Below are 72,089 nucleotides of genomic sequence, written 5' to 3'. Positions count from 1 at the left end.
TGCTCAGCATTTAAACTGAATCACCACTTGTTTTTTAACCAAAGTTGTTTTTGTTTCAGCCAATTGCCCTTTAAGCTCTAAACTCTAAGGAGAGTTTGAATTTCAAAAGTAACAATTGTTAGGTCTGTAGTATGCAAGACTTCTGGTTCTCCTCTTCCAATTTGGCTAGCCTTTCATTTCTCCCCTAGTCTTTCGGAAAATGAAGAAAATAGATCTCTTAATTGTATAAGGTAAACCCCATTTCTTGTTACCTAAAGGATGTAATTGTCTAATAAATACTTTCTCACATTTGTATTTACCTTCTTGTTTTATATTTTCTATATATTTTATAACCAAACAAACAGAGGAGGCCAGTGGTCTCTATACATTCAAACACATGGGTATATCATCACACTCCTAAGAATGCTTTCTTCTAAAAACAGAGAAACACAAATAACAATATGAAAATTCCAAAAAAAGAATAACAATCCAGAATGGTGTTGTGAGGCATGAGGAACTCCTGGATCCTCTCCTCAGCAAAACAACAATAACTGGTGAAAATTATAAAAAAAAAAAAAATGATTTAGTCTTTTTAACGTGTCCTAAGGGTATACAAAAAAATGGAGAAATATTTATTCAGGAAATTCCACTAACTCTTAGTAAGAACAGGGAAAGTCTGTGGCATTTGAACCACAACCTACCCTTTCCCCCACCCTCAGCTCTGCATGACAGTAGCTCTACTCCAGGAGGGTACAATCAAGAACACAGGGCTCCGTCTCCCCACAGTTCCCAGTCTAGAGCTACAGCTTCTTTTATAGGAAACAGATTGTCAGTATTTCTTACTATTCCCAGCTCTATGTGCAGAAGCTCTATATCAAGCAGTTGTGGCTGAGAGGGCTGTAGCTCCCTTCTTCCACCCAGACCATATTTATGGAAGCTCTACCCAAGATGCAGTCACTCTTTCCCCTCATCACCTTTGCCCCAATTCGTTAGCAGAGCAGAGGCTGCATAGTGGGAGCGGTGGGCCACGAGGGTCAAAGGTCTTACACATCCTTCTGCTTATGGAGCAGAGACGAAGTCAATCTTGTCCTCATCAGCAGTGGCACAAAATTTCTTTCTCAAGGGGAAAGGCAATTCACAAAGAAAACTCTGTACCTCCCCTTAAAGGTATAATGTTACCAGGCAGAGAGCATAGGGAAGCGCAAGCTTCCAGGCACTGTTAAAAGAAATGGAGATTTCGGTGGCAAGCAATTAAGAAGAGACTTACAGCACCATGCTGCTGCTGCTGCTAAGTTGCTTCAGTCATGCCAACTCCAGGCGACCGCATAGATGGCAGCTCACCAGGCTCCTCTGTCCCTGAGATTCTCCAGAAAAGAATACTGGAGTAGGTTGTCATTTCCTTCTCCAATGCATGCATGCATGCTAAGTCACTTCAGTCGTGTCCGACTCTGTGTGACCCCATGGACTGTAGCCCACCAGCCTCCGCTGTCCACAGGATTCCTCAGGCAAGAATACTGGAGTGGATTGCCAGCTAGACATAGGTAAAATAGTAGACAAGTTAGGAGTTTAATCAAGAAAACCAGGGAAAAATGCAGCTAACAAGAGCCCTATTGTGGTCAGGCCATACTTCAAAGACTGCCCTCGAAGACTACTCCTGCAAAGGGGCCACATTTGATTGGATCAGACGGAGAAACAATTTATGCCACAGGCTGTTGTCAAAAACAATAGCATTGTCACTTAGCAATTAGTGGAGGCTGACAGCTGGGTATGACGCCAATAGTGGCAGAACATCTGGAAACTTAATAGATCAAGAAAAGATACAGTAAAAGACAGCCCAGTGAAAACAACCGTCATCTCTTGGAGGAAAAGGTCACGGTGAATGTGCACAGGCCATGGGCTAGGCCCTCTGAGGAGCGAGAGAAGTTAAACACTGATGTTGAAATAGATTTACTGAAATAGTCAGTCCAGCCAAGTTGTTAAAAAATAAACAAGCCAAAAAACAATAAGAATAAAGCCAGGGGAGGGTAGAGGTTACAGAAATCAGCATCTAGAGTTGTTCAATTTATTACTTAAAGTGTCCGGTTTTTACACACCAAAAAAAAAGAGAGAGAGAGAGAAGGAATATATACAAAAACAGGGACGTGTGATCCATACACAGAAAGCAAGAGAAACTGTTTTTGTGAGAGCCCAGATGTCACTCAGCAGACAAACACTTAAAATTAGCTATTGCAGACATGTTCGGGCTTGCCTCATAACTCAGTTGGTAAAGAATCTGCCTGCAATGCAGGAGACATGGGTTCAATTCCTGGGTTGGGAAGATCCTCTGGAGAAGGAAATGGCAATCCACTCCAGTATGTTCAAAGAACAAAAGAAAAACATTCCAAAATAAGTGGAAGAAGATATGAAGATGATTTCTCAATGGATAGAGAATAACAATAAAAGCATTGCAGCAAAAATAGAAATGAAGCTATTCCTCTCCTGAGAACAAGGAAAGTAAATAAACAGTGAACAGGCTAGAGAAAAACATGAACAGCATTGAAATAATTAATCACTCACTCCCTGACACTATGCAATTACATCCTGCACCTATCACCCCTAACTCATAGTTCTTGAGGCACTGGGCCTTTTGTGTTGTTGCCTTAGCTGGCTGAGGATTAAAGCCAGCTTTTCTATTTCTGTCAAACTCTATCTCTATATTTTTTATTGGGCATCAGTGGGCAGAGAAAGCCAAGACTTGGGCAGTAACGAGCAAGAAAATATAAATAAATAAAAGAAACAGAAAGAAAAACTCTAAAAAGAAACAAAAGGGAGTTCCCTTATGTCCAGGGGTTGGGAATTCACTTTCCAGTACAAGGGACACAGGTTCAATCCCTGGTATGAGAAGATTCCACATGTCACAGAGCAGCTAAACCAGTGGGCCACAACTACTGAAGCCCGCACTCCGAGAGCCCATATTCTGCAACAAGAGACACCACTGCAATAAGCCCATGCACCTCAATGAAGAGTAGCCCTCACTCACTGCAACCAGAGAAAGCTGTGTGCATCAGACCAAACACAACCAAAAATAAATAAATAAATACAATTTAAAAAAAGAAAGAAACTTTATATGAAAAGGAAACAAAAGAAAATTCTATAGCAGGAAACTATAATAACTGAAATGAGAAATTCACTGGAAGAGCTCAACAGTTGATTTGAGCCAGTAGAAGAAAGATTAATGAATTGATGTTGGAGTGATCAAGAGTATATACTCTTGAAGAATAGAAATTAAAAAATAAAGAAACATGGAAAGAATTTCAAAGAAATGTGGGACAATATTAAGTGGACCAACATATTTGTTATGGGAGTACCAAGAGAAGAAGAAGCAGTGATACCAAGCAAGGCCCTGTGGAGCTCCTGGGCACAAAGACTTTCTGTTACCCCCATTACTTTGATTTCGGGAAACAGCCTTCATTCAGTCTCTATGACTTTCCCCTTGTTTCAGTGAGCAGATTTAAGGAACTGTTAATTAGGGAAGGGAAGGAATTAGAAATCAGAAGAAACAAGCAGTCAAGAGCAGCCTTGGGGCAAGGTCCTGTTCCTCCATTAATGTATACATGCAGTATCTTTGAACTATTTTGCAAATACTGAAAACCCCTCTGGGTGGAGAAGTTAATGATTGGTGATGGCATGTTGCTCACAATCATGTAGACCCCAGAGAAGCTGGACCCGAAGAGTGATGATATTGACTTCTAATTACCTCAACACCAGCCCATCAGAAGAATGTCCATGAACTGATCACAGCCTCTTTGAAAAAGTACTATAAAACTTCTCTATTATCTTCTCCACATTGGGACACATGGTTTTGAGGACATTAGCTTGCTGTGGCCCCCTTTGTCTGGCAAAGTAATAAAGTTATCTTTTCCTACTTCACCCAAAACTCTGTCTCCAAGATTCAATTTGGTACTGATGTAGAGAAAAGCTGAGTTTTCAGGATTAAAAGGAAAAGAGACTGTAAAATATTTAAAGCAATGATGCCTGAAACCTTTCCACACTTAATAAAAAAATTCATCTAAATGCCCAAGATGCTCAATGAACTCTAAGTATGATCAATGCAAAGAGATCCACATGAAAATACATCATCGTTGAAAGGCTAAAAGACAAAAACAAAAATCTTGAAAACAGAAAAGAAAAATGACTCATCACATACAAAGGAATCCCAGCAGCATTAATAACTAACTTCTTATGATAAGTGGGGCTTTCCCAATGGCTCAGCAGGTAAAGATCTGCCTCAAATGCAGGAGACACAGACACAGGTTCAATCTCTGGGTCAGGAAGATCCCCTGGAAGAGGAAAATGGCAATCCATTCAAGTAATCTTGCCTGAAAAATCCCATGGACACAGGAGCCTTGTGGGCTACAGTCTAAAGGGTTGCAAAGAGTCATACATGACTGAGCATCTAAGTATGTATCTCATTAGAAGCAAAGGATACTTGTGATTTTTTTTTTTATAAGAAATACATATAGTCATTCAGATGACTAAAATATAGTTCCAGATAATTTGGTCTTCTTCCACAGTTCCTGGCTTATAGCTCACAAAACCCTTGGAGTTTTCTGATCAATAAGAGCAATGGGAGCACCTTTATTATAGTATTTGTTCCCTTATCCTCAGTTTCTTCAGGGCCATAAAGGTAAATGGGTGTCTTGTTATTCATAACAAGCTCTTTCCAATGTAGTTGGGTTTATGTTAATGAAGGTGACTTTTGAATTCCGTCCCTGGTGATGGTTGCCAGGAGAATCAGCCAGGTGACTAAAGGGTTGGAATTCTCATTCCCAATCCCTGATTTCTGGGAAGGGGAAAGGTGTTTGAGATTGAATCAATTGCCACTCACCCATGACTGAGTTGATGATGGCTATGTAATGAAGCTGTCACAAAAACCCAAAAGGACAGTGTTTTGGCCTTTTTGGAGAGCTTCCACATTGGAGCTGGGCTCCACAAGGATATAAACCCTTTTGTTCAGGTCCTCCCCTAGGTCTCTCTTCTTCTGATTGTTAATTTATATCCTTTGACATCCTTTGTCATAAACTGGTAATTAGAGGGTAAATAGGTTTTCCTGAGTTCTGTAAGCTGTCCTAGCAAGTTAATAGAACCCAAAGAGGGGGTTGTGGGGACCTCTGATTTATATCCAATCAGGAGTACAGGTAACAATCTGGACTTTCAGTTGGCATCCTGAGTAAAAGGAAGGATTGTTGGAATCTAATTTGTAGCTGATTAGTCAGGAGCACAGGTAACAACCCAGGCTTGCAACTAATGTCTGAAGTGGAGACAAGTCTTCCGGAACTGAGCCTTTTATCTGTAGAATCTGATTCTACTTCCAGGGAGATAGTTTTAGAATTGAGTTGAATCTCAGACACCCTGCTTGTTGTTGTTCAGTCACTAAGTCATGTCCAACTCTTTGTGAAACCATGAACTGCAGCATGTCAGGCTTCTCTAACCTTCACCATCTCCTGGAGTTTGCTCCAACTCATGTCCGTTGAGTCACTGATGCCATTCAATCATCTCATCCTCAGTCACTCCTTCTCCTCCTGCCTCCAATCTTTCCTAGCATCAGGGTCTTTTCCAATGAGTCAGATCTTTGCATCAGGTGGCTAAAGTATTGGAGCTCCAGCTTCAGCATCAGTCTTTCCAAAGAATATTCAGGGTTGATTTCCTTTAGGATTGACTAGTTTGATCTCCTTGCTGTCCAAGGAACTCTCAAGAGTCTTCTCCAGGCATGCAGTGTGAAAGCAAGAATTCTTCAGCACTGACAAAATGCATCCACTGGAGAAGGGAATGGCAAACCACTTCAGTATTCTTGCCTTGAGAACCCCATGAACAGTATGAAAAGTCAGACACCCTGCTGTTGTCCAAGAATTGCTTGCTGAGTTGGGGAAGCCTGTACACACACCTGAGCTTCCCGGGTAGCACTAGTGGTAAAGAACCCACCTGTCCAATGCAGGAGACATAAGAGACACAGGTTCCATCCTTGGGTTGAGAAGATCCCTGGAGGAGGAAATGGCAACCCACTTCACTATTCTTTCCTGGAGAATCCCATGGCCAGAGGAACCTGATGAGCTATGATCCATAGGTTCACTCAGAGTTGGACACAAGCGACTTAGCACACATGTGCACACACACGTAAGGATGCACTTATACTCCTTTTCTCTCTCAGTTTCTTTAAATGATAAAATAATATAAAGTGATGGGGGGCGGTCCCAAGATGGTGGAGGAATAGGACGGGAGACCACTTTTTCCCCCACACATTCATCAAAAGTATATTTGAATGCTGAGCAACTTCCACAAAACAATTCTGAACGCTGGTAGAGGACACGAGGCACCCAGAAAGGCAGCTCATTCTCTTTGAAAGAAGGTAGGACAAAATATAAAAGACAAAAAGAAAGACAAAAGAGTTAGGGACGGAGACCAGTCCCAGGGAGGGAGTCGTGAAGGAGAAGTTTCCAAACACCAGGAAACTCTCTCACAGCGGGGTCTGTGGGCAGTTTTTGAATCTCAGACGGCAACATAACTAGGAGGGGAAAAAAACAACAGAGAATACGCGCCTAACTGCAACTTCCAGGAGAGAAGTAGCTCAGAGGCTTGCCTCTGCCATCAGCGAGTGGCGGCTGGACAAGGAGGCGTGGGCTGCATCCTTGGGTGAAGGACCAGGCCTGAATGCCCTGAGGACAATCTGAGGGAGCTAACAAGATATAGCAACCCAAACTGTGGGATCAATAGAGAAAAAAAAGAAAAAAAGAGAGAGAGAACTTCCCTGTGAAACACTAATGCACAGCCTGGCCGACTCACAGAACAAAGGATTGAGAGAATACCAAAGGAGAGCTAGCTGGGTGCCTATAGGTCCCAACCTCCCACCCCACCCTCCACTCGCCAGAGGCAGAGAGGCAGGCATGTGACAGCTGGAGCCAGAAGATAAGGGGCTGCTGCAATCTCAGCCCCAGAGACCAGCATTCTCCACCAAACTGTGAGCAGGCTCCCAGTTAATAACCACATCTTCCTGGGATCCTGGACAGTTGACATCACAGCCAGAGATCAGCTCCCCAGAGGAGACACACAGCACCCCTAAAACAGTGCTCTTGGTGTGCAACTGGGAAACCAAGTGGCTGGGATTAGCGAGGCAATTAAGACACACAGCCCACCTGGGACAGTGAGCTCACGAAGCACCTGGTCACGTGAGCTGCTCAGGCCTGGGAAGGGCACAACGTGCACACCCAACCGAGTCTGTGCCTTTGCGGAGTACCCGAGAACCTGAGCAGCTTAGACCTGGGAATTGCATGAAATGCAGTCACCCCTTTGGACAGTGCCCCTGCAGAGTACCCTGGAGCCTGAGCAGTGTAGACCTGGGAAGCACACACCTCCTAGAGCTGGGGAAAACCCAATGTGGTCCATACACTGTGAGCAATCCCCACACATGCCAGTGATATTTGTTTGCAGTGTCCCTCCCTCCCCACAACACAACTGAACAAGTGAGCCTAAGTGACCACCTTCGCCCCCTTGTTTGAGGGTGGAAATTAGACACTGAAGAGACTTACAAACAGAGGAAGCCAAAATAAAGAAGAGGGAACTGCTCTGGAAGTGACAGGTGCTAAAGATTAAAACCCTGTAGTTAACATTAACTAAGCATTGGAGGAGGCCTACAGACCTCGAGACCAAGTACAATCTGGAACAAGGAACTATCTGAAAAGGAACTGACCCCACACTGCCCAAAACAGCTCCAGAGAAATTCCTAGATATATATTTACTATTATCACTTTTAAATTTTTTTAAAAATTTAAATCCTTTATTATTCCTTTAAATTTCATTTTTGTAATCTACTATTACCTTGCAAAAAAGACCCTATTTTTAATGCAAATTCCATGTATATATTATATTATATTTCATGTATTATATTTTCTATAATTTTTGAGATTGATTTTGGTTTGTATTTTTAATACTGTGTTTTACAGAGTCTAACCTCTACTCTAGATTTTTAATCTTTACTTTTTGGTATTTTTTTTTTAAATCAATTTTGTACCTTTAAGATTCTAATCTTCAGTATCGAATTTCACTTAGGGGTGTGATTACTGGCTTGATTGCTCTCTCCCTGTCTGACTCTCCCTTTTCTTCCCCAGGTCACCTCCATCTCCTCCCTCCCCCTTCTTTTCTCTGCTTAAGTCTGTGAATCTCTCTGGGTGTTCCAGGCTGTGGAGAACACTGAGGGAACTGATTACTGGCTAGATTGGCCTCTCCCCTTTTGATGTCCCCTCTTCTCCTCCTATTTCAAATCCTAAAAGATGATGCTGTGAAAGTGCTGTACTCAATATGTCAGCAAATTTGGAAAACTCAGCAGTGGCTACAGGATTGGAAAAGGTCAGTTTTCATTCCAACCCCAAAGAAAGGCAGTGTCAAAGAATGCTCAAACTACCTCACAATTGCAATCATTTCATACTCTAATGAAGTAAAGCTCAAAATTTTCCAAGCCAGGCTTCAGCAATACATGAACACTGAACTTCCAGATGTTCAAGCTGGTTTTAGAGAAAGTAGAGGAACCAGAGATCAAATTGCCAACATCTGCTGGATCATCGAAAAAGCAAGAGAGTTCCAGAAAAACATCTATTTCTGCTTTATTGACTACACCAAAGCCTTTTACTGTGTGGATCACAATAAACTGTGGGAAATTCTTCAAGAGAAGGGAATACCAGACCACCTGACCTGCCTCTAGAGAAACCTGTATGCAGATCAGGAAGCAACAGTCAGAACTGGACATGGAACAACACACTGGTTCCAAATAGGAAAAGGAGTACATCAAGGCTGTATATTGTCACCCTGCTTATTTAACTCCTATGCAGAGTACATCATGAGAAATGCTGGGCTAGAAAAAGAACAAGCTGGAATCAAGATTGTTGGGAGAAATATCAATAACCTCAAATATGCAGATGACACCATCCTTATGGCAGAAAGTGAAGAACTAAAGAGCCTCTTGATGAAAATGAAAGAGGAGAGTGAAAATGTTGGCTTAAAGCTCAACATTCAGAAAACTAAGACCATGGCATCTTGTCCCATCACTTCATGGCAACTAGATGGGGAAACAGTGGAAGCAGTGGCTGACTTTATTTTCGGGGGCTCCAAAATCACTGCAGATGTTGATTGCAGCCATGAAATTAAAAGACGCTTACTGCTTGGAAGGAAAGTTATGACCAAACTAGACAGCATATTCAAAAGCAGGGACATTACTTTGTCAACAAAGTTCTGCCTAGTCAAGGCTATGGTTTTTCCAGTAGTCATGTACGGATGTGAGAGTTGGACTATAAAGAAAGCTGAGTGCTGAAACATTGATGGTTTTGAACTGTGGTGTTGCAGAAGACTTCTGAGAGTCCCTTGGACTGCAAGGAGATCCAACCAGTCTATCCTAAAGGAGATCAGTCCTTGGTGTTCACTGGAAGGACTGATGTTGAGGCTGAAACTCCAATACTTTGGCCTCCTGATGCGAAGAGCTGACTCATTGGAAAAGACCCTAATGCTGAGAAAGATTGAGGGCAGGAGAAGGGGATGACAGAGGATGAGATGGTTGGATGGCATCGCCAACTCAATGGACATGAATTTGGGTAAACACCGGGAGTTAGTGATGGACAGGGAGGCCTGGCGTGCTGTGGTTCATGGGGTCGTGAAGAGTCAGACACAACTGAGGGACTGAACTGAACTTCTCCTCCTGGTTACCTCTATCTCCCTCCTCCCTCTTCTCTTCTCCATGTAAGTGTGTGAACTTCTCTGGGTGTCCCTCGCTGTGGAGTATTGTTTCACCATTAATCAAGATGTTGTATCATCCATGCTGTAAAATGGAGATGTACTGTGGCTACTATAAGAATAAGACTGAAAGCTAGAGTCAGGAGGATTAACTCCAAAACTTGAGAACATCAGTGAACTCCTGATTCCAGGGAGCATGAATAAACAAGAACTCACACAAAAGCCTCCATATCTACACTGAAACCAAGTTCCACCCAAGAGCCAACAAATTCCAGAGCAAGATATACCACGTTAATTCTCCAGCAAAGCAGGAACACAGCCTGAGCATTAAAAGACAGGCTGCCCAAAGCCATGCCAAACCCATAGACACTCCAAAACTCACTACTGGACACTTCATTGCACTTCAGAGAGGAGATCCAGCTCCAGCCACCAGAACACAGTCTCAAGCTCTCCTAACCAGGAAGCCTTGACAAAGCCACTAGCCCAACCCCACCCACAGGGAGCAGGCTCCACAATAAAGAGGAACCATGAACTTCCAACCTACAGAAAGGGCACCCCAAACACAGCAATCTAAACAAAATGAAAAGGCAGAGAAATATTCAGCAGCTAAAGTAACAGGATAAATGCCCACCAGACCAAACAAAAGGAGAGATAGGGAGTCTACCAGAAAAATAATTCAGAATAATGATACTAAAGACGATCCAAAATCTTGAAAACAAAATGAAGTTACAGATAAATAGGACTAGAGACAAGGATTGAGAAGATGCAGAGATGTTTAACAAGGCCCTAGAAGAAATAAAGAAGAGTCAATCAATAATGAATAAAGCAATAACTGAAATCAAAAGCACTCTGGAGGGAACCAACAGTAGAATAACAGGCACAAGATAGGATAAGTGAGATGGAAGATAGAATGGTGGAAATAAATGAAGCAGAAAGGAAAAATAAAAAAGAATTAAAAGAAATGAGGACAACCTCAGAGACCTCTGAGACCATGTTAAACACCCTAACATTTGAATCATACGAGTCCCAGAAGAAAACAAAAAGAAAGGGCATGAGGAGATTCTTGAGGAAAAAATAGTTGAAAATTCCCTAAAATGGGGAAGGAAATAGCCATCCAAGTCCAAGAAACCCAGAGAGCCTCAAAAAGGATAAACACAAGGTGAAACACCAAAAGACACATATTAATCAAACTAACAAAGTTCCAACACAAAGAGCAAATGTTAAAAGCAGCAAGGGAAATGCAACAAATAACACACAAAGGGATCCCCATAAGGATAACAACTGATCTTTCAATAGAAACTCTTCAGGCCAGAAGGGAATGGCAGGACATACTGAAAGTGATGAAAGAAAATTCTACAACCCAGATTACTGTGCCCAGCAAGGATCTCATTCAAATATGAAGGAAAAATCAAAGCTTTACAGACAAACAAAAGCTGAGAGAATTCAGAACCACAAACCAGCTCTTCAACAAATGCTAAAAGATCTTCTCTAGACAGGAAACACAGAAAAGATTTATAAACTCAAACCCAAAACTACAAAGTAAATGACAATGGGATTGTACTTATCAATAATTACCTTAAAAGTAAATGGGTTGAATGCCCCAACCAAAAGACTAAGACTGGCTGAATGGATACAAAAACAAGACCCCTATATATATTGTCAACAAGGAACCCACCTCAAACTAAGGGATACACACAGACTGAAAGTGAAGGGCTGGAAAAAGTTATTTCATGCAAATGGAGACCAGAAGGAAGCAGGAGTAGCAATACTCATTCAGACAAAATAGACTTTGAAATAAAGGCAGTGAAAAAAGACAAAGAAGAACACTATATCATTATCAGAGGATCAATCCAAGAAGAAAATATAACAATTATAAATATATATGCACCCAACAGAGAAGCACCTCAATATGTAAGACAAATATTAACAAATATGAAAGGGGAAAGTAACAGTAATGCAATAATAGTGGGAGACTTTAATACCCTACTCACACCTATGGATAGATCAACCAAACAGAAAATTAGCAAGGAAACACAAACTTTAAATGATACAATGGACCAGTTAAATCTAGTTGATATCTATAGGACATTTCACCCCCAAACAATGAATTTCACCTTTTTCTCAAGTGCACATGGAATGTTCCCCAGGATAGATCACATCCTGGACCATAAGTCTAGCCTTGGTAAATTCAAAAAAACTGAAATCATTTCAGGCACCTTTTCTGATCACAATGCATTAAGATTAGATGTCAACTGCAGGGGGGAAAAAACTATTAAAAATACAAACATATAGAGGCTAAACAATATGTTTCTGAATAACCAACAAATCACAGAAGAAATCAAAAAGGAAATCAAAATGTGCAGAGAAATAAATGAAAATGAAAACACCACAACCCAAAACCTATGGGATTCAGTAAAAGCAGTGCTAAGGGGAAGTTTCATAGCAATACAAGCTTACCACAAGAAACAAGAGAAAAATCAAATAAACAACCTAACTTTACACCTAAAGCAACTAGAAAAAGAAGAAATGAAGAACCCCAGGGTTGGTATAAGGAAAGAAATCATAAAAATTAGAGCAGAAATAAATGAAAAAGAAATAAAGGAGACTATTGCAAAAATCAACAAACCAAAAGCTGGTTCTTTGAGAAGATAAATAAAATAGACAAACCATTAGCTAGACTCATCAAGAAAAAAAGGGAGAAAGATCAAATCAACAAAATTAGAAATGAAAATGGAGAAATCACAACAGAGAACACAGAAATACAAATGATTATAAAAAACTACTATCAGCAACTATATGACAATAAAATGGAAAATTTGGAAAACTGGATGAATTCTTAGAAAAGTATAACCTTCCAAAACTGAACCAAGAACTAGGAAGAAATAGAAAATCTTAACAGACCCATCACAAGCACAGAAATAGAAAGTGTAATCAAAAGTCTTCCAATAAACAAAAGTCCAGAAACAGATGGCTTCACAGCTGAATTCTATCAAAAATTTAGAGAAGAGCTAACACCTATCCTATTCAAACTCTTCCAAAAAATTGCAGAGGAAGGTAAACTCCCACACTCATTCTATGAGGCCACCATCACCCTAATACCAAAACCAGACAAAGATGTCACACCAAAAAGAAAACTACAGGCCAATATCATTGATGAACATAGATGCAAAAATCCTCAACATAATTTTAGCAAACAGAATCCAACAACATATTAAAAGATCATACATCATGACCAAGTGGGCTTTATCCCAGGGATGCAAGGATTCTTCATTATTCACAAAGCAACCAATGTGATACACCACATTAACAAATTGAAAGATAAAAACCACATGATTATCTCAATAGATGCAGAGAAATCCTTTGAGAAAATTCAACACCCATCTATGATAAAAACCCTCCAGAAGCAGGCATAGAAGGAACATACTTCAACATAATAAAAGCCATCTATGATAAACCAACAACAAACGTTATTCCCAATGGTGAAAAATTAAAAGCATTTCCCCTAAAGTCAGGAACAAGACAAGGGTGCCCACTCTCACCACTATTCAACATAGTTTTGAAAGTTTTAGCCACAGCAATAAGAGAAGAAAAAGAAATGAGAGGAATCCAGATTGGAAAAGAAGTAAAACTCTCACTGTTTGCAGATGACATGATCCTCTACATAAAAAACCCTAAAGACACCACCAGAAAATTAATATAACTTATCAATGAATATAGTAAAGTTGCAAGACATAAAATTAGTACACAGAAATCCCTTGCATTCCCATACACTAACAATGAGAAAACAGAAAGAGAAATCAAGGAAACAACCCCATTCACTATTGCAATGAAAAGAATAAAATACTTAGGAATAAATCTATCTAAAGAAGCAAAAGACCTATATATAGAAAACTATAAAACACTGATGAAAGAAATCAAAGAGGATACAAATCGATGAAGAAATATACCATGTTCATTGATCAGAAGAATCAATATAGTGAAAATGAGTTTACTACCCAAAGCAATCTATAGATTCAATGCAATTACAATCAAGCTACCAACGATATTTTTCAGAGAACTAGAACAAATAATTTCACAATTTGTATGGAAATACAAAAAACCTCGAGTAGTCAAAGCAATCGTGAGAAAGAAGAATGAAACTGGAGGAATCAACCTGCCTGACTTCAGACTATACTACAAAGCTACAGTCATTAAGACAGTATGGTACTGGCACAAAGGCAGAAATATAGATCAGTGGAACAAAATAGAAAGCCCAGAGATAAATCCACACACCAATAGACAATTTATCTTTGACAAGGGAGGCAAATATATACAATGGAGAAAAAAATCTCTTCAACAAGTGGTGCTGGGAAAACTGGTCAACCACCTGTAAAAGAATGATACTAGAACACTTTCTAACACCATTCACAAAAATAAACTCAAAATGGATTAACAATCTAAATGTAAGACCAGAAAGTATAAAACTCCTAGGGGAAAATGTAGACAAAACACTCTTTGACATAAATCACAGATTTAGAAGATCCTCTATGATCCACCTCCAAAAGGAAGGAAATAAAAGCAAAAATAAACAAATGGGACCTCATTAAACTTAAAAGCTTTTTCACAACGAAGGAAACTATAAGCAAGGTGAATGACAGCCTTCAGAATGGGAGAAAATAATAGCAAATGAACCAACTGACCAAGAATTCATCTCAAAAACATACAAGCATCTCAGGCAGCTCAACACCAGAAAATCATATGACCCAATCAAAAAATGGGCCAAAGAACTAAACAAACATTTCTCCAAAGAAGACATATAAATGACTAATAAATGCATGAAAAGATGCTCAACATCACTCATTTTCAGTGATATGCAAATCAAAACCACCATGAGGTATCCATCACACACCAGTCAGAATTGCTGCTATCAAAAAGTTTACAAACATTAAATGCTGGAGAGGGTATGGAGAAAAGGGAACTCTTACACTGTTGGTGGAAATGTAAACTAGCACAGCCACTATGGAGAACAGTGTGCAGATTCCTTAAAAAAACTGGAAACAGAACTGCCATATGACCCAGCAATCTCACTGCTGGGCATAAACACTGAGGAAAGCAGAACTGAAAGAGACACATATACCCCAGTGTTCATTGCAGCACTGTTTACAATAGCTAGGACATGGAAGCAACCTAGATGTCCATCAGCAGATGAATGGATAAGAAGTTGTGGTACATATACACAATGGAATATCACTCAGTGATTAAAAGAATGCATCTATATCAGTTCTAATGAAGTGGATGAAACTGAAGCCTATTATACAGAGTGAAGTAAGTCAGAAAGAAAAACACCAATACAGTATATTAACGCATATATATGGAATTTAGAAAGATGGTAACGATGACCCTATATGCAAGACAGCAAGAGACACAGATATACAGAACAGACTTTTGGACTCTGTGGGAGTAGGCAAGGGTGGGGGGGATAACTTGAGAGAATAGATTGAAACGTGTATACTACCATATGTGAAATAGATGACCAGTCCAAATTTGATGCATGAAACAGGGCACTCAAGCCTGGTACACTGGGACAACCCGGAGGGATGGGATGGGAAGGGGGGTGGGAGGGGGATTTGGGATGGGGGACACATGTATACCCGTGGCTGATTCTTGTCAATGTGTGGCAAAAAAAAACCACTACAATATTGTAAAGTAGTTAGCCTCAAATTAAATAAATAAAATTTTAAAATATTAAAGTGATAATTTTAATAATTGGTGTTGGATGTGTAGTATATAGAAATATAATTGTATAACATTGCTTTGCCAACAAAGATCTGTCTAGTCAAGGCTATGTTTTTTTCCAATAGTCATGTATGAATGTGAGAGTTGGACTATAAAGAAAGTTGAGAACTGAAGAATTTTAACGCTTTTGAACTGTGGTGTTGGAGGACTCTTGAGAGCCCCTTGCACTGCAAGGAGATCCAACAAGTCCATCCTAAAGGAGATCAATCCTGAATATTCATTAGAAGGGCTGATGCTGAAGCTGAAACTCCAATATTTTGGCCACCTGAAGTGAAGAACTGACTCATTGGAAAAGACCTTGATGCTGGGAAAGATTGAAGGCAGGAGGAGAAGGGGATGACTGAGGATGAGATGGTTGGATGGCATCGCCGGCTCAATGGACATGAGTTTGAGAAAGCTCCGGGTGTTGGTGATGGACAGGGAAGCCTGGCGTGCTACAGTTCATGGGGTCACAATGAGTCAGTCACGACTGAGCGACTGAACTGAACCGAGTATAGTGAAAAAATCTATAAAAGAATTAAAATATTACACTAGAAATTTTCTTAATGCAAAAGAAAGCAGTAAGACTGATAGAGGAACAAAAAATACATGAGACATACAGAAAATAAGTTGCAAAACAGTATTAATAACACAGGTAAGGCAACCATGTCAATATCAACATTAAATGTAAATGAATTAAGCAATCTAATAAAAGGTAGGCTTTGTCAGGTTGGATCAAAGAAAACAAGATCCAACTGTACACAGGCTAAATGAGAATAATTCAGATTCAAAGATGAAAATGGTTGAAAACTAAAGGATGGAAAGTGATATTCCCTCTAATAGGAAATCTAATATTAATATCTAATATGGAATATGAGATAACATATAGATGATATAATATATATTTTATACACATAACACAGAATATCTCTTTCCATACAAACAACAAGAAAGAGAGAACTAGAATAGAGCAAGCTACTATAGGATTGTAGTAGTCATACTACATACAAAGGACATTTTATAAAGATAAAATTGTCAATCTATTGGGAAGATGTAATAACTGTAAATATGCACAAAGCAAAACAAAAAGCCCCAAACTATATGAAGCAAAAACTGGCAGAATTGAAGAGAGAGGTAGACAATTCAACAATTATAACCCAAGATTTCAATGTAACTTTCATAATGGATGGAACAACGAGGCAGAAGTCCAACAAAGTTATGGAACACTGGAACAATGCTATAAACCAACTAGGACTAGCAGACAACTATAGACCATGCTGCACAATAACCACAGAATAACTGAGGTGACAGATGCATTACTATTTGAATATATCAAAAACCACTAAACTGCATACTTCACACAGATTAATTCTATGGCATTTAAATTCTATGCCAACAAAGCCATTTAAAAATTTTTAAAGAACGGCATCTTTAGAAGGATAAGAGGTCTCAGATTTACAACCAGTCTTTAAATTAGCAACGCTAAAGACAAAAGACCCCAGAATTATAGGTTCATTTGTTTGTTCTCCATAAAGAAATGTAATTTTGAATCTATAGCTTTAAATCCAGTGTGTGCTCTGAAGTCGATCTACTTTTTATAAAAGAATTACAGAACAAAGGGTAAATCCAAAAATAAATCCAGTTTAAAAAGCAAGAAGTTCAGTAAATCTTTTCTTTCACAATATGAAACATTTAAGTCCCCGAGACAACATTCCTAAGTCCAATTATTCACAAATCCAACCAAGTTAGCATAGTTCACTTCAGTTTAGTCGCTCAGTTGTCTCCGACTCTTTGCAGCCGCATGAACCGCAGCATGCCAGGCCTCCCTGTCCATCTCTAACTCCCAGGGTTCACCCAAACCCATGTCCACTGAGTCAGTGATGCCATCCAACCATCTCATCCTCTCTCATTCCCTTCTTCTCCTGTCCTCAATCTTTCCCAGCATCAGGGTCTTTTCAAATGAGTCAGCTCTTCACATCAGCTGGACAAAGTACTGGAGTTTCAGCTTCAGAATCAGTTCTCCCAATGAACACCAAGGGCTAATCTCCTTTAGGATGGACTTGTTGGATCTCCTTGCGGTCCAAGGGACTCTCAAGAGTCATCTTCAACACCACAGTTCAAAAGCATCAATTCTTCAGCACTCAGCTTTCTTTATAGTCCAACTCTCACACCCATACATGAGTACTGGAAAAACCATAGCCCCGACTAGACGGACCTTTGTTGGCAAAGTAATGTCTCTGCTTTTGAATATGCTAACTAGGTTGCTCAAAACTTTCCTTCCGAGGAGTAAGCATCTTTTGATTTCATAGCTGCAATCACCATATGCAGTGATTTTGGAGCCCCAAAAAATAAAGTCAGCCACTGTTTCCACTGTTTCCCCATCTATTTGCCATGAAGTGATGTGTCCAGATGCCATGATCTTAGTTTTCTGAATGTTGAGCTTTAAGCCACCTTTTTCACTGTCCTCTTTCACCTCCACCAAGAGGCTCTTTAGTTCTTCTTTACTTTCTGCCATAAGGGTGATGTCATCTGCATATCTGAGTTTATTGATATTTCTCCCAGCAATCTTGAATCCAGCTTGTGCTTCATCCAGCCCAGCATTTCTCATGATGTACTCTGCATAGAAGTTAAATAAGCAGGGTGACAATATACAGCCTTGATGTACTCCTTTTCCTATTTGGAACCAGTCTGTTGTTTCATGTCCAGTTCTAACTGTTGCTTCCTGACCTGCATACAGGTTTCTCAAGAGGCAGGTCAGGTGGTCTGGTAGGCCCATCTCGTGAAGAATTCTCCACAGTTTATTGTGATCCACACAGTCAAAGGCTTTGGCATAGTCAATAAAGCAGAAATAGATGTTTTTCTGGAACTCTCTTGCTTTCTTGATGATCCAGCAGATGTTGGCAATTTGATCTCTGGTTCCTCTGCCTTTTCTAAAACCAGCTTGAACATCTGGAAATTCACGGTTCACATATTGCTGAAGCCTGGCTTGGAGAAATTTAAGCATTACTTTACTAGCGTGTGAGACGACTGCAATTGTGCAGTAGTTTGAGCATTCTTTGGCACTGCCTTTCTTTGGGATTGGAATGATAACTGACATTTCCCAGTCCTGTGGCCACTGCTGAGTTTCCTAAATTTGATGGCGTATTGAGTGCAGCACTTTCACAGCATCATCTTTCAGGATTTGAAATAGCTCAACTGGAATTCCATCACGACCACTAGCTTTGTACGTAGTGATGCTTCCTAAGGCCCATTTGACTTCACATTCCAGGAAGTCTGGCTCTAGGTGAGTGATCACACCATCGTGTTTATCTGGGTTGTGAAGATCTTTTTTGTACAGTTCTTCTGTGTATTCTTGCCATCTCTTCTTTATATCTTCTGCTTCTGTTAGGTCCATACCATTTCTGTCCTTTATTGAGCCCATTTTTGCTGAAATGTTCCCTTGGTATCTCTAATTTTCTTGGAGAGATCTCTAGTCTTTCCCATTCTATTGTTTTCCTCTATTTCTTTGCATTGATCACTGAGGAAGGCTTTCTTATCTCTCCTTGCTATTCTTTGGAAGTCTGCATTCAAATGGGTATACCTTTTCTTTTCTCCTTTGCTTTTAGCTTCCCTTCTTTTTACAGCTATTTGTAAGGCCTCCTAAGACAGCCATTTTGCTTTTTTGCACTTCTTTTTCTTGGGGATGGTCTTGATCCCTGTCTCCTGTACAATGTCACAAACCTCCATCCATAGTTCATCAGGCACTCTGTCTATCAGATCTAGTCCCTTAAATCTATTTCTCACTTCTACTGTATAATCATAAGGGATTTGGTTTAGTTCATACCTGAATGGCCCAGTGGTTTTCTCCACTTTCTTCAATTTAAGTCTGAATTTGGCAATGAGTTCATGGTCAGAGCCATAGTCAGCTCCCATCTTGTTTTTGCTGACTGTATAGAGCTTCTTCATCTTTGGCTGCAAGGAATATAATCAATCTGATTTCGGTGTCGACCATCTGGTGATGTCCATGTGTGGAGTCTTCTCTTGTGTGTTAGAAGAGGGTGTTTGCTATGATCAGTGTATTCTCTTGGCAGACCTCTATTAGTCTTTGCTCTGCTTCATTCTGTACTCCAAGGCCAAATTTGCCTGTTATCCAGGTGTTTCTTGACTTCCTACTTTTGCATTCCAGTCCCCTATAATGAAAAGGACATCTTTTTTGGGTGTTAGTTCTGGAAGGTCTTGTAGGTCTTCATAGAACTGTTCAACTTCAGCTTCTTCAGCATTACTGGTCAGGGCATAGACGTGGATTACCGTAACATTGAATGGATTGCCTTGGAAATTAACTGAGATCATTCTGTCATTTTTGAGATTGCCTCCAAGTGCTGCATTTCAAACTCTTTTGTTGACTCTAATGGCTACTCCAGAAGGGATTCTTGCCCACAGTCATAGACATAATCGTCATCTGAGTTAAATTCACCCATTCCAGTCCATTTTAGTTCACTGATTCCTAGAATGTCGAAGTTCACTCTTGCCATTTCTTTTGCCCACTTCCAATTTGCCTTGATTCATGGACATAACATTCCAGGTTCCTTTGCAATATTGCTCTTTACAGCATCGATCCTTGCTTCTATCACCATTCCCATCCACAACTGGGTGTTGTTTTTGCTTTGGCTCCATCCCTTCATTCTTTCTGGAGTTATTTCTCCACTGATCTCCAGTAGCATATTGGGCACCTACTGACCTGAAGAGTTCCTCTTTCAGTATCCTATCATTTTGCCTTTTCATACTGTTCATGGGTTTTCAAGGCAAGAATACTGAAGTGGTTTGCCATTCCCTTCTCCAGTGGACCACATTCTGTCAGACCTCTCCACCATGACCCGTCTGTCTGAGTGTCCCCACAAAGCATGGCTTAGTTTCATTGAGTTAGACAAGACTGTGGTCCGTGTGATCAGATTGGCTAGTTGTCTGTGATTGTGGTTTCAGTCTGTCTGCCCTCTGATGACCTCTCTCAGTGCCTACCATCTTACTTGGATTTCCCTTACCTCTCCTTTCACTGATAAGTGCAGCCGAGAGGAGCTACCCCACGTCCAAGGTCAGGGCAGTAGCAGAGAGGAGCGACCCCATGTCCAAGGTAAGTAGCAGTGGCTGTGCTTTGCTGGAGCAGCCATGCAGAGAAGTTAGCATAGGTACCCATTGAATATAATCAACTATATAATACTGTACTGTAATAGGTTTATAATATGTTTCACACAAATAATATATAAAACAAACACAAGAAATAAAGCACTTTAATCTTACAGTACAGTACTTTGAAAAGTACAGTAGTACAGTCTAACAGCTGGCTTACAGGGGCTAGCATTGAGTGAATAGGCAAGAGGAGCTACTGCCTGGAGGAGAGAAAGGTGTGGGAGTTGGTAGAGGTGAAGGACCATCAGTAATAGGAGATGGAGGACCAGCTGCAATTTCACTCATGCCTGATATTCATGGCACAGGTATTGGGTTTCTTGCTGGAACCAGGTGCATGTTCGTGTCTTTGGAAGTTCCTAACTTAAAGGTACATAAGTAGTCTTATTATTATTATTATATGTAGGAGTGTTATTATATATTATCATATGTAGAAGCATCATTATTATTGCTATATGTAGGAGTATTGCTGTATTATCAATTCTTTATTTGAGGAATTCTTAATTAAAAATTTTACAAGGGGATTGTAAGAAAGGACAAACCTCTGACAATTTCATTTATAACACATATTCAAAAGCTCCAATCAAAATGTTAGTAAACCAAATCCATTAATTTACAAATAAAACACTTTTTCTTTTTTTATTGTGGTAAAATATATAGAACATGAACTTCACTATCTTCAGTTCAGTTGAGTTCAGTCACTCAGTCATGTCCGACTCTTTACGACCCCAGGAACTGCAGCACGCCAGGCATCCCTGTCGATCACCAACTCCCAGAGTTCACTCAAACTCATGTCCATTGGAGGGAGGAGCTAAGATGGAGGAGGAATAGAATGGAGAGACCACTTTCTCCCCAACAAATTCATCAAAAGATCATTTGAACACTAAGCAAACTCCACAAAACAACTTCTGATCACTAGCAGAGGACATCAGGCACCCAGAAAAGCAGCCCATTGTCTTTGGAAGGAGGTAGGACAAAAGATAAAAGATAAAAAGAGAGACAAAAGAGTTAGGGGCAGAGATCCATCCCAGGGAGGGAGTTTTAATAGAGGAAGCTTCCAAACACCAGGAAACCCGCTCACCAGTGGGTCTGAGGGAAATTTTTGAATCTCAGAGGGCAACTTAACTGGGAGGAAAAATAAATAAAACCCACAGATTACATGCCTAAAAGCAACTCCCAGCAGAAAAGTATCCCAGACGCTCACATCCGCTACCAGCAAGTAGGGGCTGAACGGAGAGGGGTGGGCGGCATTGCCTAGGGTAAGGACCAGGCCTGAATGCCCTGAAGGCAATCTGAGGAGCTAACGTGAGATAGCAACTTAAACCATGGGATAGCAAGAGAGAGAGAGAGAGACAGAGAGAGAGAATTAACCTGTGAAAAGCCCTAACCTAAGGCACAGCCAGCCCGTTCCCAGAGCAAAGGACTGTACCATACCAGAGAAGAGCTGGATGGCTGCGGACCTGCCCAACCCTGCTGGAGACAGTGGGGAGGCGGGCACCAGCCAGAGCCGGAAAGGGGCATACTCAGCCTCAGAGATGGTATCCCCTACCAAACTGCAAACAGGCTTCCAGTTTCTAACCAAAGACTTCCTGAGATTCTGGACGGTTGACATCTGCCGGGAGGGTCGCAGCCAGAGATCAGCTCCCCAGAAGAGATACAAAGTGCACCAGACGGGATCCCGGAAAACGAGGCTGGGATGGGGATGGGAGAAGTCGCGCTATACCTGGGGAGAGTGTGCTCATCAAGCTCCTGGTTCCTGGAGCTGCTCAGACCGGGGAAGGCACAAAACGCAGGCCCAACCGAGTCTGCGCCTTTGTGGAGTACCTGAAAACCTGAACATGAGCAGCTTAGGCCTGGGAAGTGCACGCAACTCAGGGCCCGCTCCCTGTGGAGGAACATGGAGCCTGAGCAATGTAGACGGGGAAAGCCCACACGCCATGAGCGGGGGCAAACCCAGTGTGGCCTGAACACTGCGAGCACTCCCCACACACACCAGTGATATTTGTTTGCAGTGCCCCTCCCTGCCCACAGCACCACAGAATAAGTGAACTTAAACAAGAGACTACCTCCACTCACTTGTGTCAGGGCGGAAATTAGACACAGTAGAGACCTGCAAACAGAAGCCAAATAAACAAAGGGAACCACTTTAGAAGTGACAGGTGCAACAGATTAAAATCCCTGTAGTTAATACCAACTACACTGGAAGGGGCCTATAGATATTGAGAAGTATAAGCTGGAAAAAGGAACTATCTGAAACTGAACTGAACCCACACTGCCCACAACAGCTCCAGAGAAATTCCTAGATATATTTTTACTATTATTATTTTTTTTTAATTAAAAAAATTTCTTTTTCTTTTTTTTAAAGTCCTCTATTACTCCTTAATTTTCATTTCTATAACCCTCTATAACCTTGAAAGAAAAAGGCCCCTATTTTTAAAGAGAACTTCATATGTATTTCTTAAATTTTTTGTGTTTTTTTTTAATATCGTATTTTTAAGAGTCTAACCTCTACTCTAGATTTTTAATCTTTGTTTTTCAGTATTTGATATCAATTTTGGACATTTAAGAATCCAACCTTCAGTACCCATTTTTACTCAGGAGTGTGATTATTGGTTTGATTACTCTCTCCTCCTTTTGACTCTCCCTTTTCTCCCCCAGATCACCTCTATTTCCTCTCTCCCCCTTCTCTTCTCAATCCAATTCTGTGAATCACTGTGGGTGTCCTGGGCTGTGGAGAACACTTAGGGAACAGAGTACTGCCTAGATCTGTCTCTCTTCTCTTGAATACCCCTTTTTCTCCTTCTATTCACCTCTATTTCCTTCCTCCCTCTCCTCTTCTTCATGTAACTCTGTGAACCCCTCTGGGTATCCCTCACTGTGGAGAATCTTTTCACCATTAACCTAGAAGTTTTATTAGCAGTGCTGTATGGATGGAGAAGTCTTGAGGCTACTGGAAGAATAAGACTGAAATCCAGAGACAAGAGGCTTAAATTTCAAAACCTGAGAACACCAGAGAACTCCTGACAACAGGGAACATTAATTAATAAGAGATCATCCAAAAGCCTCCATACCTACACTGAAACCAACCACCACACAAGAGCCAAAAAGTTCCAGAGCAAGAAATACCACACAAATTCTCCAGCAACACAAGAACACAGCCCTGAGCATCAATATACAGGCCGCCCAAAGTCACACCAAACCCATAGACCCATCTCAAAACACACTACTGGACACTCCATTGGACTCCAGAGAGAAGAAATCCAGCTCCACCCACCAGAACACCGATGCAAGTTTCCCTAACCAGGAAACTTTGACAAGCCAATCGTCCAACCCCACCCACTGGGTGAAACCTCCACAATAAAAAGGAACTACAGACTACCAGAATACAGAAAGGCCACCCCAAACACAGCAATCTAAATAAGATGAAAAGGCAGAGAAATACCCAACAGGTAAAGAAACATGAAAAATGCCCACCAAGCCAAACAAAAGAGGAGGAGATAGGGAATCTACCTGAAAAAGAATTTAGAATAATGATAATAAAAATAATCCAAAATCTTGAAAACAAAATGGAGTTACAGATAAAAATCTAGAGACAAGGATCGAGAAGATGCAAGAAATGTTTTACAAGGACCTAGAAGAAATAAAAAAGAGTCAATTAAAAATGAATAATGCAATAAATGAGATAAAAAATATTCTGGAGGGAACCAACAGTAGAATAATGGAGGCAGAAGATAGGATAAGTGAAGTAGAAGATAAAATGGTGGGAATAAATGAAACAGAGAGGAAAAAAGAATCAAAAGAAATGAGGACAACCTCAGGGAGCTCTGGGACAATGTGAAATGCCCCAACATTCGAATCATAGGAGTCCCAGAAGAAGAAGACAAAAAGAAAGGCCATGAGAAAATACTAGAGAGATAATAGCTGAAAACTTCCCTAAAATGGAGAAGGAAATAGTCACACAAGTCCAAGAAACCCAGAGAGTCCCAAACAGGATAAAGCCAAGGCGAAACACCCCAAGACACATATTAATCAAATTAACAAAGATCAAACACAAAGAACAAATATTAAAAGCAGCAAGGGAGAAACAACATATAACACACAAGGGGATTCCCATAAGGATAACCGCTGATCTTTCAGTAGAAACTCTTCAGGCCAGAAGGGAATGGCAGGACATACTTCAAGTAATGAAAGAGAATAACCAAAACCCAACAAGGATATCATTCAGATATGAAGGAGAATTCAAAAGCTTTACAGACAAGCAAAAGCTGAGAGAATTCAGCACCACCAAACCAGGTCCTCAACAAATGCTAAAGGATCTTCTCTAGACAGGAAACACAAAAAGGTTGTATGAATGCGACCCCAAAACAACAAAGCAAATGGCAATGGGACCATACTTATCAATAATTACCATAAATGTAAATGGGTTGAATGCCCCAACCAAAAGACTAAGACTGGCTGAATGGATAAAAAAAGCAAGACCCCTATATATACTGTCTACAAGAGACCCACGTCAAAACAAGGGACACATACAGACTGAAAGTGAAGGGCTGGAAAAAATTATTTCACGCAAACAGAGATTAAAAGAAAGTAGGAGTTGCAATACTCATATCACATAAAATAGACTTTAAAATAAAGACTGTGAAAAGGGGCAAAGAAGGACACTACGTAATGATCAAAGGTTCAATCCAAGAAAAAGATATAACAATTATAAATACATATGCACCCAACATAGGAGCACCACAATATGTAAGGCAAATGCTAACGAGTATGAAAGGGGAAATTAACAATAACACAATAATAGTGGGTGACTTTAATACCCCACTCACACCTATGGGGTCATCTAAACAGATCAACTAAACAGAAAATTAACAAGGAAACACAAACTTTAAATGACACAATGGACCAGCTTGACTTAATTGATATCTATAGGTAATTTCACCCCAAAACAATCAATTTCACCTTTTTCTCAAGTGCACACGGAACTTTCTCCAGAATAGATCACATCCTGGGCCATAAATCTAGCCTTGGTAAAATCAAAAGAATTTAAATCATTCCAGTCATCTTTTCAGACCACAGTGCAGTAAGATTAGATCTCAATTCCAGGAAAAAAAACTATTAAAAATTCCAACATATGGAGGCTAAATAACACGCTTCTGAATAACCAACAAATCATAGAAGAAATCAAAAAAGAAATCAAAGTATGCATAGAAGCAAATGAAAATGAAAACACAACAACCCAAAACCTATGGGACTCTGTAAAAGCAGTGCTAAGGGGAAGTTTCATAGCAATATGGGCTTACCTCAAGAAACAAGAAAAAAGTCAAATAAATAACCTAACTCTACACCTAAAGCAACTAGAGAAGGAAGAAATGAAGAACCCCAGGGTTAGTAGAAGGAAAGAAATCTTAAAAAATTAGGGCAAAAGCTTTTGCACTACAAAGGAAACTACAAGTAAGGTGAAAAGACAGCCCTCAAATTGGGAGAAAATAATAGCAAATGAAGACACAGACAAAGGATTAATCTCAAAAATATACAAGCAACTCCTGAAGCTCAATTCCAGAAAAATAAATGACCCAATCAAAACATGGGCCAAAGAACTAAACAGACATTTCTCCAAAGAAGACATACAGATGGCTAACAAACACATGAAAAGATGCTCAACATCACTCATTATCAGAGAAATGCAAATCAAAACCACAATGAGGTACCATTACTCGCCAGTCAGGATGGCTGCTATCCAAAAGTCTACAAGCAATAAATGCTGGAGAGGGTGTGGAGAAAAGGGAACCCTCTTACACTGTTGGTGGGAATGCAAACTAGTACAGCCGCTATGGAAAACAGTGTGGAGATTCCTTTAAAAACTGGAAATAGAACTGCCATATGACCCAGCAATCCCACTTCTGGGCATACACACTGAGGAAACCAGATCTGAAAGAGACACGTGCACCCCAATGTTCATCGCAGCACTGTTTATAATAGCCAGGACATGGAAGCAACCTAGATGCCCATCAGCAGATGAATGGATAAGGAAGCTGTGGTACATATACACCATGGAATATTACTCAGCCGTTAAAAAGAATTCATTTGAATCAGTCCTAATGAGATGGATGAAACTGGAACCCCTTATACAGAGTGAAGTAAGCCAGAAAGATAAAGAACATTACAGCATACTAACACATATATATGGAATTTAGAAAGATGGTAACGATAACCCTATATGCAAAACGGAAAAAGAGACACAGAAATACAGAACAGACTTTTGAACTCTGTGGGAGAATGTGAGGGTGGGATATTTCAAAAGAACAGCATGTATACTATTTATGGTGAAACAGATCACCAGCCCAGATGGGATGCATGAGACAAGTGCTCCGGCCTGGTGCACTGGGAAGACCCAGAGGAATCGGGTGGAGAGGGAGGTGGGAGGGGGGATCAGGATGGGGAATACGTGTAAATCTATGGCTGATTCATATCAATGTATGACCAAAAAAAAAAAATAAATTAAAAAAAAATAAAAAAAAAATAAAATAAAACCATTTGCAGAAAAAATAAATAAATAAAACCACAATGAGATACTAAAAAAAAAAAATTAGGGCAGAAATAAATGCAAAAGAAACAAAAGAGACCATAGCAAAAATCAACAAAGCTAAAAGCTGGTTTTTTGAAAAGATAACTAAAATTGACAAAACGTTAGCCAGACTCATTAAGAAAAAAGGGAGAAGAACCAAATCATCAAAATTAGAAATGAAAATGGAGAGATTACAACAGACAACACTGAAATAAAAAGGATCATAACAGACTATTACCAGCAGCTATATGCCAATAAAATGGGCAACTTGGAAGAAATGGACAAATTCTTAGAAAAGTATAACTTTCCAAAACTGAACCAGGAAGAAATAGAAGATCTTAACAGACCCATCACAAGAACGGAAATCGAAACTGTAATCAGAAATCTTCCTGCAAACAAGAGCCCAGGACCAGATGGCTTCACAGCTGAATTCTACCAAATATTTAGAGAAGAGCTAACACCTATCTTACTCAAACTCTTCTAGAAAATTTCAGAAGAAGGTAAACTTCCAAACTCATTCTATGAGGCCACCATCACCCTAATTCCAAAACCAGACAAAGATGCCACAAGAAAAGAAAACTACAGGCCAATATCACTTATGAACATAGATGCAAAAATCCTTGACAAAATTCTAGCAAACAGAATCCAGCAACATATTAAAAAGATCATACATCATGACCAAGTGGGCTTTATCCCAGGAATGCAAGAATTATTTAATATCCACAAATCAATCAATGTAATACATCTCATTAACAAACTGAAAGATAAAAACCATATGATTATCTCAATAGATGCAGAGAAAGCCTTTGACAAAATTCAACACTCATTTATGATTAAAACTCTCCAGAAAGCAGGAATAGAAGGAACATACCTCAACATAATAAAAGCTATATATGACAAACCCACAGCAAACATTACCCTCAATGGTGAAAAATTGAAAGCATTTCCATTAAAGTCAGGAACAAGACAAGGGTGCCCACTCTCACCACTACTATTCAACATAGTGTTGGAAGTGTTGGCTACAGCAATCACAGCAGAAAAAGAAATAAAAGAATCCAGATAGGAAAAGAAGAAGTGAAACTCTCACTGTTTGCAGATGACATGATCCTCTACATAGAAAACCCTAAAGACTCTACCAGAAAATTACTAGAGCTAATCAATGAATATAGTAAATTTGCAGGATATAAAATTAACACACAGAAATCCCTTGCATTCCTATACACTAGCAATGAGAAAACAGAAAGAGAAATTAAGGAAACAATACCATTCACCATTGCAACAAAAAGAATAAAATACTTAGGAGTATATTGACCTAAAGAAACAAAAGACCTATATATAGAAAACTATAAAACACTGATGAAAGAAATCAAAGAGGACACAAACAGATGGAGAAACATACCGTGTTCATGGATTGGAAGAATCAATATTGTCAAAATGACTATACTACCCAAAGCAATCTATAGATTCAATGCAATCCCTATCAAGCTACCAACGGTATTTTTCAGAGAACTAGAACAAATAATTTCACAATTTGTATGTAAATACAAAAATACCTCAAATAGCCAAAGCAATCTTGAGAAAGAAGAATGGAACTGGAGGAATCAACCTGCCTGACTTTAGACTATACTACAAAGCCACAGTCATCAAGACAGTATGGTACTGGCACGAAGACAGAAATATAGATCAATGAAACAAAATAGAAAGCCCAGAGATAAATTCATGTATATGGACAACTTATCTTCGGCCAAGGGGGCAAGAATATACAACGGAAAAAAGACAACCTCTTTAACAAATGATGCTGGGAAAACTGGTCAACCACTTGTAAAAGAATGAAACTAGAACACTTTCTAACACCATACACAAAAATAAACTCAAAATGGATTAAAGATCTAAATGTAAGACCTGAAACTATAAAACTCCTAGAGGAGAACATAGGCAACACACTCGCTGACATAAATCACAGCAAGATACTCTATGACCCACCTCCCAGAATATTGGAAATAAAAGCAAAAATAAACAAATGGGACCTAATGAAACTTAAAAGCTTTTGCACAACAAAGGAAACTATAAGCATGGTGAAAAGACAGCCTTCAGAATGGGAGAAAATAATAGCAAATGAAGACACAGACAAAGGATTAATCTCAAAAATATACAAGCAACTCTTGCAGCTCAATTCCAGAAAAATAAATGACCCAATCAAAAAATGGGCCAAAGATCTAAACAGACATTTCTCCAAAGGAGACATACAGATGGCTAACAAACACATGAAAAGATGCTCAACATCACTCATTATCAGAGAAATGCAAATCAAAACCACAATGAGGTACCATTACACACCAGTCAGGATGGCTGCTATCCAAAAGTCTACAAGCAATAAATGCTGGAGAGGGTGTGCATAAAAGGGAGCCCTCTTCCACTGTTGGTGGGGATGCAAACTAGTACAGCCGCTATGGAGAACAGTGTGGAGATTCCTTTAAAAACTGGAAGTAGAACTGCCATATGACCCAGCAATCCCACTCCTGGGCACACACACCGAGGAAACCAGATCTGAAAGAGTCACATGCACCCCAATGTTCATCGCAGCACTGTTTATAATAGCCAGGACATGGGAGCAACCTAGATGCCCATCAGCAGACAAATGGATAAGAAAGCTATGGTACATATACATAATGGAATATTACTCACCCTTTAAAAAGAATACATTTGAATCAGTTCTAATGAGATGGATGAAACTGGAGCCCATTATACAGAGTGAAGTAAGCCAGACAGATAAACACCAATACAGTATACTAATGCATATATATGGAATTTTAAAAGATGGTAATGATAACCCTATATGCATGACAGAAAAAGAGACACAGATGTATAGTACAGACTTTTGGATTCTGTGGGAGAAGGTGAGGGTGGGATGATCTGAGAAAATAGTATTGAATCATGTATATTATCTAGTGTGAAACAGATCACCAGCCCAGGTTGGGTGCATGAGACAAGTGCTCAGGGCTGGTGCACTAGGATGACCCAGAGGGAAGGGATGCAGAGGGAAGTGGGAGGGGGGATCATGATGGGGAACACATGTAAATCCATGGCTGATTCATGTCAATGTATGGCAAAAACCACTACAGTATTGTAAAGTAATTAGCCTCCAACTAATAAAAATAAATGAAAAAAAAACAAAAAACAAAAAAACTCATGTCCATTGAGTCAGTGATGCCATCCCACCATCTCCTTCTCGGTCATCCCCTTCTCCTCCTGCCTTCAACCTTTCCCAGCATCAGGGTCTTCTCAAATGAGTCAGCTCTTTGCATCAGGTGGCCAACGTATTGGAGTTTCAGTATCTCGACTATTTTTAAATGTATAGTTCAATGGTATAAAGTACATTCGTACTACTATGCAAGCCCATCCCCACCATCCATCTCCAGAATGCTTCTCATTTTGCAAAAACAAATCTCTGTATACACGAAACAATAATTCCCCATGACCCTCTCCCTTCAAACTTTGGCAAGTACCATTCTACTTTCTCTCATTTTCTCTCTCTCTCTTTAATGTCCCCTTTCCCCACAAACCTCAGACAATGGTAATTAGTGCCCTAAACTATATCATTATGAGTTTGACTTTTTAAAAAATACTCTGTCATATAAGTAAAGTGTAGCAATATTTTAGTTTCTGTGTCTGGCTTAATTCACTTAGCATAATGTTCTCCAGCTTTATTTATGTTGTTGCAAAAGGCAGGATTTCTTTCTTTTTGAAAGCTGAATACAATCTCATTGTATGAGGATATCAGTTCAGTTCAGTCGCTCAGTCCTTTCTGACACTTTGCGACCCCATTGACTGCAGCACACCAGGCTTCCCTGTCTGAAACCAACTCCCAGAGCTCACTCAAACTCATGTCCATCAAGTCGGTGATCCCATCCAACCATCTCATCTTCTGTCATCCCCTTCCCCTCCTGCCTTCAATCTTTCCCAGCATCAGGGTCTTTTCCAATGAGTCAGTTCTTCACATCAGGTGGCCAAAGTATTGGAGTTTCAGCTTCAGCACCAGTTCTTCCAATGAATAGTCAGGACTGATTTCCTTTAGGATTGACTGGTTGGATCTCCTTGCAGTCCACAAGACTCTCGAGTCTTCTCCAACACCACAGTTCAAAAGCATCAATTCTTTGGTGCTCAACTTTCTTTATACTCCAACTCTCACATCCATACATGACCACTGGAAAAACCATAGCTTTGACTAGACAGACCTATGTTGGCAAAGTAATGTCTCTGCTTTTTAATATGCTGTCTAGTTTGGTAGTAACTTTTCTTCCAAGAAGCAAGCGTCTTTTAATTTCATGGCTGTAGTCACTATCTGCAGTGATTTTGGAGCCCCCGCCCCCCAAATAAAGTCTGTCACTGTTTCCATTGTTTCCACATCTATTTGCCATGAAGTGATGGGACTGGAAGCCATGATCTTCATTTTTTGAATGTTGAGTTTTAAGCCAGTTTTTTTTCACTATCCTCTTTCACTTTCATCAAGAGGCTCTTTAGTTCTTCTTTGCTTTCTGCCATGAGGGTGGTGTCATCTGCATATCTGAGGTTATTGATATTTCTCACGGAAATCTTAACTCCAGCTTGTGCTTCATACAGCCCAGCATTTTGTATGATTCATTCTGCATGTAAGTTAAATAAGCAGGGTAACAATATACACCCTAGACACGCTCCTTTCCCGAGTTGGAACCAGCCCATTGTTCCATGTCCATTTCTAGCTGTTGCTTCTTGAACTGCATACAGATTTCTCAGTAGGCAGGTCAGGTGGTCTGGTATTCCCATCTCTTTAATAATTTTCAAAAAAAAAAAAAAGAATTTTCCACAGTTTGTTGTGATCCACACAGTCAAAGACTTTGGCATAGTAAATAAAGCAGAAGTGGATGTTTTTGTGGAACTCTCTTTCTGTTTCCATGATCCAATGATGTTGGCAATTTGATCTCTGGTTCCTTTGCCTTTTCTAAATCCAGCTTGAACATCTGGAAGTTCAAGGTTCATGTACTGTTGAAGCTTCACTTGGAGAATTTTGTGCATTACTTTGCTAGCATGTGAGATGAGTGCAATTGTGCAGTAGTTTAAGAATTCTTTGGCATTGCCTTTCTTTGTGATTGGAATGAAAACTGACCTTTACCAGTCCCGTGGCCATGCCTGAATTTTCCAAGTTTGCTTGCATGTTGAGTGCAGCACTTTCACAGCATCATCTTTTAGGATTTGAAATAGCTCGACTGGAATTTCATCACCTCCACTAACTTTGTTCACAGTGATGTTTCCTAAGGCCCGCTTGACTTCACACTCCAAGATGTCTGGCTCTAGGTTAGTGATCACACCATCATGGTTTTCTGGGTCATTAAGATATTTTTGTATAGGTCTGTATATTCTTGCCACCTCTTATTAATATCTTCTGCTTCTGTTAGGTCCATACCATTTCTGTCCTTACTGTGTCCATCTTTGCATGAAATGTTCCCTTGGTAGCTCTAGTTTTCTTGAAGAGACCTTGAGTTTTTCCCTTTCTATTGTTTTCTCTGTTTCTTTGCATTGATCACTGAGGAAGCCTTTCTTATCTCTCCTTGCTATTCTTTGAAACTCTGCATTCAGAATGGTATATCTTTCCTTTTCTCTTTTTCCTTTAGCTACTCTTTTCTCAGCTATTTTTAAGGCCTCCTCAGACAACCATCTTGCCTTTTTGTATTTCTTTTTCTTGGGGATGGTCTTGATCACTGCCTCCTGTACACTGTCATGAATCTCTGTCTATAGTTCTTCAAGTACTCTCTCCATCAGATCTAATCCCTTAAATCTAGTTGTCACTTCCACTGTATAACCATAAGGGATTTGATTTAGATCATACTGAATGGTCTAGCAGAATATATGGAGCAAGATGGCAGAGTAGAAGGATATGCACTCTTCCTACAAGAACTCCAAAATTGTAGCTCACTGTCCATCAACAGGAGAATGTTGGATCCTACCAAAAATAGCTACCCCACATCCAAGGGCGAAGGAGAAACCCCAGCAAGATGGTAGGAGGAGCAAGACTGTGTTTAGAATCAAACCCCATACCTGTCAAAGATGCTTGGAGGGCTCAGGCAGAACCTTGTGCTCACCAGGACCCAGAGACCCCCCAGAGACTGAGCCATACCTGCCTTTGAGTGTCTAAGTGTGTCATGTGGAGGCATGAGTCAGCAGTAGCCTGCCACATGGGCAGGGGATCTGGATGTGGCAGACCTGGGTCACACTGCATGTGACATAAGCCCTCTTGGTAGAGGTAGTCATTAACCTCACCATAGAGCCACTGGGCAGATGACCCGCAAACTGCAGAACAATTATACCAAAGAAATTCTCATGTTGTTAAGAAAGTTCTAAGACCTACAACAGATTTCCCAACCTGGGTATCTGGCAAGGGACTGAGAACTCCCAGGGAATTTGACCTTGAAGGTCAGTGGGATTTGATTATAGAATTTACACAGGACTGGGGAAACAGACTCTTGGAGGACACAAACAAAACCTTGTGCACAACAGAACCCAGGAGAAAGGAGCAGTGACCCCACAAGGGACTGACCCAGACTTGCCTGTGAGTGTCCGGGAGTCTCTGGCAGAAGTGTGGGTTGAGAGTGGCCTGCTGAAGGGTCAGGGACACTGAACACAACAGTGGGTGCACAAGTCCTTTTGAAGGAGGTCACCATTATTTTCATTACCCCTACCATAGTTTGGTCTCAGGTCAAACCACAGAAAGGGAACACAGCCCTGTGTATCAACAGAATTGGATTGAAGATTTACTGAGCATGGCTCTGCCCATCAGAACAAGACCCAGTTCTCCCCACAGTCAATCTCTCCCATCAGGAAGCTTCCATAAGCCTCTTATCCTTATCCATCAGAGGGCAGACAGAATAAAACCACAATCACAGAAAACTAATCAAACTGATCACATGGACCATAGCCTTGTCTAATTCAATGAAACTATGAGCCATGCTATGTAGGGCAACCCAAGACAGATGGATCATAGTGAAGAGTTCTACAAAACATGGTCCACTGGAGAAGGGAATGGCAAACCACTTCAGTATTCTCGCCTTGAGAACCCCAAGAACAGTATGAAAAGGAAAAAAGATACGACACTGAAAGATGAACTCTCCAGGTCAGTAGGTGCCTAACATGCTACTGGAGAAGAGTGGAGAAATAACTCCAGAAAGAATGAAGGGACGGAGCCAAAGCGAAAACCATACCCAGTTGTGGATGTGACTGGTGATGGAAGTAAAGTCTGATGCTGTAAAGAACAATATTGCCCAGGAACCTGGAATGTTAGGTGCATGAATCAAGGTACATTAGAAGTGGTCAAACAGGAGACGGCAAGAGCAAACATCAACACTTTAGAAATCAGTGAACTAAAGTGGACTGGAATGAGCAAATTTAATTCAGATGACCTTTATATCTACTGCTGTGAGCAAGAATCCCTTAGAAAAACTGGAGTAGCCCTGATAGTCAACAAAAGAGTCTGAAATGCAGTACTTGGGTGCAGTCTAAAAATGACAGAATGATCTCTGTTCATTTTCAAGGCAAGTAATCCAAGTCTACGCCCCAGCCAGTAATGCTGAAGAAGCTGAAGTTGAATGGTTCTATGAAGATCTACAAGACCTTCTAAAACTAGCGCCCCCTGCCCCCCAAAAAATGTCCTTTTCATCATAGGGGACTGAAATGCAAAAGTAGGAAGTCAACAGACACTGGAGTAACAGGCAAGTTTGACCTTTGGAGTACAAAATGAAGCAGGGCAAAGGCTAACAGAGTTTTGCCAAAAGAATTCACTGGTCATAGCAAACACCTACTTCCAACAACACAGGAGACGACTCTACACAAGGACATTATCAGAAGGTCAATGTCAAAATCAGATTGATTATATTCTTTGGAGCCAAAGATGGAAAGGTTCTATACAGTCAGCAAAAACAAGACCAGGAGCTAACTGTGGCTCAGATCATGAACTCCTTATTGCCAAACTCAGACTTAAATTGAAGAAAGTAGGGAAAACCACTAGACCATTCAGGTATGTGGATATGTGTGTATGTCTACACACACACATTTGGGCTTTTCAGGTGACACTAGTCACAAAGAGAATAGCCTCCCAGGCTATTCTTGGAATTCTCCAGACAAGAATACTGGAGTGGGTTGCCATGCCCTCCTCCAGGGGATCTTGTTGGCCCAGGGATGGAATCGGGGTCTTTTACCTCTTCTGCATTGAAGAAACCCATAAAGTGAAAATGAAGTTGCTCAGTCATGTCCAACTCTTTGTGACCCCATGGACTGTAGCCTACCAGGCTTCTCCATCCATGGGATTTTCCAGGCAAGAGTACCTGAGTGGGATGCCATTTGCTTCTCCAGGGAGAAGCCCATAGATATATATATATTATATATGTATGTGTGTGTATATATATTTTATTTTGGGAGTCTCCAAAATCACTGCAGATGGTGACTGCAGCCGTGAAACAAAAGATGCTTGCTCCTTGGAAGAAAAGCTATGACCAACCTAGACAGCATATTAAAAAGCAGAGACATGACTTTGCCAACAAAGGTCCATCTAGTCAAGGCTATGGTTTTTCTAGTAGTCATGTATGGATGTAAGAGTTGGACTAAAAAGAAAGCCGAGCACAGAAGAGTTGATGCTTTTGAACTGTGGTGTTAGAGAAGACTCTTGAGAGTCCCTTGGACTGCAAGGAGATCCAACCAGTCCATCCTAAAGGAGATCAGTCCTTGGTGTTCATTGGAAGAACTGATTCTAAAGCTGAAACTTCAATACTTTGGCTACCTGATGCAAAGAACTGACTCATTGAAAAAGACCCTGATGCTGGGAAAGACTGAGGGCAGGAGGATAAGGGGACAACAGAGGATGACATGGTTGTATGGTATCACCAACTCAATGGACATGAGTTTGAGCAAGCTCAAGGAGATGGTGAAGGAAAGGGAAGCCTGGCATCCTGCAGTCCATGCAGGACTCCTGCAAAGAGCTGGACACGACTGAGCATCTGAACAGCAATAACAAATAGATACTGATTAAAGCAACAGATAATAGAGAAATATAAGGATGTCTCTGGAAGTTTACCAACTCTTGAAGTATCCTATCCTCAGTCCCTAAAACTAATTTTTTTAATATCCTCAGAGAAGTTCTAGGAAAATGTTCTAGAAATGTTCTAGGAAGTTCTAGAAAATGTTCATCATGCAAACCACTCCCCTCCCAGACTGCTCCTCCCCACAGAACTGTGTATCACACTGTTACCCATAAGGAACTATAGACCCAGTGTCTAGAACTCAGAGATATGTTGAAACTGATTTAAAAAAGAAACAAAACAATTTTCTCCAAAAATAATGCTGAAAAGTTGAGATTTTAGTATTTAAAAAGATGTGGAATCATTTTCCTAACATGCCACATATTAACCTTTTTAACTGCTAAATATGGTATTTGAAATTAGCTACTTTGGGAAACAATTATAGATTATTTTTTTTCTTAATCAGAATATCTGAGTCTTCACGATAATTATGAAGACATCATACCTGAGCATAAATTAAGATTTAATCAGAGCTAAATACTTTCACAATCAAAAATCACAAAAACCTTTCCAAAAGTATTATATATATATGTATATTAGTGTGAATGTGTATAAATAGACTTGATTTGACATAGGGACCTTTTAGAATAAAAGTTGCCAGGACCTGCACAGGTCTTAGGACAGTCCCAGAAGCCATTTGTTTGATTCACGAGTCTGGGTGGAAGTCACCAACAATTCTGTTTCTTCATGAATGACCCTTTTGGGACTCTTGCTCTGCCTCTGCTCTCTTGTTTTACTTGTCCCCTTCATTTTGGCCTGGGAAGTTGCCCATGACTCTTCTTCCCACTCGCATGGAGCTAGCACATAGGGACAAGTCGCTTGCTCCTTGTTCTCCTTTTTACAGGAGGCTATGTTCCATTTGTGTGGAAAGGAGTAGGAAGCTTTGTTTCAAACTCAGACTCACTCCTTCTCTAACCCAGTTTTACTAGCACTGAGGTAAAAGCTATGTTCCAATTTCTAACATGCTGCTCTATCTATTTCTCAATGAGTCTAAAATCCAAAGAGGAAAAGGGATGAAGGGTTAGGCTCCCTCAGTAGCCTCAGTAAATATTTTATTAAATGCTGAACATATCTATAAAATAGCTGGGATGTGATATATCAACTGCCAAACCACTAGAAGAAAAATAATATGGAACAAAGAAAAGTCAAGTATTCCAACAAAAGATGGAAAAACACACAATAAGAAACCATAGAAAACAGGAGACACAAAACGAAATTCAGGAATAAAGCCAAACAGATCATTAATTATAATAAGTGCAATTGAGTTCAAATATATTTGTATATATGCCCACATGTGTATAGTTTATTAGATCTGCAATGAGAAGTTTAACTGTATTTTAGTGAGAAAAAAATTTGTACTTGAAATCACATGAAAGTAAGCAGGCAAATCCAAACCAACTATTAATCATTATCTTTAATACAATTGCAAACCATAAATTCAAAAGGATCAATCAACAAGTAACTGCAATGAAAACTTATGGAAAAAAGGTATTATATACTAATTTTTTCCTTTATGAAGGTAGCAATTGTACTGCATTTAAAAAGGTCTGGCAAAGAGAAGAAAAACTTAAAACTAGAGAATTATTTTACTATAGCTTCCCTAACATCAACCAACCTGTGCTGGTAAATGTCAAACAGGGAATAAATCTGGAGAACTATCACAGGCTTTCAGTTCAAAGGAATTGTGGTTACCAAGTCCTCAGAACTTAACACCAATTTCCCTAACATGCAAACGATTTGATATGTAAAGTTATTTTGATATGTGTAATCTTTGTTGTTTTTCAGTCACTAAGTTGTGTCTGATTCTTTGCTACCCCATGGGCTGCAGCATGCTAGCCTCCTCTGTCCTCCAATATCCCCTGGAGTTTGCTCAAATTCATGTCCATTGAGTTGATGTTATGTAACCATCTCATCCTCTGCCACCCACTAATCTAATATCAGTTGTTTGCCATATGAAGTGCATGGCAGAGTGGAAGTCAAGGGATTTCAGAAGTATCCTGGTTCTATCATATAATTCCAATATGTGACCTTAGGTAAATTATTTAGTTTCCTGAGACTCCGTTTGTATACTTCTAAGTGGGTTTAATAACAACTTTCCTTAAGCAAGAACAGTTTTTCCTAAAAGGTTTCATGAAAATTAAATGTGAGGGCTTCCCGGGTGGTGCTAATGGTAAAGAACCCGCCTGCCAATGCAGGAGAGGTAAGAGAGATGGGTTTAATCCTTGGTCGGGAAGATCCCCTGGAGGAAGGCATGGCAACCTACTCTAGTATTCTTGCCTGGAAAACCCCATTGACAGAAGAGTCTGGCAGGCTACAGTCCACAGGGTTGCACAGAGTCAGACACAGCTGAAGCGACTTAGCACACACGCATGCAATGCGTATGAATCAGGTTAAGACAACACTTAACTCGTAAGTGTACTGCATTCACTTGTTAGGGTGGTTAAAACAAAGTGCTACAAAATGGGTGGCTTAAGTAAGAGACATTTATTGTCTGACAGTTGGAGATCAAACCAGTCAATCCTACAGTAAATCAACTCTGCATATTCATTGGAATATCCATTCACTGGAAGGACTGATCTGAAGCTGAAGCTCAAAATACTTTGGCCACCTGATGTGAAGAGCTGATTCATTGGAAAAGGTCCTGATGCTGGGAAAGATTGAAGGCAAAGGAGAAGGCTGGCAGCAGAGGGTGAGATGGTTGGACAGCATCACTGACTCAATGGATATGAATCTGAGCAGACTCTGGGAGACAGTGAAGGACAGGGAAGCCTGGTGTGTTGCAATCCATGGGATCACAAAGAATCAGACATAACTCAGCAACTGAAGAACAATATTTCTGGAAGCTAAGCATCTAAGTTTAAGGTGTCAGCAGAATTGGTTCAATCTGAGGACCAAAAAAAGATGTCCTTTTCATTATAGGGGACTGGAATGCAAAAGTAGGAAGTCAAGAAACACCTGGAGTAACAGGCAAATTTGGCCTTGGAGTATGGAATAAAGCAGGGCAAAGCCTAACAGAGTTTTGCCAAGTGGACGCACTGGTCATAGCAAACACCCTCTTCCAACAACACAAGACAAGACTCTACACGTTGACATCACCAGATGGTCAACACTGAAATCAGATTGATTATATGCTTTGCAGTCAAAGATGGAGAAGCTCTATACAGTCAGCAAAATCAAGACCGGGAGCTGACTGTGGCTCAGATCATGAACTCCTTATTGCCAAATTCAGACTTAAATTGAAGAAAGTAGGGAAAACCACTAGACCATTCAGGTATGACCTAAATCAAATCCCTTATGACTATGCAGTGGAAGTGAGAAATAGATTTAAGGGACTAGATCTGATACAGTGCCTCATAAACTATGGATGGAGGTTTGTGACATTGTACAGGAGACAGGGATCAAGACCATCCCCAAGAAAAAGAAGTGCAAAAAAGCAAAAACAGCTGTCTGAGGAGCCCTTACAAATAGCCATAAAAAGAAGGGAAGTGAAAAGCAAAGGAGTAAAGGAAAGACATTCCCATTTGAATGCAGAGTTCCAAAGAATAGCAAGGAGAGATAAGAAAGCCTTCCTCAGCAATCAATGCAAATAAATAGAGGAAAACAACAGAATGGGAAAGACTAGAGATCTCTTCAAGAAAATTAGAGATACCAAGGGTACATTTCATGCAAAAATGGGCTCAATAATGGACAGAAATTGTATGGGCTTAACAGAAGCAGAAGATATTAAGAAGAGATGGCAAGAATACACAGAAGAACTGTACAAAAAAGATCTTCACAACCCAGATAAACACGATGGTGTGATCACTCACCTAGAGCCAGACTTCCTGGAATGTGAAGTCAAATGTGCCTTAGGAAGCACCACTATGAACAAAGCTAGTGGACGTGATGGAATTCCAGTTGAGCTATTTCCAATCCTGAAAGATGATGCTATGAAAGTGCTGCACTCAACATGCCAGCAAATTTGGAAAACTCAGCAGTGGCTACAGGACTGGAAAAGGTCAGTTTTTATTCCAATCCCAAAGAAAGACAGTGCCAAAGAATGCTCAAACTACTGCACAATTGCACTCATCTCACACACCAGTAAAGTAATGCTCAAAATTCTCCAAGCCAGCCTTCAGCAATATGTGAACCATGAACTTACAGATGTTCAAGCTGGTTTTAGAAAAGGCAGAGGAACCAGAGATCAAATTGCTAACATCTGCTGGATCATTGAAAAAGCAAGAGAGTTTCAGAAAAATATCTATTTCTGCTTTATTGACTATGCCAAAGCTTTTGACTGTGGATCACAATAAACTGTGGAGAATTCTTCACGAGATGGGCCTACCAGACCACCTGACCTGCCTCTTGAGAAACCTGTATGCAGGTCAGGAAGCAACAATTAGAACTGGACATGAAACAACAGACTGGTTCCAAATAGGAAAAGGAGTACATCAAGGCTGTATATTGTCACCCTGCTTATTTAACTTCTATGCAGAGTACATCATGAGAAATGCTGGGCTGGAAGAAACACAAGCTGTAATCAAGATTTCCAGGAGAAATATCAATAACCTCAGATATGCAGATGACACCACCCTTATGGCAGAAAGTAAAGAGGAACTAAAAAGCCTCTTGAAAGTGAAAGAGGAGAGTGAAAAAATTGGCTTAAAGCTCAACATTCAGAAAACTAAGATCAAGACATCTGGTCCCATCACTTCATGGCAAATAGATGGGGAAACAATGGAAACAGTGGTCGACTCAATTTTTCTGGGCTCCAAAATCACTGCAGATGGTAAATGAAGCCATGAAATTAAAAGACATTTACTCCTTGGAAGGAAAGTTATGGCCAACCTAGATAGCATATTCAAAAGCAGAGACATTACTTTGCCAAAAAAGGTTCGTCTAGTCAAGGCTATTGTTTTTCCAGTCGTCATGTATGGACGTGAGAGTTGGACTGTGAAGAAAGCTGAGCTCCAAAGAATTGATGCTTTTGAACTGTGGTGTTGGAGAAGACTCTTGAGAGTCCCTTGGACTGCAAGGAGATCCAACCAGTCTATCCTAAAGGAGATCAATCCTGGTTGTTCATTGGAAGGACTGATGCTGAATCTGAAACTCCAATACTTTGGCCACTTCATGCGGAGAGTTGACTCATTGGAAAACACCCCAATGCTGGGAGGGATTGGGGACAGGAGGAGAAGGGGACGACAGAGGATGAGATGGTTGGAATGCATCACTGACTCGATGGGCATGAGTTTGAGTAAAGTCCAGGAGCTGGTGATGGACAGGGAGGCCTGGCGTGCTCCGATTCTTTGGGTCGCAAAGAGTCGGACATGACTGAGTGACAGAACTGAACTGAGCTGAACTGAGGGCTATGAGGTAGAATGTTCCAAACCTTTCTTCTTGGCTTGCCATTTTCTTTGTATCTTCCCTCTGTGCATATTTCTGCTTGCAAATTTCTCCTTTTTATAAAGATACCAGTCATATTGGATAATGATATTGCTTTACCTTAATTATCCCCATAAAGTCCCTTTCTCAAAATAAGGTCACATTCTGAGGTGCTGAGACTTAACACTTCAATTTGAATTTTGAAGGGAGATAATTCAACCCATAGCAAGTACCTTCTATTATTATTTTCTCCAGATGTTCCCAAGAAATGGAGGAAATTCAAAACAGGCCATGATATGAGAAAAGAATAGGAGATTTGATCTTCCTTTATTAATGATTTCACACTACTGAATAGCCTATAACCTATTCTCTGATTAAATTATAATTGTTTCCAGAAAAAAATGTTGGAGATGTGAGACTTCTGCATATGCAGAGCAGTTTCCTCCCCCAACTTGTTCACCATCTCCCCTTCTGTCCACAAAACACTCTGCTTGGGATACCACAAAACCGAGGAAGGCCACTGTAGATGAGAGTCCCTGCCTAGTGCAGAAACAGGCCATTTCTCTTGAGTCATCTTGGTAAAGGCTGGCCTTAATTCTATTTGTATATGGCTCAACCTCAAACACCAGCTATAGATGAGTACTTTAATTTAGGTTGCTAAGTGGCATTTGTGGTCATCCTCCCCAGGAGAAACCTGAAACGGCAGTTTCTGGCAAACAGACAACTATGAGTGTTTCTTGACTTACAAAGTTTTCCTTAGCACGCGTGAATGAGTTCTCTCATAGGAGAAAGTCAATTAAAAAATATGGGCTATATTAATATATGAAGAAGACTAAAGATATTTATCAAACCATTTGTTTAGGAATATGTCTTTCCATTGGGACAACCTCTCAGCCACAAAATAAAAAATAATTAAAATGTTGTTCCTTGGACAAAGTATCCATCCACTGTGAGAAAAAAACGTCAAGCCCTCATGCTATGGATGATAAACTCTCTCCTCTAAAAAGGAGCTGAGAAATCCATGGCAAAAATTGCACATTCATGCAATGAATTCAGACAGACTTAAATTTCACATCTGCCCTGGTGGCCAACATATGAGCTGTCTGTATTTAGGTTAAAGTCATTTTTTTTCCTTCTTTTTTTTGGCAAGAATACTGACTGTAGGATTATTTGCCTTGCATATTTTTAATATCTGGACCAACTTATACAGAATGTTTTTAAACAGATATGTATTTATCTTCAAAGACTAAAGCACTCACTCGCCTGGATAAAACGGTAGTGGATCACTTAATTCTCAATCCCTACCGGTTGTTAGTAAAGATTATGAAAATTTTCTTTATCCTGTTTTCACTTGATTGGTAAAATAAGGAAATGTATGGAGACTTCTCCCTAAATGGGACCTTTCAATATGAATGCCCTTGCAGTCTAGCTCACTGCACAGACACCGAACTACAAAAGCAAGTTCCTAGTAAAGTATACCTCTTACATATTATATAGATACAAGGAGAAAATTTCTGCAAAGAGCACAGACAGGATTCACAGAGGCTCAGGTCTGAAGATAACACCATAATTTATCACTTGTACCCTGGGGCAACTTGCTTAACCTGTTGAACCTGCTTCCTCATTCTAAAATGGTGTTTGGAGGAATAGAAATGACTATGAATCCTCAAGAACCAATGGTGTAGTGAAAAAAAAAAGAAAATGCTATCCCTAAGGACAGATAGCTAGAGGTAGGTAAACTGGGAACTCTGCAGCTCAAAGGGAAATTTTGTGCAGAGGCCAAATGGGTGGGCCTTGGAGCAAGAAGGAAGGAAACTCTCATTTACTGGCAGCGCTGTCTCCTAGGGATCATGACAGGCGCACTCCTGTAACAGCTCCCACTTGATTCTTACATTAACCTTAGGACAGGATATCATCATCTCCATCACACAGAGGCTAAGTAAAGTTAAGTAAATTATCCAAAGCCACAGAACTTATAAGATGTGGAGCCAGGAATTAAAATTGTCTGTCTGATTCCAAAACCCATTATTTTCCATAACACCAAACTGTATTAAATAAGAATATCAATAATCATAATAACAGTCTTGTTACTGCAGAGTCCAAAAGGAAGTTGGACCTCTGTCCTTGGGTCAGCCTTCTTAGCACCAGCCCTGCCCTCTCCCCAGTGTCCACCCTGCTGTCCGTTGTTGCTGCCTATTGCCAGATGGTCCTAACACTATGCTTCTTCCTCTCCCCAGCTTGACCTTTGGCCTCCTCAGACTCCTTCCCAGAGTTTCAATTTTGCCTTCACAGTCCTATCATTTCTGTTTGGCTGCCAGCCAAGTCCTGATTCTGAGAAGTTATCTCTAGGGGAAAAAAAGTGAAAAAAAAAAGACTTTGAACAGAGCAACAGTTCTTTATTCCATTCACTACATCCTCCTTAAAACCAGTTCCTTCAGGCAACATTGCATGAGCACTCAAACCAGATTAGGGACCTCCATTCAATTCCCCAAATCCTCTCTGCCTATTCCTGTCACAGCAGTGAGCAAGCTCTGTTAGGTCCAGCTAGTTAAGGTGCCTGTAAATGCCACCAGAGTGTGAGTTCTTGGGGGATAGTATGTACCTTACTCATCATCATCTCCCTAGCACTTCCTAAGGCACTTCACACATAGTGAGTCCTCAATCAATACTTGTTGAGTAAAAGAGTAGATATTGCATAGACTTGAATGAGTCAGTTGACAGTCGGACAATTAAACTCAAAAAACATTGTAATTATACATTATGCCTTATTCCCACAGATCCTTGATGTGCTGACAAATGAAATTATTTTAAAATGGCTTTTGGTGATTATGTTTTAAATGGTTGAAAGGTAATAATCTCAATGGAAAGAGTATTTTGTGAATGTCAACAATCAAGAAGTTAGAAAGCTGAGTTCAAATTTTTCATCCAAAATTTATAACGTTCTGACTTTTGTGCCATGAAGCAAAAAAGAGTCTGGTTTGATTATGATAATGTCCTTACTTGAATTTGAATAAATGTCCAATTTGTTGTCATCTGATTTCCTTCCTTCTTTCTATATCTTAAAGCTTTTTATCACTGCTTATATTAGATATTCTCAAAGTAATAGATACAACATTATCCAAAGTTTATTCAAACTTATCTGAACCTTTTGGGGCTAGAAATTAGGTGGGAACTGTTTTCTTCATGAGATTTCTAGTGCTTTTTGGCTTTGAAAGGCTGGAAATGCAACAAGAATAGCTTTTCTTGCGGTATTTTGGTTTCTACTCCCAACCAAAATCAGGAAGTGCAGAGATGCACAAAAAATTAAAATAAAGGGGAAAAAGTTAACTCAACTTCTTGAACCTCAAACAAGATTCAGGTTCAATTTCAGTTTAAGGCAAAGGTTCAACTAAGATCTTGTTTTATCCAAACCACTTGGTCTTTCCATTGAAATAACTGGTAGACTCACATGTGGAATTCTCTTCTAATGTAAGAACAGAGGCAATGGTTGGTATGTAGAATCACTATGTCAATAGACTACTCTCTGATATTATCACTGCAGTGTTAGAGTTCTCCAGGACAGTGACTATGAGGAAAGCAGAATGCCTTAAAAGTGCAACTTTTGCTTCTCAGAACTCATGTTTTCTTAGTATAATATTTTATAGAATATGACTCCTAAAAGATGAGCTTCATCCAGGCTGAGTTTGCACTTCTTTCTTTTGGGAACATTAAGATAAAAGAAAAGTTACTCTCTTAAAACTCCCATTTAGAACCAAAAGTTGGCTTCTGCATTGTTCTGATTGGTTAGTGAGTCAAAAAGTGACACAGAACTTTTGCATAGATAGTTAAAGGAGAGTGCATGAGAGTTAAAACAAACAAACAAACAACCACCAATTAAACCATTAAGATAGTGAATGTTCAATTCCTTGAAATTGTATTTTCTTCTTTAAGACTCTAAAGTTTCAGAGAGAGAACTAAATTCTATCCCTGTACAGCCAAGAACAGTAGGGATTTACGAATGGTAGAAAAACCAAGTTTGCTATAAACTGTGAGTGGATAAAAACAGGATTCAAATACTCAGGGATAATTGGTATCCCAAGAAGAATCTTCAGGTCAGATTTATTAGCTGTTCTATTACTTGAGAACAACTTGACTACAGGAACCTATTTGCCTGATAAGTGCCAAAGGAAATAAGTGGGGCTATTTTTCTCTTAGCCTGTGTCTACATGAAAAAGAAGTTGGCCAAATATCAAGCCAAGTCAGTCAATTCACTTGAAGAGTGTCCATCAAACCAGTTGCCTAGCCCTGAAATAGGCAACTAGCTCATTTTTCAACTAATTGCATTCATGTCACGTAGACACTAGCACAGTCAAATGTCTACACAGAATGAAATTTGAATAGGAAGCAAACAATTTGACATTTTAATCTTAATTGAATTTCCATACCCCTGCAAAAGGATGCTAGTAAGAATGGTTGCCTCATTGGTTGTTATCCAACAAACATTCAGAGCTTCTCAGTACAAATGCCTACAGAGCTTAGTTAGTTTTTACATTTCTGATAGCTTGACCTCAAATATGTAAGTGGCAGGTGTCTAAAGTATGCTTGGGTATAAACATTTTTTATATCTTTGAATAAGAGATCTTTGATACGTTATTTTTTATAACAGACTAAAATTTTATTTGAAATACTGTTTTTCAGGCCAAGATTCAGAGCTATTTGGATAGATAACAGAGGTTGCTTTATTAAATATCACCACTTTCAGGGATTTGCAGATAAAGTTTTAGTGATGCTTTGAGAGTTATTTTATGGTTTAATGTTGTGAATATTTCAACAATCTTTCAAGTGCTATAAAAATATAAGGTAGATTTTTAGCATCTATCTTCTCCTATTTGAATATATTATAATAATCTACCAAATAAAGTTGGAGAAAACCCCACAGCACTGCCAGATTTAAAAATAAGAAGTAGCATAATTTTCTGGGGAAATAATGGCATTGGTAGACAATAAGGCTCATCCAGTTGTCTTGAAATATCACACAAAGATGAAGGCCTATGTTCTGTTCTGGGGTTGAAACATATGGTATCTCTATTCCAGACCTAATGCAAAGGGTGTGCCAGGTAAACACAGAAAGTCCTAAGGACATCTAAGTAGTGAGCAAATACTCTTCATTTCTTGATGATCCTAGTCCATTCTATACAGTTATGCCTTTGAACCAACTTTAAACTTCTTTGAAACTGTGTAGAAATGGAAAGTAGACCTTTTGTAGAACTGACTTCAGTGCCAGGTTAAAAAGAAGCCAGACTTTTCAAGGAAAGTGGATTTCCCTTGTGTGTTCTGGCTTACAAAGTCTGTCTCTTTCATTTGAGGAATAAAATTGTCGCACCTTCTAAACAGTCAAATAAGCCAAACTCAACAATCAAAGTTTTGTTTTTCTGTGAATGATCTTGACCAGTCCCTTGAGAAAGCGAGTTGGGTGAGTAATATAAATGTATAATGAAGGAGTAAAAATATTGGCTCATATTATTACAGTGAGCATTTCATCTGTCCATGATCTGCCTCTATTATTTAAAAAAAAAAATTTTATTCAAAATACAAAGCACTGGCTGGAGTAACAGAATCTTAGATGTCTCCTTATTCAGAATGGAAAATAGATAAGAAGCAACCAAGGAAATTTCCCCATCCATGTCTATCTCAAAACAACCAGAGATAACCCCTTAGAGGTAGAGATTATTTGAGTCTCTTAAATAAACTTCACGGGGGACCCAGAAACAACATCACCAAATTATATTGATGACTTTGTGATACTGATATCTTCCTACTTAGAAAAAAGTAAATCTAAAGTTTCAATCCACAAAAATCTTCAACAGAGTACCTACTTCTTGTGCTTTACATTGTAACTGCCATAAATCATCTTGTTATCCATTTGTATACATGAAAAGTGAAAGTGTTAATTGCTTAACGTCTAACTTTTTGTGACCCCATGGACTGTAGCCTACCAGGCTCCTCTATTAATGGAATTCTCCAGGCAAGAATACTGTAATAGGTAATCATTCCCTTCTCCAGGGGATCTTCCTCACCCAGGGATCGAATCCATGTCTCCTACATTGCAGGCAGATTTTTTACCATCTGAGCACCAGAGACGCTCTATTTATATACATATGTATAAATACACATAAGTATGTTTTTTTTGTATATGTATTTGTTGTCATAATAGATCCATGGCAGTCTCTAAATAATTGCCTGCCTTTACCAGGAAGATAGCAAAATGTAAGAAGTTAATAAAGACATAAATACAATAATTACATGAAACCAAATAAATCAGCCCAATTTAAAATAAAGAATATTCTAATACTTAGTTTATCTCCCTTTATGTGAAATCAATATATCTTAATTTTTAAATATTGGAATGAAAAGAAACAAATGATGACCTTTATTTTGTTATTGACATTAATAACTGTGTCCTACTGCCTCACAGCTATTCTATGGTATTTAGAAGAACACAGAGAAGGAAATATTTTCTAAGAGCACTGTGTTGAAAGGCTGTAATGGAGTTTAATATAGTCTTGGAAGCTCAATTCCACTTACTTTGTCTGGTGTGTATATGTGCATAAGATCAGGTTACTTAGAAAGAAAAAAAGTACACTGCTCTTTTCATTGTTTAGACAAAGAGTGAATTACAGCTAAAATAGGAGGTGAGGATGGAGGGAAGGAATGAGCAGCGTTAGTGGAATCAGGAGAGATAATTAAGACAGCCTGGGATAAGGATAGAGCAAATGATTTGCAGAGGCAACCGTTATGTCCTTTGGGCAGAATCATTTCCAAAGAATTCATTCAATCCATCTGTCACTGATGTTTTCCCTGATGACCTATGTGTCTTATATGGGTCTCTCTTTCAAAATGTATCACATACCATGTTACCTCTATATGGGCTGTCTGGCTTATCACAACCATGAGCATCTCAAATACTATATCAACTAAATATTTGTGTTCACCTCACTGTCCTTCACTGTGCATAAGTCCAATAGACCAAGAAACATTGTTTAAGAAATCATGATTTAAAGGTAATATGATTTTATTCTTTTTATTATTTTTTAATTGCTTTATAATATTGTGTTGGTTTCTGCCATACATCAGTATGAATCAACCATAGGCATACATATGTCCCTTCCCTCTTGAGACTTCCTCCCACCCCATGCCACCACTCTAGGTTGTCACAGTGTGCCAAGTTTGAGCTCCCTGTGTCATGAAAAATAATAAAGCTGATGGGACTTTCAATAAAAGTAGCTCAGCAGAGCCCCTTCTCAAGTGCTAAGACTGCATCATATTTCTACTTTGATAAACCAGTGTGTTCTACAGAACACAAGCCAAAAACTTATTTGGTGAATTCAAATTGATCTGTTATAGAACAGCTGTTTTCAATAAATTTGGTTCTTCCAAGGGTCTACAAGGTTAAAAACTATTTCCATGATGATGCTAAGACATGATTTGCCTTTGCATCAGGTTGATGTTTGCAAACAAAATGGCATATTGCAAGTTCAGTTCAATTCAGTCACTCAGTCATGTCTGACTGTTTGTGACCCCATGGATTGCAACACGCCAGGCTTCCCTGTGCATCACCAACTCCCGAGGTTTGCTCAAACTCATGTCCAGCAAGTCGGTGATGCCATCTAACCATTTCATCTTTCGTCATCCCCTTTCCCTCCCACCCTGGATCTTTCCCAGCATCAGGGTCTATTCCAATGACTCAGTTATTCACATCAGATGGCCAAGGAATTGGAACTTCAGCCTCAGTATCAGTCCTTCCAATAAATATTCAGGACTGATTTCCTTTAGGTTTGACTGGTTGGATTTCCTTGCAGTCCAAGGGACTATCAAGGGTCTTCTTCAACACCACAGTTCAAAAGCATCAATTCTTCGGTGCTCAGCTTTATGGTCCAATTCTTACAGTTTGTTCAAACTCATGTCCATTGAGTCAGTGGTGTTATCCAACTATCTCATACTCTGTTGCCCCCTTCTTCTCCTACCCTCAATCTTTCCCAGCATCAGGGTCTTTTCCAATGAGCTGGCTCTTCTCATCAGGTGGCCAAAATATTGGAGTTTCAGCAGGAGTCCTTCCAATGAATATTCAGGTTTAATTTCCTTTAGGATTGACATATACACATATAGAAACAGGAAAGTTGCTTAAAAGAAAAGCTTTTCTGTGAAATATGTTTAAAATGATGAACTGAATCAATAGCTGTTTTTCACAGAACACCATTTTTATCCGAAAGACCAACTTACAGACAAACTATGATTATTCACATTTGGGCATTTGGTTGACCATCTCTCAAAAATGAAAAACAAGTGAGCCTATCACAAGGAGGAAAACAATAGATAGTTTTGTTGCCAGCAAATGTTTCTTCACCACTGGTAATTGAACAGCATTCTTCTACTTGTCTTTTCTGATGAAATTGGTGAAGTTATTAACCAGTGGTTTTGTTTGTTTGTTTGTTTGTTTACTTTATGTAATAAAATCTGTCACCTCTGGAAAATCTGTTTAACTCAATAAACCAATCTTCCGCAAATGACTACAAATGACAAAAAAAAAATCATGAATTTGTAAAAAAGCACAAGATTGACAAATTGATTTTAATATGATAGTGAAGGAGGATTTCATTTATATGGTTTCAGATTTCACATTGTGCTAACCTTTAAGAAACTATTCCTTGTCAAATTTTGGTATAGTATCAAAGAATGTCCGTAACTATTTGAAAAGTTTTTAAAATACTCCAACTTTCCCAACTCCATGTAATTCAACCAAACCAACCAGCAAATTGAGAATCACTGTCTAAAATACATTGGTAATAATATAATAATCAAATGTAATTACCTGTCAGATTCTGATTAGCACATAATTTTCAACTTAAGATCTTATAATAAATGTTTTGAAATATCTAATACACATGATACAAGAAACCTATCTTCAAATAAAAGTAATGAGGTATTCTAGAAAAGAATCCCTCCTTAATTCTTCACTCTCAGAAAAAATGGGATTAGAGATACTTCTCTGCTTTTTGTCATTTCATACATTTTGCAAAGCTTTTAACTTTCAACCCTCATTTGAAAATTAGAAAGACTTAAGTTATTGACTTTCAGAATACCATTCTCCTTATTATAAATAATGTGATAGCTTTCAATCATCTCATTTCTTCCCTTCCTTTCTTCATTCCAAAACTATTTACTGAGCAACTAGTCTCAGTTGAGAAATGTAAAAAATTAGTAAAGTCAGAAACCACAGGATTGCAAGAACTGTATAATGGTTAGCAAAGAATACATATGAAGATGAGTAAGAGATGGTCTTTAAGTTTGAAACTTTTCAGGGTGAAAATGAATATAAATTCATTTTACCATTGTGTTCAAGCTTTTCAAAATCACTGACAGGCTGACACAAATCCCTTCTCTGTACTACACCTGCCACTTGGTTAACTCTACTGGTTTCTGCATGAGTCACATGCAGAAGGAAGTAAAGTGTCTACTATGATCATGAAGAGGAAAATATATGTGTCCCATTTCCATACCTCAAATTTGTACTATTTTAAATCAATATGTAGTATTATTGATTTTAATTAAAACAAGGGGCAAGCTAGGTTGTTGTCAAACACTCATACATACATGTATCTAAAAACCAAAAAGTCATAGTGCATCTCAGTTGTACTCTGTTTCATATGGTACCAGTAACAAACAGTAGTGGAAAGCATTTTCAAAGACCCCAGATTCTTTTAAGGACTCCACGTCTAATTAAAAGCAAGTTGAACATCCTAGAAATATTTATAGAAATTCACTTAAGACATAATTTCCAGCTAATTATGGAATAATTAAACAGGGCCTTTGTTTCTATACCTGGAAAATGAACATACTAACTACTGTATATAGGTGAGCAATGGGATGTGTGTTGGAATGGATAAAGTGCTCCTTTGGCATTTCTCCTTTCATTTTTCCTAAAAGATTACTCATGGCCAGGGAGTCATCCTTCTCTATTACAGCAGGCTCCTGTACATAGTCTACATGATGCTCCTTTCTTATCTACTTCTCCCTGAGTTTTTAATTCCACCAAACCCTCAGGGAAGCTTTCTGCCTAACTCCAGCATCCCTGTCTGCTACCATTACCACCAAGGAATGTTGTTATTCACCGTAAGCCAGGAACAGCAGTTGAATCCCAAAAGCAATCTCATGGGGAAGAGGAAGAGTCAGTCATCTATGAGCAACAGGCCACTGTGACTCCCAGGAATCACCCATAATATGAATCAATCATCAATAAAGGGAGAGAAGTTGATGGGATTCATCCTGGATTCTAGACTGAAATATGATTCAGTATCTTATAATCCTCTCTCTGAAGATAACTTACTTGATTAATAGCATTTTAGGGAAAGTAACTTGGAATGGAAATGGAAGCTTGGTTTTGTCATTGGTCACAGGTAAGTTATTCCTCTTTTTCAGTGAAAGTGGGATAAAGATGGTGGATTCTTAGAACATTTATTCTGAGATGTAATCAAATCTCACTACATGAGCTTAGGAAATGTATTTAACCTCTCTGAATTTCAACGTTCTCATCTATAAAAAGAGAATTAAAACATCTCCTTCAGAATTGCTGTGAGTATTGAATGAGTGAATGAGCATTAATCCCTCTTGATAAGGTTAGTTCCTTTCCCTTTCTTTTTGGGTCTCAGTTCCCTGTTAAAACACTCCATAAGCATGTCTTTCTGCCACATCTGACAGACAGCCCTGCTATTGTAAGAATACAATAATGTGTGTTAAATGTTTATTCTCTGTTTGGCTGTGCCAGGTCTTAGTTGCAGCAAGCAGTATCTTTGATCTTTTTTGCAGCATGCTGGATCTTTAGTTGTGGCATGTGAACTCTTAGTTGTGGCATGTGGGATCTAGTTCCCTGACTAGGGATTGAACCTGGGCCCCCTGCTTTCAAAGCAAGGAGTCTTACCCACTGGACCACCAGGGAAGTCAAATAAGATTAATAATGATTTAAATAGTTCACCCCACAAGTGTGCCTGTGTTTTTAATGGAAGGAATCATCACATTCAGTTCAATTTAATTTGACAAATAGTTATTGAAGATATACCAGGGATAAGGTACAGAACTTGAGCTCAATGAGAAAAACACAGTGCTTGTTCTTCAGAAACATACAAGAGAGTATAGATATGCCCAGGATGTATGTCAACCATGGTGATATGTGATGGGACAAGGAAGTGCCTCTAGATATGTGCACATGGCCTAGCAGATGCCTTAGGTGTATCATCATGCAACTCTTGAATGGTGAGTCCCTTAGGAGAGTTTCCATATGCCATGAACCCATAGAGAGAGAGGACACGGTGATTTCATGAAACACTTCAGAGCTGGTAATGTAATAGAGTCCTACCACTTCCCAACTCATTGGTAGAATGTGTGGCAAGCCTGATTTAGAATGTTAATACACATCAATGCAGTGCTGTAGACCTTTATCCTCTCCTGAAGTCAAAATAGTTTGTCTCACATTGAATTTAGAGAAAAAAAAATTGGTAAATCTATATTGCTCCATAAACAGTACAGCACAAAGTCTGTTGCAATTCTGTGCAATTTTCTGTAATCATGTATACTTAAGTGAAATTTACATTATCCTTATGAGCTGCACTATGGAAATGATTCTTTTAGCCTACAGCTATTAGAACCACCCTGGTGCCAGGACCAAATTATCAGCACCAGGGGAAGCAATTTCATCAGGTTTCTTTTTACATAGACACACGGCTCCTCTTAGTGCTTATGCCTTCTATTTTGTTTTTGTTTTTTTTTTCCCCTGGACTCATGAAACTTTCCTCTTTGGATAGAAATGAAAACAATTTAAAGAATGAAAAGTTTGAGTTTGTAGCTAAAAATATCCTCATTCATCAGCAGGGGAGGCAATTCCTCAGACACTTGCAACAAAGATGACCTCTTAGACAGGCTTGGTCTACAGCAGGAGATGCCTACTCACGAGCTCCTTTTACATGGGCTCAAAAATAAACAGCCCGTTCTCCTGGCTGGCCTCCCCACTTGAGTGGAGGCAGGGAAGGTTCTGCACAAGGAAATCTTTTCTCTTTAAACTAGGGGCCAATCCTAACCAAGTCAATTGAAGCATCGGATATATGTTAGACATTAATAGCTTTTAATTGCAGGTGCCCAAGTGGACCAGTTTAGTGTCTTTCAACCTTGAGGACTCAGCACATTGAGGGTATTCATATTATAAAAGTGAATCAGTGCAGTATGCTGTTTCTAAAAAATAAAATCAAAGATCTTTTCCACACAAGCCTCTACCTTGAATATACATCTCTCCCAAGGTCATAGGAATACATTACCATATTATAAGGCACCAGGTAAGCAAAAATTAGGAAAATGAATGCCAAGTTCAGGAAAAGTCATACTTAAAATTCCCTCCTATCTTTAAAGCTGACGGTGAAACTTATACAGCTGAACTCACGCTCTGAAAAATTGAAACCACATGGTATCCTTACCCCAGGTACCATTAGTCATCAGAAGGAAACATGACAAATCTGCTTTTTTGAATAGAGAAGTTGAGGCAAAACATCATAAAGAACTGATAAAAAAAATTGGAATAACAGCGTAAGGTTCTCTGTTCTTCATCTCCTTACATTGGTAGCTTAATCAGCTAGTCAGAATAGAGTTACAGAGAAAACCAAATTTTAAGACTGTATGCAGGTCAGGAAGCAACAGTTAGAACTGGATATGGAACAATAGACTGGTTCCAAAGAGGGAAAGGAGCACGTGAAGGCTGTATATTGTCACCCTGCTTATTTAACTTACATGCAGAGTACATCATGAGAAAGGCTGGGCAGGATGAAGCACAAGCTGGAATTAAGACTGCCGGGATATGCAGATGACACCACCCTCATGGCTGAAAGCAAAGAAGAACTGAAGAGCCTCTTGATGAAAGTGAAAGAGGAGAGTCAAAAAGTTGACTTAAAAATCAGCATTCAGAAAACTAAGATCATGTTATCTGGTCCCATCACTTCATGGCAAATAGATGGGGAAACAGTGTACACAGTGACAGACTTTATTTATTTATTTATTTTGGCTTCAAAATCACTGCAGATGGTGATTGCAGCCATGAAATTAAAAGACGCTTACTCCTTGGGAGGAAAGTTATGGCCAACCTAGATAGCATATTCAAAAGGAGAGACATTACTTTGCCAACAAAGGTCCATCTAGTCAAAGCTATGGCTTTTCCAGTAGTCATGTATGGATGTGAGAGTTGGATTATAAAAGAGCGCCAAAGAATGGATGCTTTTGAATGTGGTGTTGGACAAGGCTCTTGAGAGTCCCTTGGGCTGCAAGGAGATCCAACCAGTCCATCCTAAAGGAAATCAGTCCCGAATATACATTGGAATGACTGATCCTGAATCTGAAACTCCAATACTTTGGTCACCTGATGCAAAGAACTGACTCATTCAAAAAGACCCTGATGCTGGGAAAGATTGAAGGCAGGAGGAAAAGGGGATGACAGAGGATAAGACGGTTGGATGGCATCGCTGACTCAATGGACGTGAGTTTGACTAGGCTCTGGGAGTTGGTTATGGACAGAGAGGCCTGGTGTGCTGCAGTCCATGGGGTCACAAAGAGTCGGACACGACTGAGCGACTGAACTGAACTGAGAGGGTCTCATGATGAGGATAAGGGAATACCCTCAGCAGCTGGGAATTCAGACATCTCAATACGTGCAAAAATGTTAAATGGGGCATCTCAGGTACTCAGAGAATTCCTAATATGTATCTTCCTTAGACACATTCCTGTCCCTCCCATGCCACAACAGAGCAGAGAACTTGGGAGCTTTCCCACTCTCCACTCCTAAAGATGACATTGGAAATAGGGTAGCATATAACAGGGTGAGGTTCTGGCTGAGCTCTGCTTAAGTTTATTATCTTTCTTCCTGTCCAGTTCTTCTTCCCCTTAATTCCTCTCCCAAGTCATCCATGAAGCACTTATCAACTATTGTAGCCTATTATGATCTCTTAAGAAGCACTTCAAGGATCCTCTGTGCCACTCATTTTAACTGTTTCTCCTAAATGATTATCTTTTTGTTTTGAGTGTGTTAATACCAACCATATTTTAAGATACTTGAGTATAAAGGTAGCATGTTTTCTGGAACTAGAACCACTTCTAAAATTCAAGGCTAGAAAAGTTGCAAAAGCTCAAAAATTATGAAGGGAAATATTGCGTAATGAAAAGAACACGGACAGAGTGATCAGAATTCAAATCCTTCTTTCATCACTTATTGACTGGATAAATTTAAGAAAGTCAAATTGTGAGTGCTGTGAGGATCAAATAAAATGACATCTAGTAAGCTTTCAAAAGCAATCAACTGAATAAGAAAATGGAAAGATTTCAGGAGTAGGCTGTGACAGAAGATAAGGAATGTGTCAGATGAGAAAAGAAGGAAGGGTTTGAAAGAGATGGAGTAGCCAATATTTACAGAGGCCAGAGGCTGGTGAGAACATGATGTATAAAGGAAATGGCTATATAACTTGAAGTTACCAAAGTAATAGAGAGGACTTCCACTTCTAATGTATATGAACTGAAAGAAATTAGATTTATCATCCTTCCCCAAAAAGTAACCCCACAGACTGAGCTAAATTTATGAAATAACATTTTCAAAACATTGTCTGAAGATTGGGTAATGGACAATGATCCATGAAAAATTGGAAACAAATGAGATGGATACTATTTTTGCCTGGGCTTAGTTCCCTGGTGGCTCAGATGGTAAAGAATCCGCCTGCAACGCAGGAGACCCAGTTTCAGTCCTTGGGTTGGGAAGATCTCCTAGAGGAGAGAATGGCTACCCACTCCAGTATTCTTGCCTGGAGAATTCCATGGACAGAGGAGTCTGGCAGGCTACAGTCCACGGGGTCACAAAGAGTCAGACATGACTGACTGACTGACACAGTACCTTTAATGAGTTTACATGCTTCAAAGCAAGGAAAGAAAACAGCAGCAGAGTCCAGGCCACCCCTGAGTTGAGGATGCAGAGCTGAGAGTCTGAGGAAACCAAGAGAGCTAGAGTCAGCAGGACAGAGTACTGACAAGGCCTCAAACCTCCACAGTTGACAACTATAATGTCTGAGGTGAAAAATACACCAGATAGGATTAATGGTAAATTAAACACCATGAAAGAAAAGATTACTTAACTTGAAGACATGGCTTTAGAAACAACACTAAAAGAAACATATACAGGAAAAAATTTAAAAAACAAAGTATCAGTGAGCTGTGTGATAACTTCAACTAACCCAATACACATGTAATTGGAGCCCCTATGGAAGGAGGCAGGTAGAAAAAATATTTGAAAAAATAGTGGCTGAAAATTTTCTAAATATGATGGAAAATATAATCCAAAAGATTATAATATAATATAATCCAAGAAACTCAACAAATATCAAGCACAAAGAAAATAAAACAAAAAAAAATACCAAGGCATATTTTAATCAAATGCTGAAAACCAAAGATTTAAAAAATCTTAACAATAGATAGAGTGGAAAGATACATTCACTGAAAGAAAAAACAAACATTAAAAAAAAAAAGATTAGGATTTTAGAAAATTCCTGATCGGAAACAAAGTTCCCAAGAAGTCAGTGAGGAATATCTTTAAAATACTGATAGGAACAAATGAAAACAAATACTTACCAGTGGAGAATTCTATACTCAGTGAATATCTTTCAGAAATAAAGACACAATAGTTTTTAGACAACAAAAACTAAATTCATCACAAGGAAACAAGTGCTATAAGAGATATTAAAGGTATTTCTTCAGCCAAAAGGAATATGACACTAGACTTGGATGCTGCTCACAGACATGAGGATTCACAAATGTATTTAAGATGAATGTATTTAAAATATTTATGTTTTTCTTATTTTTGTCATTGTAATGGATAATTAACTAGGAGTCATATTGGAGAAAGGGTAAATCTTTAAGCTAATGAAACAGAAGAGAGCTCAGACATGTCATCTGAAAACTAGAGATCCAGAAAGCTGGTAGTGTGGTTCAGTATGAGTCTGAAGGCCTGAGAACCAGAGGGTGGATAGTCCCAAAAGAGGGCAGAAGACTGGTATCCCAGAATAACCAGTTAGGCAGGAAGAAAAATTCAACTTTCCTTTCCCAGGCCTTCATAGGATTGAATGATGCCCTCCTACCTTAAGGAGGGCCATCTGCTTTACTGTGTCCACCAATTCAAATACTAATCTTTTACAGAAACATCTTCACAAACACATCCAGAAAAAAATCTTTAATTAGATGTGTGGACATCCCTTGGCCTAGTCAAATTGATATACAAAATTAGCTATCACAATTTTTCAGCAAATAGTACTGAACAACTAAATGTCCATAGCAAGACAATCCATTTCAATCTAAAGCACATATCTTACAGGAAAATTAGCTTGGAGAGAATTATAGACCTAACTGTAAAACTAGAATTTGGAGAAGAAAACATAGGAAGATGAATTGGTATATTTTGGTTAGGAGAAAAGTTCTTAGATGCAACACCAAAAGCATAATTTTTAAAGGAAATAAATAATAAATTGGACTTCATCAACATTAAGAAATACTGCTCTTTGAAAGACAATGAAAAGACTGCAAAGATGAGCCACAAACTAGAAGAATATGGGTGCAATATACATATCTGATCAAAGATTTGTACCAAGAATATATTTTTAAAAAACTTTCAAAATTAACTATAATAAAGTAAGAAATTCAATAAGAATATGGGCAAAAATTTTGAACTTTACCAAAGAAAATACAAAATGGTCAAAAGCCCATGAGAAGATATCCAATATAATTAGTCACTAAGAAAATGCATCCCTAATTATTAGAGAAATACAGATCAAAACTACAATGAGGTATCACCTGACTCATGTCAAAATGGCCATTAACAAAAGATCTATAAATAATGAATGCTGGAGAGGGTATGGAGAAAAAAGAACCCTCCTACATTGTTGATGGGAATGTAAATTGGTACAGCCACTATGGAGAACGGAAGGAAGGTTCCTTCCTTAAAAAAGCAAAAGTAGAGTTACCATATGATTCTACAATCCCATTCCTGGGAATATATCCAGAGAGAACTTTATCCAAAGGATACATGCTCCAAAATGTTCATTATACCACTATTTACAACAGCTAAAACATGGAAGCAACATAAACATCCATCAACAGATGAATGGATAAAGAAGATGTGATACACATATGTAATAGAATACTATTCAGTTATAAAAAGAATGAAATAATGTCATTTGCCACAATATAGATGGACCTACAGATTATCAGAATAAGTGAAGTCAGACAGATGTAGACATATATCATATGATATCACTGAAATGTGGAGCCAAAGAAAAGCTACAAATAAACTTACTTATAAAACAGAAATAGATGCACAGACTCAGAAAACAAGCTTATGATTACCAAAGGGGAAATGACGGGGAAGGATAAATTAGGAGTTTGGGATTAATGCACACTCCTATATATAAAATAGAACCAATAAGGACAGACAACTATACTCAATATTTTGTAATAATCTATAAGGGAAGATAATCTGAAAAAGAATATATATAAAAACGTGTGTGTGTGTGTGTGTGTGTGTGTGTGTGTGTACGTGTGTGTCTGTGCATGCTCAGTCACTTCAGTCAAGACCAACTCTTTGCAACCCTATGGACTTCAGCCCACCAGGCTTCTCTCCATGGGATTCTCCAGGCAAGAATACTGGAGGGGGTTGCCATGCCCTCCTCCAGGGGATCTTTCTGACCCAGAGATCAAACCCACGTCTCCTTCATTCCAGGGAGATTCTTTTCCAGTGAGCCACCTGGGAAGACCACATATGTACATATATATACACATATTCACAGTCCACTAGGAAGATAAATAACATAATATAAAATAATCAACTTATTCAAGAGAAGACAGTAGATTTCAAGTAAGGAACAGATGAAACAAAAAACAGTAAGCAAGACGGTGGATTTAAATCCAACTGTAGAATCGGCCTGCTAATGCAGGAGATGCAATGAAAGCAGATTCTATCCCTGGGTTGGGAAGATCCCCTGGAGTAGGAAATGGTACCCCACTCAAATATTCTTGCCTGGAAAACGCCATGGACAGAGGAGCCTGGCAGGCTACAGTCCATAGTGTCCCAAAAGAGTTGGTTGTGACTTAGCGACTAAACAATACTAAATTATGTCTTTTAATATGTTCTTTTTCAAACTAAATTTGTTAGAAAATTATGAGCTTGAAAAATATATCATTAATTTGACCTTGGCAAATTCTATGATTAAAAAGAAAGTCAAATGTTGTGTATCACTCATTTCGTAAAGAAATTGATCTTCAGAAAATGAATTGCCTTTAAAAAGAATATTTTAAGTGATATATAATCCACTATCTCTTGAGTGACAGAAACATTAATAATTTATCTCCATTTCTTTGAAATCTTTAATTACCCCTTCTTCTTTAGTATCAGGAATGACCCCACAGCATCGAGGCATGTATGGCAGGCATTGTTGATCTCCAACCAAGAGCATCTTTTTCTTGCTTACTAATGGAACTCTTGATTTTGTTTCCGGATAGAAATGTGCACAGTCTTAGTCAGTTGATCATGATTGTTTTAAGCATCAATTCTCAGAAAGAAAGCTTTTGTCAGTAGAAAGATGACAGCTTATTGTTGAATAGTTGTACAGGGCTATACTGCCAATGGTTAATAATTTTGCCTCCCCTTTTCATTGCAGACTTAAGTGCTCCCTGGTCATTGGAATAATCAAAAAATGTGAAAGTGAAAATGTTAGTCACTCAGTTGTGTCTGACTCTTTGTGACTCCATGGACTGTAGTCCGCCAGGCTCCTCTGTGCATCGAATTCTCCAGGCAAGAACACTGGAGTGGGTAGCCATTCCCTTCTCCAGGGAATCTTCCTGACCCACGGATTGAACCCAGGTCTCTTATATTGCAGACAAATTCTTTACCATCTGAGCCACCAGGGAAGCCCCAATTAAAAAAAAAAAATGTGAAACATATTCAAATGCTTTCCTAGAGAGTACTATTCTCCTGTTGAGAAACCATTGGCCAAGCTATGTTAGTTAGCTTGGGGTGCTGCAGCAAAATCTCACGGACTGGGTGGTATAAAAAACAGAAATTTATGTTCTCACAGTTTTGGAGGCTGGAAGTCCAAGCTCAAGTTGTCAGGATGTTTGGCTTCTTTTTGTTTGCCCTTTGCTCCTTGCTTTCCCTGTTGGCCCAAGCAGTTAAGAATCTGACTGGAATGCAGAAGACTTGGGTTCAATCCCTGGGTCAGGAAGATCCCCTGGAGAAGGAAATGGCAACCCACTCCAGTAGACTTGCCTGGAAAATCCCATGGACAGAGGAGCCTGATGGGCTATAGTCCTTGGGGTCGCAAAGAGTCGGATATGACTGAGCACAGATCCTTGGTTTGCCAATGTCCACCTTCTCTCTGTGTCCTTACATGGTCTTTCTTCTGGGTGAACCTCTAGGGGTCCCATGACCTTGGGCAAACTTCAGGAGATGGTGAGGGACAGGGAGGCCTGGTGTGCTGTAGTCCATGGGGTCACAAAGTGTCAGACATGACTGGGTGACTGAACAACAGCAAGAACAACAATCTTTACTTTTAAGTGGAGTACTTAAATAATTTATGTCTTATTTATTATTAATAATGTTGAGTTTATATCTGCAATCTAGTTTGTTTTCTCCTTGTTTCCTGGATAATCCAGAAGAAAGCATGGAATTAGGTAAAAGCAGGTAAGCAAAGAGTAGATGAGGCGAAGCAAAAACAAAGTAAACTGAAGATTTAAAGTCAACATTATCAATACTAAATAAGATATAAATTATTTAAACACTCAAAGTAAAGATTATTGTTGTTCAGTCACCCAGGGAAGCCCCATTGGTTTATTAGCTTTATCTTTTTATTTATTTGGTTGCTTTTGTGGTTGCAAATTGAAAATATATAGATACTTAATTTATCAGAGTCTAATTTTAACTTCATGCAGAGAAGAATCTCCCAATACTGTACTTTCAATTCCTCCTCCTGGTCTTTATCCTATTGTTGGCATACCTTTTACTCCTGCATATACTGTTAATTCCACAAAATATTGTTACCCATTTTGCTTTAAACATTCAAATATCATTTTAATAAAAAATTAAATATGAGAAAAAATGTTATATTTACCCATAAATTTATAATTTCTGACACAATTAATTCTCATGCTTAGACAGGTCCAAGTATCTACATAGTATCATTTTATTTTCAGAAGAATGATCTTTAACATTCTTTAGCAGTGCAATCTTTCAATACTTATTTGTTGAAAGTTACATTTGGGTCTTTTTATTTTAATTAAACTCCTTCTTGAAGTATTTATAGATTCAAATACTGTTTTAAGAAACAATACAAAGAGATCTTGTGTACTCTTCACCTAGTCTCTCCAGTGGTAACATTTTGTATAACTATAGAACATTATCACAACTATGAAACTGACATCAAAGCAATCCACTAATCTTATTCAAATTTTATTAGTTTTACATACACAGAGTTGTATGTGTTTCTTTATTTGCACGTGTCATTTCAGTCGTGTCCAACTCCTACGACCCCATGGACTGTAGCCTGCCAGGCTCCTCTGTCCAAGTGATTCTCCAGGTAAGAATACAGGAGTGGGTTGCCATGCCCTCCTCCAGGGGATCTTCCTGATCCACAGATCAAACCCACATCTCTTATGTCTCCTGAATTGGCAGGTGGGTTTTTTACCACTATCTTCACCTGACCCCAAACCAAATGCAGAAAATATTGAGACAGGCATTTCAGTTCCTCCTACTAAACTCAGAAAAGGGTAAGTGAAGAGGCAGAGAGAGGTCAAGAGTTACTCCAGCAGAGGTTTCTTCTACAGTAAACTGTGATGAGCAGGAGACAAGTGCTCTCCCAAATAGCAATCATTTTACTGACAGACAAGTCCCTTCTCCTGTTACTTTTTGCATATTTAATGAAGGTTTTTTAACTGCAAACATCCTTGCAGTGTTGCTTAAGTCCCAAGATTCCTACTACTGTCCTACTATTCCATATGGGAGACCATATGTGAAAATGAAGACATCATCCTTGCATAACTAATTACGAAAAATTGAAGAAAAGCAAGTATAATCATGTTAATAGAAAAAACATGACATTTTTAATCTAATATTTTCTCGAAATTTATAATAGTGCCTAGCATATACCCATACAATAAGTGCTGAAATAATTAAGCTCATAGGACAACAAAAACTAGTTAGATTGGCAGTACCGCCCCCACCCCAATTTTTTTAAGTAAAATAATTCAAACAATGGACATTCAAGTCAAGACTACATGAAGCGCATGTATTTTAGACTCCAGGCTTAGTTTCTGACTTTTTTGCACAAGTAACCTCCCTGGATCCAGGTTCTCTCACATCTAAATTAGGAAACATTCAGTTCAGTTCTGTCGCTCAGTCGTGTCCAACTCTTTGTGACCCCATGGACTGCAGCACGCCAGGCTTCCCTGTCCATCACCAACTCCCGGAGCATGCTCAAACTCATGTCCATCAAGTTGATGATGTCATCCAACCACCTCATCCTTTGTTGTCCCCTTCTCCTCCTGCCTTCAGTCTTTCTCAGCATCAGGGTCTTTTCAAATGAGTCAGTTCTTCATATCAGGTGGCCAAAGTATTGGAGTTTCAGCTTCAACATCAGTCCTTCCAGTGAATATTCAGGACTGATTTCCTTCAGGATGGCCTGGTTGGATCTCCTTGCAGTCCAAGGGACTCTCAGGAGTCTTCTCCAACACCACAGTTCAAAAATATCAATTCTTCAGTGCTCAACTTTCTTTATAGTCCAACTCTCACATCCATACATGACAACTGGAAAAACCATAGCTTTGACTAGATGGACATTGTTGGTAAAGTAATGTCTCTGCTTTTAATATGCTGTCTAGGTTGGTCATAGCTTTTCTTCCAAGGAGCAAGCATCTCTTAAAATCATGGTTGAAGTCACTATCTGCAGTGATTTTGGAGCCCAAAAAAATTGTCTGTCAATTTTTCCATTGTTTCCCCATCTATTTGCCATAAAGTGATGGGACCGGATGCCAAGATCTTAGTTTTCTGAATGTTGAAACATTATCTACTCTAAAGTGGTTCTGTGAAGGTGAATGAGATAATTCACTTAAAGTGCTTAATCCACAACGCCTAACATAATTGCTATAAAAGTGTTCTATTAAGTAGTAACACAGTGGCATTAATCAGGTGAGCAAGACAATAGAGGTCTCTAGATTGCTAATCAACAAAACAGAATCATTATAACTCCGTTGCGTCTCTCATAGTTTGTTGAGAGGGTCAAATAAAATGTTCCTGAAAGAACTGTCTGGACACAAGGTATTCACATTAGAAAATAGTTTTTCAGGCTCCACTGCTTTCATTTACTTACGACTCGTAATAAAGGTGTAGAAAGCTAGGGATATCTGGGGGAAAGATCGATGTTTCATAGGCTAAGATGTTTTTCTGAGCCCATCTGCAAAGCTGATGACAGTCTTTTTATTTGTGAGGGCTGTGCCTCTTAACTAGGCTGTCAGCATTTCTTTCTCACATGGGTGTGGCTGGGGGAGCCTTGGCTGAAAGGCAGCCTCTCTGGGTGGTCTTTCTGTTGCTGCTTAGGCTGATGCTGCTGTCTTTCTTAAGGAATCATCTCATCAGCTTCTTTATGACCTTGACCTCTCACATTGAATGGCCTCTCCTGCAGATCATGCTACTGTTATTAATTAGTAGCTACAAATATTGATAGTCAAATGATTTTGTGGGCAGAAAACCAATTTAGAAAGCATAGCTTCCCTGATGAAGCATATATACAGGTTAAGAGCAAAAGATTGACTTTATTATCAGCGTGTGAAAGGAAAAAGAGCATTATTTCAGTACAGTTCATTGCTTGATAACATTTGTATTCTAAAACCACTCTGTGACCTAATATTATAATTTAGAAGAAGTTGAAACTTGCAGTATACTCTAATGATTAGCCTGTTGAGGAAAATTTCTTTTGACATGGATCATCTCAATCTGAATTACTTTATTTACTTACAATTAACCCATCTCTGCTTATGGTGCCAGTGTTAAAGAACTGGTCTGCCAATGCTGGAGACATGAGAGACGTGGTTTGGATCACTGGGTCAGGAAGATCCCTTGGAGGAGGGAATGGCAACCCACTCCAGTATTCTTGCCTGGAGAATTCCATGGACAGAGGAGCCTGGCTGGCTACGGTCCATAGTGTCTCAAAGAGTTGGACACAACTGAGCAACTTTCATTTCATTTCATTTCATTTTCATATGGGAGGCTGAGAAAACTATAGTGCAAAAAGACATATATATCCCAATGTTTGTTGCAGCACTATTTACAGTAGCCAGGACATGGAAGTAACCTAGATACAAATACCACACCATTTTATAATAGGGACTTGAGCACCCGGGGATTTTGGTATCCATGGTGGAGTATATTTTAGAATCAATCCCCCACAGAGGGACACTCAAGGACAACTGTATGTTCCATTACCCTTCTCCCTCTACTTTTCCATCTCTCCCTCACTCTATCTACAGATTAGCTTATTCTTTCATCCTTAGTAAAAAGGCACAAAGATGTAGCTTAAAGGAATTTAAAGGTGCATAGCCTTATAACATATAATCTTCAAGAATCTCAAGCAAAAAAATATGCTCTAATGTCTTCTAGGAACGTTGTTTAACCCAATGACTAGAATCCTAAAAATGCTCATATTATCTCAAAATTCATAGGTCACAATATGAAACTGTTCTTCAATTATTGTATTTATTGATCAGATGGTTTGAGGAAAAGCTACTGAATATTGTGCTGATAACTTCCTGCTTGGTGAATTTTTAAGTACCCTTAAATGGAAATACTTCTGTCTTCTCAGATATGTTCTAATTCTTTATTAAGTTATCCTGAATACTTTAAACATTAAATGCAACTCAACCTAGAACAATTTGATGAGGTAAAGAATTTTTTTCAAAAGCATTGGTTTAAAATGTCTTAACATTTGGGCTAAAACTGTGATTATTTCGATGACAGATGTCCTAAGAATTCATTTGCATATCTGAAATTCTCACTGTGAGAAGAATTCTTCAAGTGGTTAGTTGAGTTTAATTAAAACATAATGTATTCAGTGTTACTTAAAGGTCACCCTCAAAACTGCAGACAGAACAAAGCAATGTATTACCTATTTACATGCTAGCTACTGATCTAAGGCAATTAAGTAATTCAAGTTTAATTATCAATAATGAGCTCTAGCAAAATCATAAAAATACTTTTTAAATTAAGTTATGATTGTACCTGCTATTGTTTCACAGAGTAAGTTAGGTTCTGACCATTGAGTTGTAAATGGATTTTACTCATTGGTTGGATGAAATTGTTTCTCCTTAAAATTTAATGGCACCTGAACATGGCAATTTTTTCCTAAAGAATCTGAAATATTTCTTTAGCTGTGACACCTTTATTAGTCCCTACTTTTTTTGTGATATCCTCTTCACAGATTTGAAGAGAGATCCCTTCTCCACTGATTATATCTTAAAATATTCCTAGAAATATCTCATTATAGCTTTAACCCTGTTTACATGTATAGATTATTATAGAATTAGCTCCCCAATTATTTCTGTAAAATGTTTCATTTTGTTACAGTATTATCTGTACAAGTTTAAGATGTCAGTTGGTTCTCTAAACCTTATGGAAACAAACAAGTAGTCTCATCTCCCACCCCTCATCACCTCCCCCAAAACAACTTCAGCATTTTTAGTTGTGTCCTTACATTTATATGCTTAAGTCTGTATAAATGATAATACCACTATATCCTGATTTAAAAAACTTTACTCATTATACTTGGAATTCCTATTATGGAATATAAGGATTTAACAGCCTTCAATCTTATTTTCTACCTCATTCTTTATGCAAATATTCTCCCCTCCCATGCATGCAACATAGCTATGAATTTTGGTTACATGAATATGTCAGATAATTTCATGATGATTATGTAATTATTATTCACAGATGAGCCAAATGAAATGCTCTGATTTGTTTCCTGTATTAACGTTTCTTCCTCTGGAGTTAATAGTTGCCTAAGATAGTTTTTCCTTAATTGCTTTTTAAACCTCTTTTTCCTACCTATGTTGCATTCCTTTGTTAACTTGATGTGTCTGAAAACTGTTTTCTGGAATTCATTTTTCTGCATGGTTCCAGATTAGCATCCTCCAAGATAACACTGCAAGATCTTGAAGGTGGAGATGCAGCTCTGAGCACTGGTTTTCAAAGGTCTTTTCATGGATAGAACAATGACAGATACACACAGAGGTGCCAAGCAGCTACAGGTTGGTCTTACTTTCCTCTGCTCCCTATCCAGTTCTCCTTCTAGACTACAGGCTTTACTGACTGCATGTCCACCACCAAATACATACACAGAATTTCCCACAGATCCTTCCATGAGCTCCCCTCTCAGGGACCCACTTCAATAGCTAGACATACTTGGCCTGTTAGATTTTCCTACAAGCTCCAACTTGTTCACATGTACCAGGGTTTTAGGAGAGCTGGTTAGTAGCTTAGTTATCTAGTTCTTTGGGCTTCCCTGGTGGCTCAGATGGTAAAAAAAATCAGCCTGCAATGCAAGAGACCTGGGTTTGATTCCTGGGTTGGGAAGATCCCCTCTCTCAGTCTTTAATGCCCCTTCTAGATTTTACATTTCCAGCTTGTCTCACAATATGTGTGGCTTAATTCCAGTAATTATCCCTGAACATACATCATAGTGGTATTCTCTCTCTAAACTTTAACTTGCCAACAAACATAGTCAAAGCTATGGTTTTTCCAGTGGTCACATATGAATTTGAGGCTTGGACTATAAAGAAAGCTGAGTGCCAAAGAATTGATACTTTTGAACTGTAGTTTTGGAGAAGACTCTTGAATGTCCCTTGGACTGCAAGGAGATCAAACCAGTCTATCCAAAAGGAAACCAGTCCTGAATATTCATTGGAAGAACTGATGCTGAAGCTGAAACTCTTAACTGTTTAGCCACCTGATGCAAAAAAACTGACTCATTAGAAAAGACCCTGACGCTGGGAAAAGATTGAAGGCAGGAGGAAAAGGGGACAATGGAGGATGAGATGGTTGGATGGCATCACTGACTCGATGGACATGAGTTTGAGCAAGCTCCAGGAGTTGGTGATGGACAGGGAAGCCTGGTGTGCTGCAGTCCATGGGGTCACAAAGAGTTGGACACGACTGAGTAACTGAACTGGACTGAAACTTTAACTGAAGTTCTAACACAATTATTACTCCAAATTCTGGAAAAAATGATAGATTTCTAACTTATCTCTACACATTAGAAAATTTATTATTTTAGGTTCTTTTCTCTTCCCTACGAGAGTCCCTTTTCCTGACTCTATGTGGATTGGCTGCTATGAAAGTCTGATCCATTTGTGTTATCTGGGATCACCCTTCACCTTTATGCTCAGAATTCCCTACATGCCTGTTTTCTTTCCATATTAGGGAAGTTTACAGCTATTATTTCTTCAAATAAGTTTTCTGCCCTTTCATCTCTTTCTTCTCCTTCTGGGCCCCTCTGTAATGCAAATGTTAATATGCTTGATGCTGTTCCCGAGGTCTCTTAAACACAATCTTCATTTTTTAAAAAATATTTTTTCTGTTCAGATTGGATGATTTTCACTGCTCTGTCTTCCAGTTCACTAATCTGTTCCTCTGTATCATCTAGTCTACTATTGACTCCCTCCAGTGTATTTTTTAATTGCAATTTTTGTATTCTTCAGCTTTGGTTCTTATTCATATTTTCCAACTCTTTGTGAAAATTCTCATTGTTGTTTATCCGTTTGTCTCCCTAGTTTATTGAGCAGTTTTATGATCATTACCTTAAACTCTTTACCAGGTAGATTGCTTATCTCCACTTCCTTTAGTTTTTTTTTTTCCAAGGTCCTGTCTTATTCTTTCATTTGGAATGTATTCTTCTCTCCTCATTTTGCCTAATATTCTGTGTGTACTTCTAAGTGTTAGGTAGGTCAGTTATATTTTCCAGTCTCAGAGGAGAAGCCTTATGTAGGAGACATCTCATGAGGCTCAATAGTACGCTCCCCTCTGGTCACCAGAGCCCTGTGCGCTAGGGCTGCTCCCTGTGTGAGCTTCATGGGCCTTCCTATTATGGTAGGGTGGACAACTGCCAGTGCCTGGGAAGTGAGGCTGGCCCCTGGCCTGGCTGGCTGCCAGGCTGTGCCTTAAGCAGTAGCTGCTGGCCAGCTGGTGAGCAGGACCCAGTCCTAGAGTGGTTAGCTATGTGGCTCAGCAGTCCCAGAGCTTGTGTCTCTCCACCTCTGGGGGATGTCATGTCCCAAGGCAGCTGGTTACAGGGTCTGAGGCTTGTACTTGTCTACTGCTGGGTAGAACCTGGTTCCAGGGCAGTTGACTGCATGGCCAACGGGGGATCCAGGGTTGATACTGGCCCTCTGATGGGTTGGAAGGCTTCCAGTGCTAACAGGCTAGAGGGAAGATTCCAAAATGGCTCCTGCCATTTTACCTTGTGGTAAAATGAGTGCCCCCAAATGGCTGCTGCTCATGTCTATGTCCCCGGGGAGAGGTCCAGTTACCTTCTGCCTCTCCCAGAGACTCTCCAAAATTCACTAAATGTGCCTGACCCAACCTCCTTTCAAATTACTCTCTGTGCTCTGGGACTTGGAGATTTTGTGTGTGCCATTTAAGGCTGGAGTTGCTTTTCCTGTAGATTTCTGGCTCTCCCATATGCAAGCCCAGCTGGCCTACAAAGCCAGGCTTTCAGGGGGCTCATCTTGGTGCAGTTCTCCTGGGCTGGGGAGCCCAGTGTAGAGCTTGAAACTCTCATTCCTATGAACCTCTGCTATTGTGTTTATCCTCCCATTTGTGGGTCACCTAACTAGCAGTATGAGTCTTGACTATACTGCACCTGTGCCCCAACTATTTGTCTTGCTATGATTCTTTCTCTACATCTTTAGTTGTAGAAAATATTCTCTGCTAGTCTGCATCTCATTTGCATATATAATTACTTTGTAAATAGTTGTAATTCTGGTATGCTTGTAGGAGGCGGTGAGCTCCAGTTTTCTTGTTTTGCCATCTGGTCCACACCTCTCTAATTGTCCATTTTAAAAATCAGACTTCATATTTTTCCTATCTTTGTCTCTTCCTTCTATTTCCAATGAAATCTCTTCAAATGATCTTCCAAACCCCTCTAAAAAGTTTTCTGCTTTTGTGCATTCAATTTCCGAGAGTTCTTGTTCCCCAGATATTCCTCTTGCCTGGTGTTCTGCTCCTACATTTTGGATGTAATAACTACTGTTCCCTCCGTGATGAAAGTAAATTTAAAACAAAAATATTTTGCTTCATGAACTTTGTCCTTTCTTCTGCAAGCTTCTCTTTGTTTCTATTATGTTAAAGTAAGGCAGCAAGAGGTTGAGTGGACACTGTCTGGGACAGAGCATGTCTACAAATAGGGTTCCCAGTGTGGTGACTGAACAGGGAGAGCATTTTGTGATTTCACTTTTGTTTGGTTTGTTTTCTTTTGCTTTGCTTTATATTCAAAAGCAATGACTTCACTTATTTAAGGGAATATTCATTCACTTCTTTATTGATGGCAAATTTGAAAAAAATGCTCTTAGGTGGTTATTTGGAATATATCCTTTTATACAGCCTCTAAATGTCTTTCAAACACTTCATATACTAGGCAATAAAAAGGCCATATTTTATTTGCATGTACTACTCAAGATAAAATTGATAATTCAACATGTTGTTGATGAGAAATTAAATGAAATGTAAGCAGCATAGAAAATAAAAGTATATGTAAAGAAAAAACTGCCAATGAAAATTCTGAACCTTAACAGAGAACATAAATAATAAACAAACATAATAAAACAGTGGTTTTAAAGAGAAAATGATGTCTCTCCTCTCATTTAATAATTCTATTACAAAAAATATAATTTTATAAGCAGAATCTGTGTGTTCTGGCCTAAGAGTTATGACAGAACTTCTTTGCATATTTAATTGTTATTTTAAACATGAAAGAGCTAACACAATTTTTCGTTGGAATTCAGGTCTACAAATCTTCTTTAAGAGAAAAAGTTCATGAAATTCAGTGGAGAAAACTCCACAAGAATATGTCCTTTCACAGGCTTCATTTAAAATTAGGCAAGGGTAGCCATAACTAAAAATTAATAATTTCATTTATTTTAAAAGGTGTTCCTCATTACCACTACTTGAAATATGTACATAGAATAGTCTGCAAATATTTTAGGTAGTCCTTATTAATTTTTTTATTTAGTAAATAATTAATGAATACTACATGCCAGGAGAAGTCCTCAGCACTAAGTTTATAAAATGAACAAAATACAACCCTCTCCTTCTCCTCAGGGTTCCCACAATTTGATAAAAGAGAAACTCAAGATTACAGTGATCACAATTTGTTGTATACTACAGTGTGATACATACGAAAATAGAGACTGAGTAAAGGATACTCAGATGACACGAGTGAGAAAACGTTGAGTCTTGGTTGCTGCTGCTGCTGCTAAGTCACATCAGTCGTGTCCGACTCTGTGCGACCCCATAGACGGCAGCCTACCAGGCTCCTGTCCCTGGGACTCTCCAGGCAAGAATACTGGAGTGGGTTGCCATTTCCTTCTCCAGTGCACGAAAGTGAAGAGTGAAAGTGAAGTCGCTCTGTCGTATCCGACTCTTAGCGACCCCATGGACTGCAGCCCACCAGGCTCCTCCGTCCATGGGATCTCCCAGGCAAGAGTACTGGAGTGGGGTGCCATTGCCTTCTCTAGAGGAGGTCAAAAAGACTGGTCAGGGAAACTGAATTGAAAGAATGTGAGAAAATATAAAGGATGAGAGGAAGGGGATTAGAAAGGCCATGCTCAGGGAGCAAATCTCCCATGGTGACAGGGTCCACAAAACATTTGGAAACCTAGTAAAATGTGTTAGGTGGCTGGTGAAAGATGTGGCTTTGAAGAAAATCTGAAGACACAATATAAAATACTTCTTATAAGCTATGTGAAGGATTGGGGACTTTGAGCAGGGAAATAACTTGACCAGATTTTAGTTTTCAAAATGTCATTTTGCTTGAAGAGAAATTTAGAGACAGGATTGAAGGTGAATCAAATCAGAGCCAAGGTAAGCCGTTAGATGGTTACCACAAAAGTTTGAATGAGACAAGATGATGACATTAATTTAATACCAGTGAGATGGAGAGAAGTAGCCTGATTCCAAGCTGGTGAGAGAAAGATGACTGGAATTTGATGATTGATTCGATGTAGGTAGTGGATTATTTAAAGAGTCAAGATTGACAAGAAAGCTTCTGGTTTTAGCATCT

At 39.1% G+C, this 72,089-nt stretch overlaps 1 non-coding gene across 1 annotated transcript; it reads right to left on the bottom strand.

Moving 5' to 3' along the window:
* Positions 1–52,572: 52,572 nt before the first annotated feature.
* TRNAS-UGA lies at positions 52,573–52,645 on the bottom strand. Its single transcript has one exon. It is a non-coding gene; the product is annotated as a tRNA-Ser (tRNA).
* Positions 52,646–72,089: the final 19,444 nt, after the last annotated feature.

The sequence above is a fragment of the Cervus elaphus genome, chromosome 22, assembly GCF_910594005.1.
Source record: "Cervus elaphus chromosome 22, mCerEla1.1, whole genome shotgun sequence".
Classification (NCBI taxonomy): domain Eukaryota; kingdom Metazoa; phylum Chordata; class Mammalia; order Artiodactyla; family Cervidae; genus Cervus; species Cervus elaphus.
Note: the sequence above shows the minus strand (reverse complement) of the source record. Positions and strands in the feature narration are given on the sequence as shown.